General features: G+C 42.6%; 1 protein-coding gene across 1 annotated transcript; it reads left to right on the top strand.

The window, feature by feature from the left end:
- Nucleotides 1-4,014: 4,014 nt before the first annotated feature.
- LOC126456443 (agrin-like) lies at nt 4,015-40,060 on the top strand. The gene is made up of 10 exons (XM_050092193.1): nt 4,015-4,108; nt 10,383-10,517; nt 15,181-15,443; nt 17,993-18,157; nt 25,444-25,682; nt 36,473-36,554; nt 37,335-37,580; nt 38,503-38,692; nt 38,921-39,068; nt 39,459-40,060. The coding sequence occupies exons 2-10, from the start codon at nt 10,512-10,514 to the stop codon at nt 39,614-39,616; spliced, it is 1,497 nt and encodes a 498-aa protein (XP_049948150.1). The 5' UTR covers nt 4,015-4,108; nt 10,383-10,511; the 3' UTR covers nt 39,617-40,060.
- Nucleotides 40,061-72,089: the final 32,029 nt, after the last annotated feature.

Raw genomic sequence — 72,089 nt, forward strand, 5'->3', positions numbered from 1 at the left:
TTACTGTGGTCAAGCCTTCGCCTGCCTCTGAAATTTTTGCCTGTCACACTTCCCTTCAGTACCAAATTGACGATTCTCTCACGTCTCAAGTTAAGTCCTAACAGCTCAGAGCTTCCTTTAGTCACTTTGTATCAAAGGCTTCTTATCTCTCGGATTCAGCTCAGTGCCTTTACTTTAGTTAACTGATATGCCCATGAAAGCTTAAGCATTCCTCGGTAGAACCATATTTTACAATCTTGTATCCAGTATCTACCTGTTCTGTTCATTGTCCACACCGTGTTACTTAATATTCACACATTAACACCCACTGGCATTCGAGGTGTGACGGCGATGAGGTGTGGCTTAGGAAAACCCTACATTTAAATTTATACATATTACCCGGCAATTGTTACAAGAATTCACATTTGTGTTCTGTAAACATGTTTTGTTTCTCGTTGCAGAAAACAAGTTGACACCACACGTCTTGACATCATGCTGCCATCTTCAGGTTCCCAGATGCCACTGTTACATTAATTTATTTTTTGTGTTGCACACTTTTAGTCTAGACGTAATTTTATTGCTGGGTGCGTGACGAAATCTCGCCTGGGTTTACAACAAAATTAACTCCTCGCTACTTGTCAAGACTGTAATTTGTAGCTTCACAACTTGTGTCTGTTCTTAGCTTGAATAAAACAAGAGTTTGAGAAACATCTAAAAGACAAATATTTCATTGTTAATCAATCCTGTCTAATCAGACAGACTTTACGAACGGAGATCTCTTCAGTGAAAAATTATGTTGAATTCTGTTTTCCCGTCCCTTGTCTTTGTTTCCTTCAGGGACTTGAGCCTATAGTAACCCTGTGAGACAAGGTGTTGCTTCTTTGTTTATTGCAATGAATCTTCTAAAAATTTACAGAATGTTTAAATCGTGTACCACCTTCAATTTCAAACTCGACGCCCTTTGTTTGGTATAATTATGTGACGCTGTTATTGCCTGATTACTACAACCACTTTTCGTAGTATCATGTACTTTAATTGAATTATTTCCAGACAGAAAATGAAATTAACGACAAGAAATTTAATTTCAATCCTACGAAACGCTTTACTTACTTTTTAACTGATTGCATTGACCATTGATTGAAATATATGTACCTAGCTATTGCTAGTTAGCATTCCAAATTCCTTTACGTAAATCAGCTACCGGCTTGGACACGAAAAAAAAAGATTTTGTCTATTTTCTGTGTGTGTTGTATATACGTCACCGGTTCAGTACCAGTACACTGTCACTTGGGTGCGCATCTCTTTTTCTCATCAGTTTCAATTCCTTGTCGGTTCCTGCTGAAATGATATCAACTATCTTTCTTTTTTCTTCAAAATTAGTATACGAACAATTTTCGAAAATGCTTTGGAAATCTGAATGTATTTGTCTGCAAGAAAACTTTTTACTAAAATGAAGTGTGGACGATAGTACGTTCAGACATGAAGATAATAGAAGTCTTTGAATTCCAGTGTTACAACATGGTCCTGAACATTAGAAAGGTACATCAGATGACTAATGAGGAAGTAATGAAGTGAAATGGGAGAAAGTACATTTTTTTGAACAATTTTGCTAAAGAAGGGATCGGATGATAGGACACATATTGAAGAATCATCTGTTTGATAATGGGGTTTGTTGGGGTTATATATTGTTGAGGGATACTAAGGCTTGCATACAATAAGCAGCTTCAAAGCCATGTAGATTGCCGCGTCTCTTCTTCATTTTTTTATGCAGCTGCCCATGATATCCTCCCTTGTGTCAATCTCCTCGTTTCAGAGCAGCACTTGCGCCCTACTTCTGTAATTATTTGTTGGATGTCCTCCAACCTCTTGTCTTCGTCTACAGTTTTTTAATCTATATAGCTTCCTCTAGTGCCATGGAAATTATTCCCTGATGTCGTAACACGTACCATGTTATTCAACCCTTCTTCTCGTCAGTGCTTTCCATAAGTTCTTTTCTTCCCCGATTCTGCAGAGAACCGCCTCAGTCCTTACCTTCTCAGTCATCTAATTTTCAGTGTGATGCATATCTCAAACGCTTCGATCTCTTCTTTTCCGATCTTCCCACCGCCCATGAACATTACCATACAGTGCTGTGCTCCAAACATACACTCTCAAAAATTTCTTTCTAAAGTTAAGTCCGATATTGGATGCTAGTAGACCTTTCTGTCCAGGAATGTCCTCTTTTCCTCTGATGGCTTGTTTCTTATATCCTCCTTGCTACATTAGTCATACATAATTTTGCTTGTCAAGTAGCAAAATTCCATAAATTCGTTTGTTGGTTGCTACTAATATCGATGTTGAGTTTATCGCTAATCTCGTTTCTGCTGTTCCTCCTCCTAACTGAATTGTTGTCTGAGTCTGTATCTGATTTTGGAATCTCTCTCTGATCATAATCAAGATGGTTTCTTCGCGTGTCACCAGGCTTTTTCCAAGTAAATCTCTTTGTGCATTTTGAACAGTTTATTCGCTGTTATTAGCTCAAATTTACTACTTATCCCAATTAGTCTTTTTTTCTCCCGTATTCCTACTATCAAGTCCATAGTCTCTCACAATTCTCTCTCCTGTTCCTTCTCCTATTACCGCATTCCAGTCCCCCATGATTATTAAATTAACACCTCTCTCTACATACCGAATTAACCGATTACCATCCCCATATACTTCTTCTACCTCTTCATGCTGTCCGACCCCGGTAGCTGAGTGGTCAGCGTGACAAATCCTAAGGACTCGGGCTCGATTCCCGTCTGGGTCGGAGATTTTCTCCGCTCAGAGACTAGGTGTTTTGTTGTCCTAATCATCATCATTTCATTTCCATCGACGTGCAAGTCACCTATGTGGCGTCACATTGAAAGACTTGCACTCGGCGAACGGTCTACCCGACGGGAGGCCCCAGTCACACGACATTTACATTTTATTTTACCTCTTCATGCTTTTCTCGTGGCTTTAACAGTGCACTAGAACTGTAGTTATAACTGTTGGTTTTCTGTCGACTCCGATGAGAACAACCCTATCACTTCACTGATGACAGTAACTCACTCTGTGCCGTGTACGTATCCTGCTCCTAGTACACCAGTTTCATATTCGTCTGGAAACGAATCCTTCATTCCATTTCAGTGAATCCAAGTGCATATAGCCTGAATCTCCGCATCACCCTTTTCAGGTATACTAGCTTCCCTGCCACGTTCAGACTTCCGACATTTTACGCTCCGACTAGTCGATACCACCCTTTTGTACTAATCAGGATTTTTTTGCATGATTGCCTCCTCCTTGGCATCCTGTCTCGGACATCTGAATAGGTAACTAATATAGTGTATTTTGCCAATGGAGAAGTACTCATGCTTTCACTTAGACGCTGTATGTCCTGTGGACACGCGTACCGTGTCTTTAACACCTTTTAGAGGCATTTTCCACCTCGAGGGTAAGAGGATACCCTGAAACTCTCTCCACTTTTCCGCCATTTAAACAAGACCATTGGCCGAATGAGGGTGAGCCCTTACACCGGATCGAGCGAGGTGGCGCAGTGGCTAGCACACCGGACTCGCAGTCGGGAGGGCGACGGTTCAATCCCGCGTCCGGCCGTCCTCATTTAGGTTTTCGGTGATTTCCCTAAATCGCTCCAGGTAAATGCCGCGATGGTTCCTTTGAAAGGGCACGGCCGACTTCCATACCCGTCCTTCGCTAATCCGATGAGACCGATGACCTCGCTGTCTGGTCTCCTCCCCCAAACAATCCAACCCCCTTACACCGGTAGTATTCGGCAGCTCCAGTACCTAGGCGGAAGAGAAGAGGCTTGCACAGAGTATCTTGAATAAGTGAGCACTACAACAGCAGTAACAAGCGGCGCTAATGAGGGGTACTTGCAGGGTGTTTGAGAACGTGGGCACGGCCCGCGGGCTGGTGGGGTGCGTGCGGCGACTGCGGCTGGGCCAGCAGACGGTGGTGCTGGAGGAGGGCGGCGCGCTCGTGCTGCGCTCTAGCGGCGTGCGCCAGTGCGGCCGCAGCCCGTGCGCCCACCTGCCCTGCCAGAACGCCGCCACCTGCTCGCCCACCGGCGACGACACCTTCCACTGCGACTGCCCGCCGCAGTTCACAGGTAATCGCCTCCCTCACTCTCCAACTGAAACTGAAACGGCCACAATCCGCGCACCATTACGGATGTGCGGCGCGCGAAACAAATTTACAGGTGCATTGCTCCGTACAATTTATTCGGAAACGTTTTTCGGCAGATCCAGATTAATCTTCTGCGTTGCTACACTACAGCGTCTAAAAAAGGTCGTCCACTTTCCATTGACAACGAGGCGGGTTAAAATATTTCCCCTTCAAAAAGCCTCTCTGTTTCAACCACCAGAATGGTAAATGTTCACCACACCAGCCAGGTGCTAGTAACTTCGCTAATAATCTTCTCCATACAGCAAACAAGATAACTGTTGGATGCCAAAGAGGAAAAAAAGACACATAAGAACAACGACGTTTTCATTTTCAGTATTAACATGCGAATATTGTAGCCTGTTCGTTAACCAACACTCCTACCTAGCCAATCGTCACTCACTTTGTGTCCTTTCCTAACAAGCTCGCTAAACAGAGCGAAACGTCTCTGTGAAGTCGTTTCATAAGACGCTTGTCGAATTCGGTACAACCTATTCATTTTACTATCTGATTTTAGCTCATTTCATGAACTCTTCCAGAAAGACTGAGCACTCAAATAGGGCCTATTGATTATTATATGTGTGTTTTAATGTCGGTTTCGGTTTTTTTGTGGGAATCGCTGAATTGGTCATCGTTTTCTGGGAGCAGACGATGTTGCTTCTCGTTCAAAGGAGAGCACAGGATGACCAACTTAGCTTTCCAAGACCTGAACAGAGAGGTTTACCCATCTTAGTCGAAGGCTGTTTTTGTGTGTGAGGTTGGTGACGGAGGGCTACCCCTCTGGTAGCTTCCGCTGCACGGGGAGCTAGGTAATCTCTAAAGAGAAAGGGGCACTCTTCGGTGAACGCTTGGTGAGTACGGATCGTAGCTCTTAACGGGGGTTTAAGATGCTAGGAATCAGGTTGAGTTAGGACTTCGTTATGTTTAACTGGTGAAATACTTAAGAACTTTAGCTTATCTGAAGCGTGTGAAGCGAGTAATTTTTTTTTATGATTGTTAATCTTATATTTTGTGGAAATTGCTTTTGTCTTTGTGTGTCGATTTTGTGCCACGTGTTTGGTAATCAATGACCCTTCTGGTTCACCACGGCACTGCAATAGGCTTTATTTTAAGAGTTTGCTTGTTTAATGAGCTACAATTTCTGCAAGAATATCTGCTCTTTCGTGCGCTTTCTACAAATCAGCACAACAGTTTGAGTCAGAATGCACCACGTGCTCTAGTTCGGCCGTTTGCATGCAGCAGACTCAGTATGTTAAATTATTATCGCACAGCCTTGTGTATTGATTAAACCTCTGTCCAGAATAGAGCATGCGTAGATTCGTAATGCAAATCTCACTTAGATATTTTTATGGTATTAATGCAAAGGAGATGATAGTATAATTGTCTCCTACCTCCGTCTTCTGTGTTTCTTCTTGCTGCAGTTAAATTGTGCTCTGTTTCATTCTCACGTAATTCTTACTTAAATATTTCGAGTCAGACACCAGTTATGTGTAGTTAGGATGTGCAACCAAATATTTAGTTACAATGAATAATTTACGTGAAAGATAACTTCTTTCGTGTCGATCTTACCCCCTTACTCTGATTTCCATTCCTGAATTAAACAAGTTGCTTCATGCACGACATGGAGTGTTATTTATCTGGGTGCTTAAAGAAATTTGCGTACTTGTAATTAAATTATTAAAGTAATTAAAATAATAATTTTCCAGCTCCGTTTTCTTCTAAATGGTTAGGAAGGGCTTGGGCTGGTGGCGACCCTGAATTTCTGAATTTTTATCATTATTTGTGTCAGAGAAGCAGCTGGAAATGCGAGATAACGTATATGGGTCGATGAGAAACGTCGTAAACATAGTAATACGTTACAAGAGTATGCAGAATTCCACACATGCCCACGGGAAAGCACTTGCGAAATCTTTCAATGTTTCTCGTACTGGCAAAGAGCTTTATCATAATTCACTTCCGACTTGATTCTCTTCCGCACCACTTGGATCATGCCAGCGTCTGTCCACTGACTCTCGATTTTGCGAGCTCCCAGATGTTTCGATAAATTCATTTGCAGACAATATTTTTCAGCGATTCTCTTACATTATCAGAATTTACTATTTTCTGCTTCCACTAATCGAATTCCTTGTAAAGGGGGGGGGGCGTTATGTTGAAAAAGATATTTCCAAGAGGTCCTGGAAGTTAATATATGCAAACTACGCCCACTGATATTTGAACACAAGGAAAAATCTGTGAAATTTGCGCTTAATATTGCTGGGAATAGCTTTCTCAGTAAGTCCCAGACTATCTTTATCCAGAGCGTCCTTGCCCACTGGGAATGCTGCATGTGCCTGTAGTGAGGTGCTCTGCCGCCCTGTGCGAGCAGATTGCATTCAGAGAATCACTTCACTGCGAAGCCTGGTGTGAAATACAGGGTGACGCTGTTAAAAGTAGCCCCCCCCCCTCCCCTCTAAATGCGATTACAATATTTCGACTTCTGAAATAAACAGCTACAACAACGGACAGTTTTATACAATAATCGATTGTTAGCATTCTTCTGTCAGCGTTGCAGTTTATTTCATTAGCGAAGTTAGACGTTTCTCTTTGCGGTCTGCGAAATGACTTTCTCGATAGAAGAGATAATTAAAATTGTGGAAGCGTATGTGAAAACAGGTTCGATTAAGGAAACTCGTGAAATTTTCGGGGTCAGGACAGAGGAATACCAGCAAAGATAGCAGTACAGAGTTTGACAAAAATTGGCGCACATAAAGATCTGTGTAAAATGTAATACGACAAATAATGCCCTCGGCTCGCATACCAGAAGTTAATGCAGACATTCGCCGAAGAATTATTCAGAGCACAAAGTAGCCTACAGATAAACTGTCCCAAAAGGTGCATGTACTTAGGTGGAGTTGCCAGCGGATATTGAAAAGTCTTGAATGAAGCTATATCGATTGACGGTTGTGTAGCAATTACGGGAAGATGACGGTCTGAAACGTATAGATTAATGCACGTGGCTTTTGAATAACATGAACGATGGTTTGTTAGATACTTTCCATTATATCATGAGTGATTAAGGGTAATTTCATCTTTCCGGTCACGTGAATTCACGAAGTACAGAGCAACGGAGAACCCTAATATTTTGTGTCAGCAACCATTCCATGACGAAAAAATCGGCGTTTGGTGCGCTGTAAGAGGAACGCACATCATGGAACCGATTTGACACTATCCTCCAAACGGCTACATAAACTGAAATTATTGACAGATTTTGTGCACAACCCTGAATAAGAATGACAGTAATGCTTCTTCAAGCAAGATATGGCAACACGCCACACGTCTAAAATATACCCGGAACGAGTCCATGATGTCGAGGTCAGATGTGGTCAATCATAACCAAGGCGACGAATGACTGCCCTCAAGTTCCCATGTAGTGCAACATCAGATCACTGTCAAATCCGAATGTCCCTCTAACCTGGACATTTCGTGATTCGACCAGGCAGTCAATAGGAAACCCATAGTGACGCACTTTTCAAACTCTGTCACGGGCTGATAACGCTGACACATACGAGTATGTAGCATCTCTGTGTTCCTCACAGTGATCACTCAACACCTGACACTCTTCATTCGGCTTATGCACCTACCAGGCGTGGCAGAAACATTACAGCAACAATACTAAAACTCTGGTGGTAGTTTCATCTGTCTTAGAGTAACGCAGTTCTGATCACTTACATACCAAGTTGCACTGCCTCCCGAGCATGCCTCGTGTGTACTTCACTATTTTGTCAGGCATTGAGGATCGGATTCACAATTGGTTTCAATTAATTCAATTTCACCATGGTCCAAGATAATATCGAATGAAGTATAAATAGCTACACTACTTTCATGACTCTAGAATAAGGAGTCGGAGACTGAGGAAGAATAAATCTGTGTGGTTGTGCTGTGCGCTGTGAGTACGAAGAGTCATTGCAAATGCGTTCTCTGCAAAAAGGACAAGCATTCCTACTGCACGCTGTTTATGCTCCTATTGAAATGGATTATTCGCAGCTTTTGCACATTGCCTATAGGAATGCATATACACTACACTACAGCGTTCAATGGACACGTTATTACCAATGCCAAACCACAAACTGTCTAAACACACGAAAAAACATGCTATATAGCGTGTTCCACAAGTTGACAGACAAAGTTTGATAGACGATACATTACACACAAACGGAATATTATCGGAGAAGGGGGAAACGTTTGGGAGAAGAAAAATAAATAGTTACAAAATGTAGCAATAGAAAGCGCTGAAAGCATCATTATTTAATAGTGGTCGACTACAAATGACAAATGAATTATACAACAATGCCTAAGGTGTACGTTCGTCGTTAAACAAACTGTACTATTCAGAGTGCATGGGTGTACAGGTGTGACACTTATAGTTACAACCATCCACCACGGCAAGGTCATACCACATCGGATGGGAAAATCGGTTTTTAATTGTCCTGAGGACAAAAACAGCATAAAATGCATCACTCACATCGGTGTTTGATTGTCCTGAGGCTAAAAAACCGCCTAAAAAGCAGCATCAATCACATCGGTTTTTAACTGTCCTGAGACCAAAAACCACATAAAAAGCATCAGTCAAAATCAAATCGGATTACTAATTTCAAAGTTGAAATCGAGATACAGCATGTTCCACAACTGATCGAAGTGTTTCCAGGTTCACTTTCAGAATGTGCTGCGCAGTGCATGCCTTCAATGTAGCTAAGTTTGCAATCAGAACACTGGGCACAACATCTTTCAGATTGCCCTACAGCCAGAAGCCACACGGATTAAGATCAGGTGATCGGGATGATGAGGTTGTAAGGAAGTAGTGGCTGATAATTCTACCATTTCTGAAATTGCGCTTCAGCAGCTGCTTAACTGCATTTTCAATGTGCGGAGGTGGGCCATCTTGCATAAACATGATCCCATTCACACATCCACGCTTTTGGAGAGCTGGAATGACATTTTTACACAAATGACACTCATAGCGCTTGCCAGTGACGGTACAGGTAACAGGACCAGAAGCTCCTGTCTCTTAAAAAAAAAATTGGGCCCTTTGATGAATGATGCCGTAAACCTGCATCACACAGTGACTTTTCCAGGATGAAGTGGTACTGGTTGATTTGCGTGTGGATTTTCCGTTGCTCATATTCGACAATCTGTGTATTGACATATCCTGTCTTATGAAAGTGTGCTTCGTCTGTCCCCAAAATCTTCCGAGGCCAATCAATGTCCACTTCCATGCGAGCAAGAAATTCTGTGTCTCTCTTGCTGGCAGGTCAGCAGGAGGCGACTCGTGCACATGGGTGATTTTGAATGGATAGCGAAGAAGGATGTTCCGTGTATTTTACGCACCGCGCTCTCGGGTATGTCCAGTGTTCGGGCAATTCTCCGTGCACTACACGTTTGCACACCACCACTCGTCTCCTCCTGCATTGTTGTGGCCACTACTTCCACTGATGTCAAATCCATGTATTTCCTCCCTCTACCAGGTTACACACCAAAAGAACCCGTCTTTTCGAATTTCTGAATCATTTTCTCCAGACTCACGGCAGTTACCGGACCAACACCTTTTTTCAAATTCTTCATTGTCCGGAACTTCTGCAGAGTGAAGAGTGCACAGTCATAATTCTTATAATACAGCTTTGTAAGCAGAGCGCGATCCTGCATCGAGACAGTCATGGCGAACGACGCAGACGTGAAAGGAGGAAAAGCTGTGTAACCGGCGTGTTTATACCAACTTCATTGGGTCGTGCCCATGACAGATGGTTTCGTTTATGTATTCTGACAGATATAGCGTCATCTATTGATCAATTCACACACTATTTTTTTCTTCTACCACACGTTTTCCCCCTTCTCCGATAATATTCCGTTGTAATTTGACGTCATTCCGACCATTGGTGTTATTTCTACAGCGTTCTGAAAGTTTATCTTTAATTATAATCACTCTTTATATATCACGTTTTATAAAATTCTTATTTGAATTTATAGAATGTTTTCAGACAGTGTGCCCTCATACCACTGCACCACCGACCGTTAAACTCTGCAACGCCAAACGCATAACTAAATTATGCACCAGAAAGTAATAATACACTATACTAAACATTGTGTTACCGTAAAGAAATTTTTAGTTGTTCATTCCGCATCACAGAATATCAAGTACCTCAAAGTTTTGCAATATCGGTCAAACACTGGTTTTCTGTGTTCTGCAGGTCCGTACTGTGAGAGCAAAACCAACTCATGTGCTTGGAGCCCTTGTGTGGCTGGATCATGGTGCGAAGTGTCACCTGAAGGAGGTTTTACATGCAACTGTGGACCGACAAGCATAAAACTTCCCTGCTATGACTGTGAGTATTAAACAAATTAAAGAATCTTTAACATTAGAGAACTTGCTATTACTATTAATTATCCATCTGTCGAGAAAAAGAAACTGTATTTTCAAGCAAATGTAGTGCTGCAGAATGAGATTTTCACTCTGCAGCGGAGTGTGCGCTGATGTGAAACTTCCTGGCATATTAAAACTGTGTGCCGGGCCGAGATTCAAACTCTGGGCATCTGCCTTTCGGAGGCAACTACTCTACCAACTTTTTTTTTTTTTACTCATTTTGTTCGATATAGTTCGTTGCGTTTGGTCGGGGCGGACGTCACAAGACATCCGTTCAAATTGATCGTTGGTTCCTTGACTCGGTTTTTTTTATTGCAGAGAGCACGCAGCCCTCTAACCGAACACGCTGAGCTACCGTGCCGGCTATCCAACTGAGCTACCCAAGCACGACTTATGCCCCGTCCTCGCAGCTTTATTTCTGCCAGTATGTCTCCGCAATATCCTTGCTTTCAGGAGTGCTAGTTGTGCAAGGTTCACATGAGAGCTTCTGTAAAGTTTGGAAGGTAGGAGACGAGGTACTGGCAGAAGTAAAGCTGTGAGGACGGGGCGTGATTCGTGCTTGGGTAGCGCAGTTGGTAGAGCTCTTGCCCGCGAAAGGCAAATGTCCCGAGTTGGAGTCTCGGTCGGGCACACAGTTTTAATCTGCCAGGAAGTTTCAAATGCAGTGCTGCATAGTGTTGTAACTCGTATAATGAATGCATACATTCTGGCCACAGTTCACATAACGAAAAAAGAAGTTTAGGGTTTAGCGATCGGTCATTAACAACGTGTTTAGAGACGGCGAAGGAGGAGACCAAGGTGGAAAAGATGGGAAAACTTCAGAAACGTTGATCTGGATGACTGTATGGGGCTTTACTCTTCCTCAATGTGGGTCCAGTGTCTAAACAACTGTGCCTACTCACTCGGTCGTACATATAAATCTTCCAAAGGGAAACTACACTTGTTGTGGCTGAAGGAACTTTTTCAAACATTTGGACGCTGGCAGGATTGAAGAGACAGAAACTCAGAATATTTTCAGCGAGGAACCTAACATTACGGTAGTAGTGCTCCACGGATCCAACAAATGGGCTTTCAATAAGTATGCAACATATTCTTGTTCTGGAATCGAGTTGGTTTTATTCAGGATAACAATTCGCCGTACTCCCTATTATTCTCCACTCTTTCGGCTACAAAATCATATTTTTCAGTATAATATCCATTGAATGTGATGGCCTGAGGACACCTTACTAGGAAGGCCTGCAAGCCCGCACAATACCACTCTACTGTTCGACGTCGAGCCAACGTCTTGCTGCATCAATGACCTCCCAATAATTCACGAACTGCTGCCCACGGAGTGCATCCTTCATTGGACCAAACTCGTTGACCTGTATGGTCTTCTTTTAGGTGGCAAGAAACCAGCGGGCACACGTATTTGAGTACTCAGACTGGTGGACCATTGTGTCGGCGCTACGGGCAGCGACGTCCAGTTGTGCAGCGACGTGTTTGAATTTGATCTGTTGGTCATCTCGAGTAAGAGTGTCCGCACGTTCCAACATTGCAGGAGTCATATCTGTGTGCGGTTGGGCAGCATGCGGGAGATCTAACAGGTTTGCGTGACCTTGTTGCGTTGATGACAAACGCTTCACCCAACGACTAACGTGCTTTGGTTTATTACTAGGTCTTCGTTCACATTCTGCAAGCACCTATGAATATCTGCCAAGTTCTAGTTTTCCATCAAAAGAAAGTCAGTGGCAGTTCTCTGTTAGGAACGGCCGTCCATTACGGTAGTCATTTTGAAATGTTCAGCTGTGTGAGAAATCTTATGTTCAAATGGTTCAAATGGCTCTGAGCACTATGGACTCAACTGCTGTGGTCATAAGTCCCCTAGAACTTAGAACTACTTAAACCTAACTAACCTAAGGACATCACACACATCCATGCCCGAGGCAGGATTCGAACCTGCGACCGTAGCGGTCGTGCGGTTCTAGACTGTAGCGCCTTTAACCGATCGGCCACTCTGGCCGGCAGAAATCTTATGTGACTTAACTGCTGTGCTAAGGTCATCAGTCCCTAAGCTTACACACTACATAACCTATATTATCCTAAGGACAAACAGACACACATCCATGCCCGAGGGATGACTCGAACCTCCGCCGGGACCAGCCGCACAGTCCTTGACTGCAGCGCCTTAGACCGCGTCATTTTGAAGACCACATTCAGCGATGCTTTCTATCAGAACTCCATGAAGCTATAACAGCTGAAGCGGGAATATTCCACGATGCCAAAATGAAATTGTAGATTTTTTTCAATCGAAACTGGCCGAGAGAAAAGTATAAACTCCAACAAATTACCCATAAGAAATCTAGTATTCATTGATGGTTGTTGAGTACATCTGTGCCATTGCACCTCTTTGTCTTTTGTATTATTTTGAACCTTCAGGAGTTCTTTGAAAAGACTGTTTTCGATGCATATTCATACTTCGTATTATTGTTCGTGGGAGAAGAAATAATGGTAACGACAAAGAAAGTAATTAATGTATGTCGGTCTCTGCTGGAGTTCCTGGAACTGACGTCAAATACAACTATAGTAGCACGCATCGTGAAAGTACTTTTACTTTAACTGATTTTCTCGTAAAAAAAAAAAAAATACTGTTTCATTCCAGTGAGCGAGTTCCCCAGTTACGGTTGTGACCAAAATGTAGTAGGAAAACATTACCTACTGCTTGTATTTCGTTGTGTAAATAGACATTTTAAAACTTCAGGAGTTTTGTGAGAAGTTGCTTCCATGTTGAAAAACGTTCAAAATAGCATCCCCATCAAATCCAAATTCTGATAAACCTATCCCGCAAATTTATTCTGGCTTGCTAAGCAGGCACATGTTATTTGTGACAGTCATCTGCGATCACTTAATAAAGCATTATTTCCGTTTTGATGTTTCTTATTAATATCAGGCACTTCGAGTACAGCATCAGTAAGTCAGGATTGAGAATGAACCAGTTGAACTAATTGCCGAACATATTTCGTGCAACAGTGACCAATTTGCTAACAAACACTTAATGTAATTCTTTTACGATTCGCTACAAAAGAACAGCTGGTACCAGTTGCAAGCCCCTTGCTAGTAAAACTATAATCCACCACCGTTGTCTAAAAGAAGACGCGACTGTCGTTACTGGCATCTCATGCTGAGGTCTGGGTCCGATTCTAGTGACTAACTGACCTTTATTGGGTGGAAATGTCTAGAGCGGCCATATGAGAAGATGCTTGGTATATTAGGTAGCGGAATTGTCACTCGAGTCGCCGAAATGGTGTTAAATTGAAAGGATTGCTCTCCCCCGCAAGTCACACAAAATGTATCTGTTTCAAACAAGGCTGACGCCAAGGCACACACTTTTGGTCGGATTTTTATTCTCTAACAACGGTAATTATCTTCTCAACTTTACGTTTCAACTCTGATTTGACGTGGCTGAAGTACCGAGAGCTTTGTATTAACTGTTGTTCAACTGTATAGCTTGGTAATCGCGTACTGCAGTGTTATCACAGCGGCTGACGCAGTAAAGTGTATGATGAATTAAGCGCCTCGTTATTTGTTATCGCTGAACGCCTACCTTCCAAAGTATGAAGGCATCGTATGTGAAGCCTAAGTGTATTTCACTCCGTAATTTTGGCGGAGATACTGCGATGCGGACTGTGAACGATTACATGGAGTAATGTTAGACCGAAATACTGGAGATGATCAATCCTAGGCTCCGCTCGTAGACAGCATCGGTTCTTGGTTTACTGACAGGAACGTTCACTTGCGAGCGTCTATTGTGAGTAGAACATTCGGTGGATGGTTACTGAGTTAAATACACTACATATGATTTTGAAGTGTCGGAAGCAGAAACAGAGGTTCACATGACGAGACAGATAACGCATCTCTCTCAGTCCGATCAGGCCTTGAAAGGCCCAATGGTACCGACCGACTGGCGTGTCATCCTCGGCCAAGGCGTTACTGTATGCGGACAAGGCGGCATGTTATCAGCACACCACTATGGTGTTAGTTGTCCGTTTCCGTGACCAGAGCAGCCACTTCTCAGTCAGTAGCTCCTCAGTTAGCATCGCTACGGCGAAGTGCACTCTGCTTGTTAACAGCGCTCGTCAGACTTGAACAGTCACCAATCCAAGGGTTAGCCAAGCCTGACGGCGCTTACGTTTCAGTAACTGCTGTGTCCTTTACTGTTTCCGTTATTGTTTCTTGTCCACTGTGTGGTAGTTAGTAATAATCTCTCCTCTGACACGTAATAATTTAGATAGTGTTAAATTGCATATAATTATGGTTTGTATTGTTTAAGTATTTCTGTACTATTTAGATATGTGCCAGTAGTTTTAACGATCGACATTTATCATAAAGAATGTTCTCAGCAGTTGAGGATACGTTTCCGTATTTAACATCAATAGTGTACAACTCTCTTTCGTATTAGTTAATTAGTACTGAGTTCCTAAGAAAGAGTTAGTTTAATTCTCTGCCATTATGGGATGTTTTATTCAGTATCTGTACTATTGAACTTGCTCTCAATTAGCTTACAGTAAAACAATTCTGTTTCTTAGTATTCAAAAACATTTTTGTGTACAGTATGTGATACTCATCTGAATCTAACTTAATTATAGGGCCTGTCTTCCACAGTTGATGCCGAAAATCAGGAAGCATTTGTGCCAGAATTTGATGGGAACTCGTTCATAGAGCTTCCTAGGCTGGAAGGTGTCGGCAAGGCTTTTGCTATGGAACTGTGGTTTCTGACAAGAGCGGTGGATGGTGTGCTCTTGTACAGCGGTCAAAGACTGGATGGAAAGGGCGATTATATAGCCCTAGTTCTTGTCAGTGGCTGCGTGCAGTTCCACTTCGAACTTGGCAGTGGTCCAGGAAAAACAGTGTAGGTAAACAGTTGACCATTTTTCTTTTTAAACTTACAGCAAATGTTTTATTCATAATATGAGAAAAATTAATTCTATTTAAAAGTAGTAAAATTTAATTAAGAGAAAACAGAAGAATATGAATCAGTTTGCATACAATTGTTAATTGTGCCTCTTCATCAAGTTTATGTGTCAGTCGAACTTACCGCATCTGCTTTAGATCTTTTAACAGATAATCCCAACTGAAGGCAGGTACTACTATTCCCGAGTCTTGTTACTGATGTATGAATGACTTGAACTAGCAAAATATAACCTTCGTTTCATTTCTTGTTGTCATGATTTAACTTAATCGCAATCGTATTATCGATATAATAAGTAACTAATACTCACAGATCTACATCAGACTACAGCATGTGTGGATTAGTAGTTGCCGGCCGCTGTGGCCGAGCGGTTCTAGGCGCTTCAGTCTGGAACCGCGCGACCGCTACGGTTGCAGGTTCGAATCCTGCCTCGGGCATAGATGTGTGTGATGTCCTTAGGTGAGTTAAGTTTACGTAGTTCTAAGTTCTAGGGACTGATGACCTCAGATGTTAAGTCCCATAGTGCTCAGAGCCATTTGAACCATTTGATTAGTAGTTGATCTGGAAAGAGTTCTCCATTTTAAGGTAGACTGTTTTAGTTGGAGGTATAACAGAAATATGATAAACTGTGTAGATGATCTTGTAACTATACCAGGCGAATATTATATTAACAATGAACTAGAGTAATGTACTGAGAAGTGTTTTGTGGCAATTATTTATAGATATCATAGTCAGTTATCACTCATATTTTAATGCATTTATGATTAGAATTTGTATTGTCTACAAAAATTTACTGTCGTTATCAGCCGACGCAGTTTACACTATAAAGTTTTACAACATTTCTTTGTAAAAGGCATTATTGAAGCATTTATGAATGTCTCCCTTTTTAGACTGTATAATCGTAACATCATGGACGAAACACTGAACGAAACACTGAATATTTTCGTTTTAATTTGGATTACACAATAAACTTTGCGTTTTCACCTTCATCTCCATACCTGGCTCGGAAACGACGTTATAAGGTGGAGGAAGGCCCATACCACTCACAGCAGTACCGCACGTAACGAAGCACTGTCGTATTAAAATCAATCCTAATATTAAGTGCAACCTTTGTAGTTAATCCGTAATTGCTATTCTCCGTAATTAAGAGCCATATCAGTAAAATGTAAAGCAATGTGAAAAAAATCCAAAATTTTATGGCTAAGACCCACAAAGAAAATGACTTTGTTTCGAGTTACATAGCTACTGAAAAAGTCCTTAAAATGAAAAAAATGAAAACATTGTCCACATAGCTGTTCATCAAAACAAAACAACAACAAAAAAAAAGAAAAGAAAATCCTCATGGTCTGATCGACACCATTTACTTGTGATTGTTGGTTCATTTGTTTCGGCTGTAACTAGGCTGAGTAGGCTGTTGTTTAGGTTTTTATGCTCGTTTGCATTGTTAGAATATTCGCTATTGTAGCGTTGGGCAGCTGTATGTGAACAGCGCGTAGCGTTGTGCAGTTGGAGGTGAGCCGCCAGCAGTGGTGGATGTGAGGAGAGAGATGGCAGAATTTTGAGAGCCGACGATCTGGACGTGTGTCCATCAGAAAGAGTAAATTTCTAATACTATATATCAGAATCTTTTATTCAGCTAGAAGTATTGGCGCACGCTGTATTGCAGTAGTTTGAGTAACGAAGATTTTCTTGAGGTACGTGATTCATGAAAGGTATAGGTTATTGTTAGTCAGGGCCATTCTTTTGTAGGGATTATTGAAAGTCAGATTGCGTTGCGTTAAAAAAATATTGTGTGTCAGTTTAGTGATGATCAGAATAAGTAAAGAGAGAAATGTCTGAGTACATTCAGTTTTCCTCAGCTGTTTGAAAATCAAATAACGTAGAGGTTTATCAGCTCAGTAACTGGTTAATTTTTGTAAGGGGACGTTTCACGGAAATATTGTAAATTATAATTCTTTCTTTCAGACTGATATTAATTATTTTTGTCTACCTTTGTTATTGAAAATAATTCTGCTGAATAACGATATGGATTGGATTGGATTGTTTGGGGGAGGAGACCAGACAGCGAGGTCATCGGTCTCTTCGGATTAGGGAAGGACGGGGAAGGAACTCGGCCGTGCCCTTTCAAAGGAACCATCCCGGCATTGGCTGGAGCGATTTAGGGAAATGACGGAAAACCTAAATCAGTATGGTCGTACGCGGGATTGAACCGTCGTCCTCCGGAATGCGAGTCCAGTGTGCTAGCCACTGCTTTAATGACTTAAAGGTTATATCAGCGAGTTCTTACGTTGTATTATTTAAGAAACACGGCTAGTTCAGAATGTAACGTAATCAGAAATCGGTGTGCCATGTACTGTAGTGCCGGGTATTGTATGTTATATAAGACAGCAAAATTAACAGACTGAAATAAGGAAACATTTTGCTCTAAAACTACCTGTATCCTGTGCTTGCTACAGTGTCGCTTCCTGATATTGTGCCTTTGTTTGCAGTACTACAAACGGAATAACTCTGAATCAGTGGCACTCGGTGAAGGTCAGCTACATGGACCGAGAGGGCACACTGCAGCTTGATGACGGCCCCACCGCAACGGGTATGTCTGGAGCGCCATTAAACGAGCTCAATCTGGATCTACCGCTGTACATAGGAGGCCTGCCGTAAGTCGTTCTTCTGTTCGTTTGTTGTTGATACTTTTGTATGTGATGCCTACATCCGCTGTAGAAAAGGCATTAGTATCACGTCACCATGTGCACTACAATCATAGAAATAAAGGGATATTCGATGTCGCACTGCCGTCTCGCATTACTGGATACATTGAACTGCAAAAGATGAGGTGTAACTTCACTATTCAGTAACATAACTTGTAATTGGTGTGGTAGAATGTGTAGTGGTTGATCTTACGTTCTAACTAAGAAGTTTATTCCTTTATCAGTTTATTTCCGTGTATCCTGTACTCAAACATCATCACTCTCTCTACAACACATCTTCAGCAACAGACGTAACTACAGTGATCATGGTGGCTTTTGGGACACCAGTGTCTTTCTTAAGCGTTTGACCAACTCATGTTTTCAAATTAGCCTGAAAAATTAAATCCAGCATCGTAAGGTTTTTGAAGACCAGGAAAAGTGTATCACATTTCTCAGTCCAGCGTCCAATGCTGTTCAGAACACGTCTCCGTTCAAGGTTCCAGTTTGGAGAAAGCCGTGAAGACAATACCAATGAACTGTCGTCTTCTTGAAGTACCATTTACAGCTTTAGCATGTGAAAGAAAGCTGATGTTATTCCCTACCTCGGGTACAAAATAAAAGTAGCTGTCCAGAAATACGATCAGTCATACGATATGTGAGTAGAGGTTTGCGTATGAATCAAATTTTCTAGTGCAGCGTGTGTAAATGTTGATCCCAAGATGCGAACTATGTGTCTGATGATTATTTCAACCTCATTAAAAGCTGAGTCATAGGAAGCAGCCAACTTATTTGGGAAGCGTTCAACTGCTTGCAGATGCGAAAGAATCTTGTCAGAAATTGCATGTACTTTGCTGAAACTGCATTTACTTCGCTCCATCATTTACTTTCATCGCTTCTAATTGTTCCAATCGATCTCATTGCAACTGAAGACATTTTCAGAGTATGCATTTCACTGTAGTACGAGTAAATCGAAGTTATTTAAACAGTTGTATAGTTTGGAATTGCCACATACGAGTAACGTCGTTTCAGTTTTGCTACGCCGTCTAATATGGAACTTCATATAGAAAGTATCTCTCTCGCCATAATTGTTGAATCACATTAGTATTGACGGACGTGAGTCATTCTTTAGTATACAATGTTACACAAAGTGTATCACAAATCCGATCACAGGTCTCTGGGGGTTGTATAGGAGACTTACAAGAGGGCCATCAGAGCTGTTAATCACAGACTTTGATAAGTCTTACATATGTTGTAGAGGGACCTGTCCTGAGAACCTGGCAAACGGCTTTTCGTGCCATGACCTCCAGTTTCCGATAAAATCGATGCTTAAATGTTATGCGTAGCTTCTACACCCATAACATTAACCACTATTCGGCCGCGCGATTGTAGGGCCTAAGGTACACGACTACCACGCTGCGGTTTGGGTTCAAACCTTTTCCAGTATTTTCTCCCTCAGTTTCATCATACAGAATGCCATTAAATAGTGACACCATGCAAAATTATTAAAAAACCGTTATTTTCGTCATAGTAACTGCATTTAAAAAGAATAATCATTACAGCGCAGTTCCTTCAAATGTGTATCCCATTTATTTGGACAGTATTAACAGCTGCGGAAGTATTGCAGGTATAGTCGACAGTGTTAATCCCTAATTTTGAACTCGATTACATAATGAATATCGATAAAACAGAATTCCAGTAACAGTCAACGTACAATAAATTCCTTATAATTTCTAAGACATTCCCGGCGATTAGTTGTCATCTCGTAGAATTGGGTGTACTGCCGGTGATCCGCGTCTTCCCAACACGATATTTTGACGTCGTAATTCGGTGTTTTCATTAGGTGTTTCCTGAGAACTCGATGACGAGCTGACCTTGTCCCATAATTACGCCTGTGCGGTGTATCGCTCCCTATGCCGTCCGCGCCCATTGTGGCTATTTCTGGCGGTAGTATCAGTCTCTAGGCGCTCCATCTTCGGTCCGCGCCCGTTGCGGCTCTCTTCTGAGGTAGCGGACATCCCAAGGCGTTCCGTATTGGGTCCGTGCCCGATACGTGCGATCTTAGCACTGTCGTGGTTTTGTTGAAGTTCCTTATGCTGTCCGCGACCGCGGCGAGTTTCTATCGTGGCCGAGCTATTCACCTGGCTTCTAAACCCGGTATGCGCCTGTGAGGTGCGCTTCCTGCGGCATCCGGCTGCTGTTGGAGCTGCGTATTATGGTGGCCATCCTCCAAGGAGCTTGCTGCCGCCTGGTATCGCGTACGCCGTTCTGTTCCGTTACTTACGCCCTTGGACGTCTGTAGTTCATTCCTGGAGGAGGGAACTTTCTTCCGTTGTTACTGTAGTAGTTCCAAAGCAGGATTCCAAGCATTACTAAGATGATAACCTGCTTCCCGGTTCATCAAGTTCTCTGCCATCTTGGCGGCGAACTAGATCAACCGGGAAGCAGGATATCAGTACTACGTGGAATCCTGCTTTGAAACTACTACAGAAAAAACGGAAGAAAGTACGGAAGAAATTACGGCCGTAGTTTCCCCTTGCTTTCAGCCGTTCGCAGTACCAGCACAGCAAGGCCGTTTTAGTTATTGTTACAAGGCCAGATCAGTCAATCATCCAGACTGTTGCCCCGCAACTACTGAAAAGGGTGCTGCCCTCTTCACGAGCCACACGTTTGTCTTGCCTCTCAACAGATACCCGTTGTGGTTGCACCTACGGTACGGCTATCTGTATCGCTGAGGCACGCAAGCCTCCAATGGCAAGGTCCATGGTTCACGGGGGGAAGGCCTCTTCCCTGTAGATTTATATTCAAAATATGAATCCTGTCACAGATGTCAGCAAAATAGGCCAATATAGATAACCACTGATCATTAGCGAAAAAATTCTTAATGCTTTTGTTTTTATCGACTACAGACTGAATTCCGTAAATGAGTCCACGATCATGTTATGTCACTTTATTTGAAACGGTCCTCTTGATCACGTAAACTGTACAGTTGACAATTACCCGTTTCACCTGTTGGCATCTTTAGTTCTTTTACAAGTAGAGAAACAGTGGTGTAACCAACCAAGTTCAATTAGCTGGAGCAAAATCTACAGGCCTACCGATACATGTGAAAAATTTAAAAAAAAATTTTTATGTGATTAACAGTCATGTATACCAGCCATACATTCCTAAAACATTCCGATGCAGGTATCAACGTTAAAATCTATACAGGGTGTTACAAAAAGGTACGGCCAAACTTTCAGGAAACATTTCTCACACACAAAGAAAGAAAATATGTTATGTGGACATGTGTCCGGAAACGCTTACTTTCCATGTTAGAGCTCATTTTATTACTTCTCTTCAAATCACATTAATCATGGAATGGAAACACACAGCAACAGAACGTACCAGCGTGACTTCAAACACTTTGTTACAGGAAATGTTCAAAATGTCCTCCGTTAGCGAGGATACATGCATCCACCCTCCGTCGCATGGAATCCCTGATGCGCTGATGCAGCCCTGGAGAATGGCGTTTTGTATCACAGCCGTCCACAACACGAGTACGAAGAGACTCTACATTTGGTACCGGGGTTGCGTAGACAAGAGCTTTCAAATGCCCCCATAAATGAAAGTGAAGAGGGTTGAGCTCAGGATAGCGTGGAGGCCATGGAATTGGTCCGCCTCTACCAATCCGTCGGCCACCGAATCTGTTGTTGAGAAGCGTACGTGCATTGTGCAGGAGCTGCATCGTGCATGAACCACATGCTGTGTCGTACTTGTAAAGGAACATGTTCTAGCAGCACAGGTAGAGTATCCCGTATGAAATCATAAAAACGTGCTCCATTGAGCGTAGGTGGAAGAACATGGGGCCCAATCAAGACATCACCAACAATGCCTGCCCAAACGTTCACAGAAAATCTGTGTTGATGACGTGAGTGCTCAACTGCGTGCGGATTCTTGTCAGCTCAGACATGTTGATTGTGAAAATTTACAATTTGATCACGTTGGAATGAAGCCTCATCCGTAAAAAGAACATTTGCACTGAAATGAGGATTGACACATTGTTGGATGAACCATTCGCAAAATTGTACCCGTGGAGGCCAATTAGCTGCTGATAGTGCCTGCACACGCTGTACATGGTACGGAAACAACAGGTTCTCCCGTAGCACTCTCCATACAGTGACGTGGTCAACGTTACCTTGTACAGCAGCAACTTCTCTGACGCTGACAGGGTTATCGTCAACTGCACGAAGAATTGCCTCGTCCGTTGCAGGTGTCCTCGTCGTTCTAGGTCTTCCCCAATCATGAGTCATAGGCTGGAATGTTCCGTGCTCCCTAAGACGCCGATCAATTGCTTCGAATGTCTTCCTGTCGGGATACCTTCGTTCTGAAAATCTGTCTCTATACAAACGTACCGCGCCACGGGTATTGCCCCGTGCTAATCCATACATCAAACGGGCATCTGCCAACGCCGCATTTGTAAACATTGCACTGACTGCCAAACCACGTTCGTGTTGAACACTAACCTGTTGACGCTACGTACTGATGTGCTTGATGCTAGTACTGTAGAGCAATGAGTCGCATGTCAACACAAGCATCGAAGTCAACATTACCTTCCTTCAATTGGGCCAGCTGGCGATGAATCGAGGAAGTACAGTACATACTGACGAAACTAAAATGAGCTCTAACATGGAAATTAAGCGTTTCCGGATACATGTCCACATAACATCTTTTCTTTATTTGTGTGTGAGGAATGTTTCCTGAAAGTTTGGCCGTAACTTTTTGTAACACCCTGTATACTGATACATTGCAGATATCGTAGAATTCGTGACGTTGCCGTATTATGAACCGGAATCACGGCAATATGATGGCCCCACTCATATAAGCTTAATGACAGAGCTGTTTATTGATAATAAAAGCTGCTGAATACACTATTATGGTAAAGGAGGCATATGTATAAACCACTGATTACGAAGCAAACCAATTTTTTTCCACCAGCTACGATCAAACGATTATAACGTTCTTAGTGAGACGTCAATAAAATAAATTAAAACCCATTCAGCGTCACTGGAACTGCGGACAACGCGAAGATATAACGCCCATCTAAAAGTTTCGAGACTCATTTTATTCCTGCCGTACAAGCGACGTTATTCCAGTAGCTACAGTACCTTGGCAACTTGAACAAACGGCTGTGAAGAACAGCTGTGCATTCGACCAGTCAGTTGTGAGCAATGCTAAAAAATGGACATGCGACTGTAGCGTATCACCGTTGTTGTGACAGCAAACCGTAATAGGGCTAACTCACATGGTCAAGTAATTCTCCAGAATGTTTCGAAGAAGAGAAAAGTGTCTGCAAAGTGTGTCCCGTGCTCGTTGACTCTCGAACAGAAACAACCACGGGTGTAAGTCTGCCGTGAATTGATTGAAATGGAAAACGCAGACAATTATTTTCTGGATATAGCAACCAGTTGTGATAAGACATGGAGTTACTAGTAGGAACCTACTACTAAGCGACAAAGCGCAGAATGTCTTTCTTGATACAGTAAATTACCAGCAGCCGTATATATTGTAGAAATTATTTCATGAACTTCTTATATGCATCCAGTTTCGGCATTACATTGATGCCATCTCCAGGCCCCATACGTCATAGTAGTAACATCGCTATACACGGAAGCAGCCATTTAACTGGATTCGTGGATCAAATCGCTATGCAACAGCTCTTGGTGACCAGGCGACATATAAGAAGTTCATGAAATAAATTTCTACGGTATATACAGCTATTGGTAAATTATTGCATCAAGAAATACATGTCAGCCGTTGTCCCATAGTCCATAATGGATCAACAAAGATTAAATGTGCAGATTGGGTCTGTGAAGGATCGCCAAGATAAATGAAGTTGACACGCGAGTTGAACGACAAAGAAGGACTTTCCCGACAGAGTCACATGATTGTGAGAAGGTTCTGTGCACTGTAGTCAAGTTGGGAAAGATTATGTAAAAAACCTGAGGCATTAAAATCAGCATGGTAACTTTTCTATACTTTTTATTAATCCAGTCCCGAAACATTTTGTACTCAAGGGGTGCACTAAAACTATTAAGTAATGATAGGATAGTGTCTATCGTCAGATTACATGTTCCAGTAAGTATGCCGAGTACTCTATACAGGAACATGGAAACTGAATGTAGACGCGATTTTAGCACTATTTAACATCACTGACGGATTTTACTGTTGACGTCGGTTGCAGTCACCCAGGATGGTCCTCAGTTTATTTCATAGACGCAACAGTAAGAACAATGTCATAAAGGCTGATGAAAATTATTTTGTGTTACCTGAGTATGATCATTTGATCCAAACGTGTAGTGAGCAGCTCTTGGTGCTTTAGAAATGTGACTTTCTTCAATTAATTTCAAGTTGTTTGGAGCCTCACTTAGACAAAGTACCGGGTGATCAAAAAGTCAGTATAAATTTGAAAACTTAGTAAACCACGGAATAATGTAGATAGAGAGGTAAAAAGTGACACACTTGCTTGGAATGACATGGGGTCTTATTAGAAACAGCCCATATTGCTAGACGCGTGAATGATCTCTTGCGCTCGTCATTTGGTGACGATCGTGTGCTCAGCCGCCACTTTCGTCATGCTTCGCCTCCCGGGTCCCCAGACCTCAGTCCGTGCGATTATTGGCTCTGGGGTTACCTGAAGTCACGAGTGTATCGTGATCGACCGACATCTCTAGGGATGCTGAAAGACATTATCCGACGCCAATGCCTCACCATAACTCCGGACATGCCTTATAGCGCTGTTCACAACACTATTCCTCGACTACAGCTATTGTTGAGGAATGATGGTGGACATGTTGAGCTTTTCCTGTAAATAACATCACCGTTGCTTTTTATTACTTTGTTATGCTAATTATTGCTATTCTGATCAGATGAAGCGCCATCTGTCGGAAATTTTTTTGAACTTTTGTATTTGTTTTTTGTTCTAATAAAACCCCATATCATTCCAAGCAAGTGTGTCAATTTGTACCTCTCTATCTACATTATTCCGTGCTTTATTCAGTTTTCAAATTTATACTGACTTTTTGATCACCCTGTATATATAACGGCTTATTTTGGACATGATACGTAACTATTGCCAATTGTACACTTTCTTCGAAACACGTGAAACAGTGTTGAACTTGAGAGTCCATGGAGTTTGACAATAAATTAAACTAGCATTTACGCCAACACTTAAGCGATACTTGTAATTGGTACACGAAGTCTACCTCTGTTGCCGGCAGGGCCACAATGTACACCGGCGTGATCCCGCTGCCCAACTTGGTGGGCGCGGTGCAGCGGCTGGTGGTGAACGGGCAGATCCTGGAGAACCTGGGCGAGGGCGTGGCCTCCGTGTCCAGGTGGGCGGGGCCGCCCTGCACGGCGCACACGTGTCTGCACGGCGGCGCCTGCCAGCCCAGGCTCAACTCCTTCCTCTGCCGCTGCCCGGCGCGCTTCCGGGGACCGCGCTGCCAGTACGTCGGTAAGCACACCAGGGAGCCGACTCGTACACTACAGCCCTAACAGGCCACTATTAGCAGAGAAGCACTAGTGGCCCACTCGTGACGTCAGAGGTTTTATGAACCAGGCAACTGACGGCGTCACTTTTTAATAAGAGCTCACTTCTGCACGGAAAGTAGTTAGCTGAGAGACTGAATTCGTATGCAGGTGTACTTCTCTTCTCTCTTCTACCAGGTGTACCGATATGAAATTAGCGTTAAGATACAAACGTGTCGATAGGGAACATTTCTTGTGAACGAGCCTTAATTTTTTTTGTTTGGTTGGTATCTGTCAAAGATATTTAGTATACATCAAGTCATGGAACAAACAACATTATGTGTTTTCATCGTGTTAACAATGTTGAATTTTGCACCAGAAAGTGATGATTTGCGGAAAGCATAAATTTTTTGTTTGCATTTGAAAAAAAGTGCTGCAGAGTCGCATCGAATGCTTATAGAGGCATATGGTGATCATGCTCTATCAGACGCAACATGCAAAAGATGGTTTCAACGGTTCAGAAATAATGAGTATGATGTAAGAAATGAAGAACGTGGAAGACCATCAAAAAAGTTCGAAGACGCAGAATTGCAAGCAATATTGGATGAAGATTATACTTTGAGTCAGAAGCAAATGGCAGCAATGCTAAATGTTGCACAACAAACAATCTCTGACCGTTTGAAAGCAATGGGAAAGATCCAAAAGTGTGGAAAATGGGTGCCGCATGAATTGAATGAAAGACAGATGGAAAACCAAAAAACCATTTGTCAAATTTGGTTCAAAGACATGAAAGAAAATCAATTTTGCATTGAATTGTTACTGGCGATGAAAAATTGATTTATTTGAAGAATCCTAAACGGGAAAAAATCATGGGTTAATCCGGGACAACCATCCAGATCGACTGCAAAACCAGATCGATTCGGCAAGAAGACAATGCTATGTGTTTGGTGGGATCAGAAAGGTGTGGTGTATCATGAGCTTCTAAAAACCGGTGAAACTGTGAATACTAATCGCTACAGACAACAAATAATCAATGTGAACTATGCATTGATCGAAAAAAAGACCAGAATGGGCCAGAAGACATGGCAAAGTAATTTTTTTACACGACAGTGCACCTGCACACAAAGCAAAACTGGTTCAGGATACAATCAGAACACTTGGCTGGGAGCTGCTACCCCACCCGCCGTATTCACCAGACTTGGCCCCTTCCGACTACCATTTGTTTTCATCAATGGGACACGCATTGGCTGAGGAACACTTCGATTCCTACGAAGAAGTCGAAAATTGGGCGTCTGATCGGTTTGCTTCAAAAGACGAACATTTCTATAGCCGTGGTGTCCACAAATTGCCAGAAAGGTGGTCAAAATGTATAGAAATCAGTGGTCAGTACTTTGAATAAAATGTTTTTATTTTTCAATTCAAAATTAGTGTTTCATTTTCACAAAAAGACGCTCATTTCATACGGGTACACCTGGTATTAAAACAGAAAAGCCGAAAGGTGGGAAAATGAGACATCCAATGTATATTACTCGACTGACCCGAGGTCTGTGTTACACGCTCTCTTACCATCTGTGTACGCACGACAGTAAATTTGTCAATTGTCTTCGAATGTTACAAACCGTCATTTTATGAGTATCTTGCTTTTATGAAACGGAGAGACGGATGGTGTTTCACCTAGCTTAGTGCTCGTAATTGCGAAAAATATTAAAAAGAAACTGTCCGCAGCTCGTGGTCGTGTGGTAGCGTTCTCGCTTCCCACGCCCGGGTTCCCGGGTTCGATTCCCGGCGGGGTCAGGGATTTTCTCTGCCTTGTGATGACTGGGTGTTGTGTGCTGTCCTTAGGTTAGTTAGGTTTAAGTAGTTATAAGTTCTAGGGGACTGATGACCATAGATGTTAAGTCTCATAGTGCTCAGAGCCATTTGAACCATTTTTTGAAAAAGAAACTCGCGCTGAAAGAACACTGTAGTTCAAACGGGAAATCCGTACGGAATCGACTGCTTAGTCCATGTTTGCGCTTAGACATTCATAAATTATAATACTGGTGAGTAGTCTGGATTGCTTATTGTTTCCTGCGTCGTATATTTGTACTGATCGCACACTTTTTTTTCGGCGTTCTGTGATCCGCGGAAGTCGTTAGACGTCGGGCCGCACCACAATGTAAACGGACGGTGCCAGCATTAGCTACGCTACAGTATTGTGCACCGTAACAGGAATTGCCTGTTATTAATATAGTGTCGACCCGTGGGCGTGATAGGCGTAGTGATTGGTAATTTCATATATCAAAATGAGCGAAGAGGCTGTAACTGGTACTTGATCGTTCTAAAGACTCGCCATAAACTTTCTTGCCACTTCTGCAACGAATTAACCTATTAAACGTTCGTTTCTTTTATAAACTGGAATCTGACTGCCTTGTGACAAAGAGGTGGAGCTCGTCTTAGAGGCCAATGTGCTACGAGCCGATCGCAAACTTCCGCTTCCAGCATTCCCCGGCCCAGGGACCAAATGTAAGTGTGCTATTGGTACTCAAGATTCGACTGATAGCAATAAAAATAATTTCTAACCAGGTCACGATATGTCAGCTATTTCAATATTGAGGAGGTCAAATTAGCATTAAACTATCTGAAACACTGTTCTTGATCACACGTCTCTCCCCGAATTTTGGGACAAGGCTTTTTAGAATATTGTACCAAGGGTTCGGTTTCGACGCGCGGAGTGGCCGCGCGGTTAGAGGCATCATGTCACTGATTGCGCAGCCTCTTCTTTTGGAGGTTCGAGTCCTCCTTCGGGCTTGAGTGTGTGCGTTGTTTGCAGCATAAGTTAGTTTAAGTAGTTTGTAAGTCTAGGAACCGATGACCTCGGCAGTTTGGTCTCATAGGAATTCACACTCATTTTAAACTTTGGTTGAGTCTCTCTGTTTTGCCTTAGTACCCTTCAGTCGTGGCATCCCAAAGTTTCCTTCCACTGTCAGATACTAGGTCTCCTGTATCTGTTCTACTCTCGAACGGTGTACTCATTTCTCTCACGTCTCGACCTGCCTTATTTGGTGTTGCCGTATTTATTTAAGAAAAATCGCAATCTTGTAACACACTGCACGAAACACAACATTCGCCTTATTACAGCAAATGGTTACTCAAGGACTGTGGAGGTAAGAACACGTATTCTAGTGAGATATCGTATGTGAGCGGAGGTTTATCAGGCAAAAATTAACGCCACTAGTCACCATTGCTAATAGTCTCCATATACTGCAATGCCTCGTGACGGTCTTCGGCAAACAAGTGGACGGTGTTGTTGCGGGGCCCGGAAACTAGTGAATCAGTGGCGCGCTAGTTGCTGTCGGCTAATAACCCCCCACCACTGCCCACAAGACTCAGTGTCCCTAACTCTGGCAGCTAGCCGCGGCACACACCAGGGGCGCCACTACTGTCTCTCTGCTAATATCGGCATTACTTGTAATACCAGGAACCATAATAAAAACTTACTCATAGCGGATATACAACATAATATGAAGAGTATGTTATCAAATTTCTAGGATATTTGCAAGTAAATAACGTGCGGAAATTACTACACAGCCAGCATCAATAACTCTAAGAAGTCTGGGCTCCCAGTCGAAATGAGCTTGAATGACAGACATGGTCGTATTTCACGATGATTCAACTCAATGTCAGATTTTATCAATATTAGTTGCTGCCAAGTGTTGGAAGATCAGTCTCTCGGCCAGTCAGCAACGTATTGGCTGCTGTCAAAATTGCCAGCTATGCGAAGCAGAGGTGGCAGATATTAAAAAATTGCTGGTTATGGCGACAGTCGAGCATTCTATGTATCGAGGTAGGTCAGGACAGCACCGGTACATCTGGTGTTAGGTCATTCCGTTGAAAGATAACATGTAACGTTACTGGTATCGACAGCGTATTCCTTGCACGTCATTGGTTCTCCGGAACTTTCGAACCTGGGCGCGGCTTCCTTCCAGCAGGACCTGACTGAGTATGAACGACGTCGTGTAATAGGGCTACGAGAAGGTGTACGTTCCTTCTGCGATATTTTAGAAAGACTTGGTAGGAATGTGGCCACTGTACACGACTGATGGCAGCGATGGTCCCGGGAATGTGCAAGAACACCGGGCTCCGGACAGCTAGGTCAGAGTACCGAGAGGAGGACCCTCGTGTTCAGCGTATGGTTCTGGCGCATCGTTACTGCTTCTGCTACAGCAATTTGAGTAGCAGTTGGCACCACAGTGACACAACGAACTGATTACTTCAAAGACAGCTCCGAGCAGAACCCCTATAGCGTGCATTCGTCTGACCGCAAACCGCTGCGGCTTCAGTGGCGTCAAGCGAGAGATCAGTGGAGGGCAGGTGTTTTCTGATGAAAGCTGCTACAGCCTCGGTGCAGCGATGGCCATGTGTTGGTTAGAAGGAGGCCAGATGACGGCCTGCAAGCAACGTGTCTGCGTGCTAGACACACTGAACCTAAACCTGGAGTTAACATCCGGCGTACGATTTCGTATGACAGCAGGAGCACTGTTCGTACTTATCACACATACCCTGATTGCAAATTCGTATATCAACCTTGTGATCCGATCTTTTTCAGTGCCATTCGTGAACAGCATTCCATGCGGGGATAACGCTTGCCCACATAACGCTACTGTAACTCACCAAGCTCTACAGGGTTGCCTTGCCCTGCTCGATCACACGATGTGCCTCCAATCGAGCACATATGTGGCATCATCGAACAACATCTCTAGCTTCATCCACAAACAGCACAACGGTCCCTGTATTCATCAAGCAAGTACAACAGGCCTGGAACTCTATGCTACAAACTGACATCCGTCAACTGTACAACAGCGCATGCATACTTACATGCTTGGATTCAACATGCTGGCGGCTACACAGATGTACCAGCATTTCATATTAGCAATGGCTTTTCTCCCTCTTACATTAACCCCCTGTGATCTTGCAGTCTTAATCTCTTAAACATGTTACCTAGACAAATCTATTACCGAAATTTCATTGCTCTACATTAATTTCTTCTCTGTGTTGCGATATTTTTTCTATCAGTATATACATCTAGTTCGTGATCTTCTGACATAAGTTGCTGTAGTTATTAGGAAGTACTATGTGAGTCAAGATAGAGGCAAGTATATAGTAATGTGTCCTTGTAATGATATGTTTCCGTAAATCACCAATATCCAGCTCTCTCTCCAGTGGTGTGGGTTTTGTGAACAGAAAACGGTAGAGAAACAAAGTTGTGTTGGTACAGTTGGTGGTTCGCTATGCATTGTTTTTCTATGCCTGGCTCTTTAATGACTATGTTCCCAGGTAGGCTTACTGGCAGACATCGAGTCTCTACTAACAAGAGAATTATTGTCTACTCGTCATCACCGATATCTCTGAAATTTATGGTACACAAAGGATTGGATAGAAATGAAAGTGACAGGACTTGGAGCTCCGGATGGCCAGTCACATAGAAAAAATATCAGATTATCCGTCAATGGATCGCGGCATGTACTATTTATGTCAACATAGTTCCCAGGCAGCGGTCTGTGCAGCGGAAGGTGCGCTGAATGGTAAACCGAGGGTCATGGGTTCGAGTCAATAAGCGGCAACTTTCTTCTTATCAGTTTTTTGATTACTTATACTACAAATAAACTGAAGTAATGCTCAGTATATCATTTCTAACCGATTCCCGAATATACCATGAATTCGGACAGAAACGGTAATCACGAGTAGGGGCGGTCCGGTTGTAAGAATGATGTGAAGATGGTTGCCTAGGAAATGAAACTACTAGTTAACAAACTGTAAATTAATGCATTTTTGAGATCCAAATAAAGATAAAATTTAAGAAATATGTTTTATTTGAATCGAGATCAGTCCTAGTGTTAACAAAGAAAATGAAACTTACAGAAGTTTATTGCCTTCAGGCTTAACACAAGTACATAAGAACCACACATGATACCCGTCAGCTCCGAAGAATTTACCAAAGCATGCATTAATGCACGAAATTCACGGAAGTAGCTGGCTTCTGTCACTAAGTCTTGAAGTGCATTTCGCCTGGTGAGATGGTGTAATTCCAAACATTATACCGGCCGTAATTTGAAAACCTCAAACTCCAAAAAGAAATGTATGAGAACAGATTATCGAAAAAGTTTTCAGGATTCTGTATAAAAAGTTATAAATCCATAGAGCTGGTAATATTGTTTCTATACAAAATCACTTTCTTCAACCAAATGACAATAAACAAACTCTATGTTGTAATAACTTCTGTACGAAATTCCCACAAAACAGTCGTCATGAAACACATAAAAACTGATTTTATTTAACTGAAGTCTGCCTGAGGAGCCACATACAACTGGAAATAGAACTAGACCTAGACAGCTCTGCAAGTACACTAAAAAAGCAAAAGCTGCTGGGAAGTTTAAATAAAGTTAACTGTGGTCAGTCTTGCAATAACCATTCACACCAACACTTCATTCACTCCACAACGACAGACAGGAGCACTCAGAGCATTCTGTTTCAAAATGTTTCTCACTGTATTAAATTTTCTTCAGTGCCACCACTTAAAATTCACTGAATGAAGAAGACAAATGCTAGCGTTGCACACACAACTGTCATCAGTCTGCGCACACGCCGGATCCTTCAGACTGCAACATGTTCAAGCTGAGGTCTCTACAGATGTAGTGTACCGATTATCTCCTTTAACAGTGCCTCATGTTTACACAAGGCAGACAAGATATCAAGCTTCATATGCAATAGAAGGAAAACACTACATTGTCTCCATCGCAGACCTTGCACCAAGGGGCGAGTTAGACTCACTGCCAGTAATACACACACTGAGAGCGAGACTGTTCATGCAGTGTTATTCAGATCCCCGTCGACAAGCAATCTTGTTTGTCAAATGAGCCCTTGTCCAGCCGCAGATTTGTCAGACAAGCCCATACGAAGTTTGTCAGTTTAATCTCACTTTGATGCAGACGCTGTTCGTGCTCGTGAGTATTGTGACAGTAGTGAGAATGGCCATAAATACAGACAGACTGACTTTGGTACTGTGTTTAATTAAGAATAAGAAGAGGAAGAAGAAGAAGAAGGAGACAAGACTCTAGCCCAGTAAACTGCTTGAAATGAGTGAGTGATTTGTGCATGAAAATCTGCTAAAGAACCTGATGATTATATCAACTTTCTTCGACTGTATAATAAAACTTTCAAAAACTTGTTAAGGCCTTTGTTAAATAGGATGCTTGTCCGTCAAATTCGCTCTTACCTAACAACGGATGTGCCATACAAACCCATATTCCCACCAAGAAAGCTTCTCATTAAAACCTTACTTTTGAAGCAAACTCTTTGAGCGTATGCCGTATTTTGGCATGGTTGTAACGGTTACAAATGCAGGTACAGCATTTCTGACATTGACTCCGGCACTGTGTTTAAAGAAGAAGAAAACAAGACGCTGTTTCAGGCAATAGTTCTAAATGAAAGAGAAATATTTATACGAAAACTTGTTAATTGAAATGTTTCACTCAGAACCTGATGATTACTCCAACTTTGTGCGGATGAGCAATGAAACATGTAATAACTTGCTTAGAGTTACTTCGTCCTCACATTGGAAAGAAGGCACAAGTACGTGAAAATTTAATCTCTTCTACTTGCTTCTTTAATGACAGTTCATTAAGATACCACAACGTAGGAAAATGTAGCCCGCATCTTCTGTGGAAGAACTGCAGTACTTTGATTTCTTTTACTTCGTTGCACTTCCGCTTGTACATTGTGTGTAATATACCGATTTTGTTCATAACCTCTTCTTGCGAAGTACATGGCTGGGAGAGACGTGACACCTCCGCCTTTTTTGGTAACTGTCAGTGCTATCTTTTTACCCTTGATCATAGTTTCTGTAGCTGTGGAAACTCAAAATACAGTGCGATAAATTATAATAGAACAATTTTTCACTAAACATATACGGCGAATCATCAAAATTGCCGGCCGGTGTGGACGTGCGGTTAAAGGGGCTTCAGTCTGGAACCGCGTGACCGCTACGGTCGCAGGTTCGAATCCTGCTTCGAGCATGGATGTGTGTGATGTCCTTAGGTTAGTTAGGTTTAAGTAGTTCTAAGTTCTAGGGGACTGATGACCACAGAAGTTAAGTCCCATAGTGCTCAGAGCCATTTGAATCATCAAAACGAACAACGTCCGCAATTTTGTCAAACTCCCCGTCAATCAAAATTTCTCGCAAACACGTCGAACACCGACAATGCCAAACAGCGACGTATATGGTAAAATGTCTGGCAAACATTGCACAGTTTGACAAATTGTTTGATCCAGTACGAGGACCTTTAGATCGGGCAGGTGTGGCATGGCGCGCAGTCTAGCGAAACACTAAAGTCCTCGCTGCTAGATTACAGCGTCAATGATACAACAGAGGAAAAACCTATCGAGAGTAGTTTCCGAGCTGATCTGTCTGAACGATGCATAACGTCTGCCTTCTAGCATCTGCCGCTACCGATGTATGAGTACCTTCGTGACGCTATTGTTATCTGCTAAGCGAACCTGTAGCAAAAAGCGTTCGTCTTTCTTAAACCAACCTGGTAAGAGTGTAATATACAGGGTGGTCATAATTAAAATTCCTCTACTTGAAGCAACAGATGGAAAGCTATTAACCGTACGGGTACCCCTCTTTGTAGGAATGACGTTCAGACTTTGTGCTGCAGGATTTGCCCTGTTAGTAATTTTAGTGTAGGCTACCGGAAGTGTTACGACACGGAGGATTGAAACACAGACATCAGTGTTCATCACAGCTGCAGACAGTCAACACAGATCTGGACAAGCTGAGCAGGACCTTACTCATAAAGCTGTTTTATCAAAACAATAGCATTAGTGCTGCTGTTCTCCGTGAGTATCGACGCATTAAAGGAACACGGAGAAGTGGTTTTTTCCGCACGGTGTTGAAGAACATGATTCAGAAGTTCGAAAGAACTGATGATTTGGGAGCTGCTCTTAGGAGATGCCGTCGGCCAATTGTGCCTCACACTGTTGAAGAAGTTACTTTTGCCGTGGCTGAGAATGCTGATCGCGATGTGCAATCTCCAGAAAGTGCTCGTGCTGTGTTACGGCAGCTGAACATTCCAAGGTCCACCGTTGTTTCAGTAGCGGTAGAGCAACCTTTAGCGCTGTTTTAGGCTGTCGTCGATGCAGATGGTAGTCACAATGAACATCATTTGTAATCTGCAACGTAAACATGGTACACAATTAGCAAATATTACGTCTCACGTGGAAATTAAAAACTGTTTATTTCAATGTTTATTCGTTATATTCCTCTGGGTGTTTTTACAGATGTTTCCTTAAATTATCATTGTTCCACGATCGCTCGTTTGTAATGCGGGGTCTCTCAAGCAGAAAAGTTTAACTGTAGCCTCCGTGTACTGTAGCGATATCGAGGACTTGGTGTAACACCCGTTTTCTAGGCTACCTCCACTGTGGGCAACAAACTAACTTGCCAGTCGTAGTACGGCATCAGTCTTTGTCACAATACGTTTCATGTGATCATTCCATTTGAAATCCCTCCAAAAGGATACCCAATTGTCTGTATAATAATGGTCGTATCACGTAAGGTTGGTATACCCAAGAAGTCACTCTGTAAGAAAGATGCAATTAATTTCTATTTCCCATGCCTGCATAGACCTTTCAGATATCTGCAGGCGTTGAAATCAAAACATTCGACTTGCTACCTGTTTTGTTTTGAGTTAGTACAAAAGGAAGGACAATTCTGATCTAATAGCCTTTCAATGAAGAGATCATTAGCGACGCAGCGCAAGAAAATCCACGTAGTCCGTTTCAAATAAACTATCCCAGCATGAAGTCTAGGGATTTAGGGACACCATAGAGAATCTGAATAAGGATGGCTAGCCTTATAGTCGAATACTGCTCATCGCTATTTCGACTGCAGTGCTAGAGTGACAGAATTACCCCGTCCGCTCTTTACATACAACGCCGCTTCTCAAGAAACAACAACTTGGTGGCACATTAGCTTCCTCATTAAAGACATATTTTATGGGTCGAAACGAAGAAACTGGCTGAACTTTCTGATTTACACTTCTGCGGAACTTTTAATGCTTCATGAAACATGTAGTAAGGTGAGCTACCATTGGGGGTAACCTTGCTGAACTGATCTGCCGTGATTTCAGTGACGCGACAATCTAGGAACTCTGCACTTATCCTCGGCTGTAGCTCTGCAAACATTTCTCTGTTTGAGCAACAAGCCATTCACCTCCTGTCGTCTGTGCTCTGTGTGAGAGCTTGGGGTATAGATTCAGAGACACGGACTAAGGATGCTTTCCACAGCATTTTTCCGGATTTGGATGAAGGCGAGGCGGTAGGTGGACCATATTTTGAATTTTACCTCTTGCGAACCTGTTCTTGTTTTACCATACTCTCTGTATGGGACAGTACAGCTGAACATCACGTACTCCATCCAAATGATAGGATTCGTCACTGTATTTACCTGTTACTACTGCTAGTTAAATTTTAAGGGAGCACCTTTGGATCTGTTTCCTGAGCTCAATCTAGTGATTAAGTAAAGAACGATTCCTCAATAGACGAATTATCACGAAAATCAAGAGATATTTAATCGACTGACATGACTGCTGTTTACCCTCAATGACTGAGCCCGCAATAAGGCAGTATTAACATCGATTGACTGTGAAATATGTTTGCTGTACTGTTGGTTTCTGTTCGAAATTCGAAATTTGAAAAAAGAGAATATTTCTTACGCATATTACATTTTGATTACAGATACTGAAGGAGCTACTGACTCGACACCAGTGAAGTTCACTGGCAACACTTACGTGAAATTGTCAGTCGCTGCAGATACAAGGTAAGTTATCGATACATATTTCTTTTAGCGAAAGCGCTGTCATTTCCAGTTGCTTTACATATGTAAAAAGATTGCTAACACTGAATGTGCGACAAGCGAAATAGACTTTCATACAGATTTTTGTAAGAAAACCGGTTTTCACATGTAACGGAAATGAACATCTACATCCATATCATTTCAGATTTACTGAACGGGATACGTAAAGGATACTTTGCACCAACGTATTCGTAACTTTCTTGGCCCATCATTGAATCCAAATTTTGTTTATTGTTTTCATAAAACTAATTTATCTTGTTTCATACTTGAAGCGTAACCCATTCTTGCAAGTTTTACTTACTTAATCCATTTACCATTGCTGTTCACCTGCAGACGTCATTCATCATGAATGCCACGACATTGGTACACCGGGGCAAGTTTTGATGTATTAGATTTACTTCTAATCGACTTTCTGCTGACTGTGTAAACTGTTATACTTGATGCAGAGTCTATGGGTGTAAGCCAAAGCAAGTCGCTAATAAAGTAAATACAATGAAAATGTGCTTCGGTTTTCAGTTATATTTACGTGGCGATATCTAAATGTTTTTCAGGTTTTAAAAAACTATCTACTTTAAGCATAACTGCAAAACTGCGTTGCTAAAGGATTTTATAACTATGATACCGTACCCTTCTCTTAATATCGATACACAGGATCAAGACTTTACTATAATAAAACTAAAATTACTGAACTGTACTTACTTTAGTTTTACTGATACTACCTTTTCATGTTTCCATTATTTTCAGTATTAATGGCTCTATGAAGCACTTAGTAAACGAGACATTCGTGTATAGTGATAATCAAGGAGGAAATGAAAGAAACCTTGAAATAACTGGAAATGACATTTACGAACATAGCGATTACTATGAAGAAGACAAGGATGACGATGAGAGTGATATAGGTGGCAATCACTTCATAGAAGGAGACACCTCATTTTCTCCTGAGAAACAGGCGGACTTCGAAAATCTGGCATATCGTACTTTGCCAGTTGGGTATGCAATCAATGATGTATTTATTTCATATTAACTTTTAATTACTGAAGAGTAAGTATTTGGATTGTTATTTGATGTAGCTTATATTAAATAATTACGAAACAGTGTTATCGCATTTGCTACCTATCCTTCACATCTATCTCTCTCTAAACAGTTTACGTACAAGTCAGTCTGAAAATAATTTCTCATCTACATGGGTTCAAAATTTCTGTGGATTTTTGTTATTTATATTTCGGTAATTAATAAAAGACGTTGATAATATTATGGATGAATGACATATGTCCTTTGCTAACTGTAAAGAAATGGTCAGTAAGTTACATAATTTAGTTATACTGGCAGGGGCATAAACTGTCACCTAGTTAATAACGACGTCTTTTAGCTATTTTTGGACATAGACATTTGCATCACACATAACGCTATTAATGAAGATAATATATCATCTCGCAAATGCAGGAGATTTAGTCATCTAAATGACAAATGCATACCTGAAACTATCCTCATTTAAATGCCGTTTGAAGAAACAGTGACAGGAGATACTTTAGGACAAAGTGGGTTTCTTGATAAATTAGCTATTATGAAACACAAATAAATAATGTGAGTCGAAGGAGAATTTCAGAAGAATATTAACAAATAATGAAAAAACTTATTCTTGAGGAAATAAAAATCTTGTAATCAACTTTGAGAAGATATATAATATTTTGTAGGACTATCTGTGACAAGAGAGGGGAATTAAAGTGCTGAGTATGTTTGACCTGCTTATTTCATTTTTATGTAAAATTAATTAGTCAGTTTTTCTTTGTTATGCTACCTCATAAAGAGTAACAATTGACTAATGATGCAGTCATATTTTTTCCTAAATTAGAACCAAAATATTCCAAAAACCTTTAATGTGTTTAACATCGCAACCTGTCGTATATTTCAGAGAAATAAACGGGAGATTTTTTCACTATGAGGTCACATTTCACACACTGGAAGCTAGCGGCCTGCTCTTATGGAATGACAGAAAGACTAGGCACAGAAGTAATTATGTGGCTCTTGCAATTTCTGATGGGTATTTGGAACTTAGGTACAGACTTGGTAAAACCAAATATTCAGCTTCACTTCAGTCGAAGGTAACAATGAAACAACGTTGACAGTATCATCTTTTTAGTATAAGTTTATCAGCATCATGTCCTTTTACAATCCTTAATGATGTAAACAAGAAGATAAGCTCTAATACTGTCATTTTGAATATTTGTTTAAATTCCTGTAGTTGAATATGATTCTGAAAGACGTCATAGTAAAGACAGTTTTAAGTATAAGAATGCTGTATGTATGCTGTAACAAGAGCGGTTTTCCAGGTTTATGTAAGTGATGGGGAAATACATACGGTAGTGGCAGAGATTCACTGGAAATACAGTTTTCTCCAAGTGGATGATGAACATCCGAAACAAAAATTCACTAAAGGCAATAATATTAGACGATCCTTGGCACAGGATATATGGATAGGTTAGTATACAGTTAAACTGCTTAACCAATCCTCTTTTTTACTGTACTTTGCTAATGTATGAATATATGTACATTCCTTATGCAGTCATTACGTAATTATATATCACGTTGTTCATTATTATCGGCAGTAGTCTATACAAAGACAAAGAATGTAACATACAGTACTGCCAATACCATTCGACATGGCTGTCACCATGTAGCAATAACTATGTCATTAACAACAATGGTGATACAATTGAGAAAAATTGAGTTAAAAAACAGTGAATTACACAATAAATAACTCAAATCATGATAATTTCAGTGGAAAAATTTTATGATTTATATGTTGTTGTTTTGACCTTCAGCTTGTAATCTTACCATAACGTAATGACACACATGTTTTGTTTACAGGTGGAATGGGAAGCTTACCATCAGGACTACCAACGGCATACTACTCAGGATTCTTAGGCTGCATGCACAGGCTCGTTGCACAAAAAGAATTGATAGATCTACAAAGTGGAGAGGCAAGCAATATTACACTTTCACAATGTAATGAGAATGAAGTGTAACCGGTGCTTTATGTCGTGCTTGTTTGGAAACGAGGATCATGTTGATGAGAAATCATGCCAGCTATCCACACACACAACCTCTATTCCTCTGTATATATGTATGACAAACATATCTGACCAATGTGTCATGGGATCACTGTACCGAATAGTGATAACTCAGTAACTATTTGTAATTTCAATGGTGCTATATAAAAATACATTGCGACTGCTCTGTTGGGTACATAACAGTAAAATACCGCGCGAAATAAAAAATACGTATTTCTGTTATATAATTTGTACAAGTTATACTGTGGCTAAATCGGACATTAAATTCTGTCTACATTGGTGTACACATTGTATAGTGCAAATGAAGAATCACGAAATTAATATCATGGCCTGCAGACTAAATGTAAAATGTGGCACAGCAGCACAGGACATTCAGATTTATAAAAGGAGATTACTAAACGCGCTCTCGGACGGTTTGACAACCTTGCATGCAAATTCTGTAAGAATTAAAACAATTATTTTTGATGTGTGTTATCGATACACAGAACAAAAATGTGCATCGCTACACCCCTGTAGGTATTTGTATCACAAATTATTATGTACTGAATTATTATCACATGAAAGAATTATCAAAAGAACCAGTAGTTATTATCAATATTCACACAATGGTTACGCATATTCAGTATAAAATTGTTTTGAAGTTGTAGGGACACAGTGTACTACAGAAAGTCGTGAACAGGACAACATTGTTCATCATATGAGCATCTATTTTGTTTGAGATATTAAGCTATTTAATGCAATCATCAAAAGTCTCCCATAAAGAAATACAGAGAAATACAAAAACGTAACAATCCCCATAACTACAGTTTGTTTTGTGTTGCTGTTGACGATGTTCGAAGACTAATTTTCTTCAGTCAATAATCAATTTGCTAAACTTATGCACGAACACTGCACACTGTAATTTATTGTGTAGGTTGTACACATCTCATGTCTATGAAACCAAAGTGCTTCATACCATGTGCTCAAAGTGTCTCTATCCTGATTGCTTTACTATACTTTTATTTATACTAACAACTGATTTTATTGCGTGTTTCTATAAAGAAATGAAAACCCTAATATTGCAGGTGCCACATACTGCCAAGTTTTCTACTAAGCGACCTACTTTCTCCAGAAATAATCAGTATTACACGAAATTTTGTACAAAATCTTCAGATTTTTGTATGTGATTCTAAACAACGGCTCATAAAAATTGTATATAAGTATTTGTAAGAAACATGAAAACTATTGGCGCTTTCCATTAAATATATTTTTTGCAGAAGATGCTAAGCGCCAGTAAATATGTATGTTGTGATTGTTGTGAAATAAAATGTATACAAATTTGTTACAAAATATAGTATGTTTGCCGAAATTTTATTGTACTCCTTTCTATTTTTAGTATACATACAGGACGATCCTGCCATATGGTTTCTACTGTAATTATCAATGTTTAAGCCCATAAAAGATAGATCATAAGTTTAAAAAATTTGGTAAGGTTATTTGTGAATTTAAGAAATATATTCACCTACCCTACAACGTAATAAAACAAGACAACAGTAAAACTAGTTTCTGATGAAGAAGTACATCACACAAAATTCAGTTTTGTAGCGATATAATGAGCAGCTCTCACTGTCGGTGAGATTTAATCATATGTCCACCTCTGTCTAATATAAAAATATCTTTATTTCTGTGAAATACAATTACATTACTTGCCTCAAATCGCAGGAAAATCAATCGCGGAAGAGGTAGCACGGTACGGCAACAGGTTAAAATCGTACGGGAGGCAAGGATTCGATCCTTAGTATTAGTTGTTGCTGGGCTGCCTGAAATGAACAAGATTCATAGCTCCTAGTTGGCACTGATCTCCTCCAACCTCCCTAAAATTTCATAAAGTCCTGTACATTCATTTCCCTCACAGTTAAAAGTGGTTGCTTTCTGAAGAAGTAATAAGATTACACAGGTGTCTCTAGACGACATCGGTTTTCTTTTTCCCTGTATTAAAACCAAGTTATTTTATGCGTGTTCCACGTCATGTTACTTCACTTGGAATGGTGATTTCTACAGACAGATAGGAGGAGCGGCGTTGGTAAGTCAGCTAAACCAAATAATTTCTGTTTGTTCGCCGTACAGTGCAAAAAGCAGGAACTCGATTTGCCATCCTGGAACCGTAGCGTGTAGATCAGGTGCGTGGCTGACTACTTCGTCACGTGTATGCATGTTGAGGATAGGTTTGGTGACTTCGGGGCTGAATTGTCTCTAGGTCAACGTTCTGTTTCGGCCGGTATTACACTATCATATTTCTTTGACTGAGAAATATGATCAAATATTCAAAATTTCTTTGACAAAGGTCTATGACGTGGCGTTAAAGAGGGGCATTACACTGTCATCATTTTTTTCGTCAAAGTCCGAGATGGCGGACAGCAACAAGGTGTTATTATGTGCTGTAGTTGCTTGTACTACAGTTGCACTATATGTGCATTTGCAAGAGAAGCGGGGGAAAAAAGGAAACATATTTGGGTTTTGAGTCGAGATAATAAAAGCATACAGCAAAATTTGTTACGAGAGCTGCAAGTGGAAGGCGTCAAGTCTTATATAAATTATCTTGCATAAATTACTTAGGAAAGGAAAAGAGTATATTTCAATACTTTGTCAGTAAAGTGGCTTCTCATATTACAAAACAGAATACTCACTTGGGAAACGCTACATGTGCAGAAGACAGTCTCACCATAACACTGCGATTTGATAACTACCCTCGTTTACAATACAGCACTCGAATACCTCAGTGCACTTTAATCAAAATAATTCCAGAAACGTATGAAGCGAATTATAAAGCACTGAAGTAGGAATATCTGAAGCTAAACAAATGTTAAACAGCACTCGAATACCTCAGTGCACTTTAATCAAAATAATTCCAGAAACGTATGAAGCGAATTATACAGCACTGAAGTAGGAATATCTGAAGCTAAACAAATGTTTAGTACACTATAAGGGTAATAAGAACTATTATTATTTTAGAATACTTTAAAATTAGTGTTCCAGCAACTACAAAATTAATAAAAGGTACGAAACAGGTGAAACATTTTTTAACTTGTAGCATCCAGAGTTACAAAATAGACAAAGTAGAATCGAAAGCTAAGAAGAAATTTTTTTATTTTAGAGTGTGACCACTTCCTCTATTCCAGCTTGCTGAAAAGCTGCCTAGATGTTTCCAGACGTGGAGTGTGTGGCTGTTGTTATGATTACGGGATTGGAGTCACCTGCAGCATATTTCACAAGTCCATCAGCACGCTACAGTTAGCATGCATTGTGCCCCTTGCTCACACCCTACCCTAGTCGAAGCAAGGTTATTAAAAAGAGTCGAGGAACCGCACCAACTAAGCTTTCAAGCCATGTTTACAAACACAATACAGAGACGTCAAATAGCTGTGGCGATGCCAGCACTCCAAGTGGTAATATTTCACACTGAAGTGAACGGAACACGAACTGCTGTTATGATCACATCTACGGCGTGGCTCTAGATTTGATCACATTTCTTTGACGAAAGGCGACATTTGACAAAGTTCTCTATTACAATGTCAAATTTCTTTGACATAAGTATTTGACATATCACCTTTGACAACGAAATATGATAGTGTAATATCAGCCTTACAAAGGAAACGAAAATCTAAGCAGCTATACGTTCTCGACGTGGAATAGTGAGAACTGTGGCCATACAGTTTTTGGCACAGTATATACACAACCTCATATTATACTGAAGAATAACAGGAACTTGATCAATGCCCCACAGCATCTCGGACACGAGGTGAAACTTGTAATGCATTATGAGACGAATGACTGTTCCAAGAAGGACACCGCACGTCTGACAGAGCCAATCACCTGGTAAAATGACTGCTATAAAGAAGAAATGCCATGAAAGGTCTTCGTTCCGCAAGTCACTCTAGAGATCGTCAAGACCGACTGTATATTCAAAAAACACGGTACGAAACCAAAGAGAAACGGGATCATTCATAAGGTCTGGAGTCGAGTACCATGCGGTTGCAGCCAGATGCATGTTGGAATCTTAGGACGATCCGTTAGCACTAAGATCACGGGATACATACGAAATTGTAGGCTAGCACAGATGGAGAGATTGGCGGTGGCTGAGCACTTGTCGAATTATGAGGAATATTGTATCACGTTTCCCCGAAAATTAAATTCTGGCTGTGAAATGGAAATTCGTTACTGGCTTGTTCCAATGAACCATCGAGATCTGCTCTTATCAAAGTGCACACGCAGGTGGAGATTTCGTTCGGAAGGGCAGCTAACATGGCGGTTGCTACCTGGAGGAGTGTTGAGGTGACGACGGTCACAGAGGGACGATAGAGAAAATGCCATGTGGTCACGGTCGGCAGAATGTGTGAAGGATTGACTAAGTTCATCGTATGTAATAATCATATTAAGAGTGAAAAGAAAGAGTGAATACTACCCAAAGTACTGAATTATTTTACATATTCTTCTAAGTGTCTACCTATGAATGACATAGATGGTGTAATCGGTACAAACTCGTACATTAACAACTGGAACCGAGGACCTAAGTCATTGATAATAACTAGTTACTCTAAAACCGAATAAAACTGCGAGTTTCCTATTCCACCAAATACCACGTGAAAGGCTTTTAGTGACCTCACCATGACGGGAGCGATACAGTTAAACATGTTTCGCCGCCGTGATACAAGTAAGTGAGAGCACATTACTGGTATGATCTGTAAAGCATCAGTTGCGGCGTAGAGGACAAATCAAGGCACCCTCTGAAAATGGAGACAGTGGGATTTAGTGCTCAAGAACAGTGTTACACATTGCAGACTCTTTTAGTAATATTACGCAATCACGTTATAGAAGATAAAGCCATCACGCAATAAAATACTCAAATGACAATTACTTTGCTACAAACAGTAAACAATTACAGTTTTATACTACATAATTAACGTACAACAGTATCGCAGTTAACATATACTTGTATAACAATTTATTACGTCTGGCTCGCTTAAATATTTAAAATATCACATTAATGGTTTCAACAAGTAGTTTCTATCTTCATATGTGCCTAATACACTAAAATGCTGCATACAGATATGTAACAAATACAATTAGCCGTTTGAACATTATGATGTCGTGAAAAATATTTCAGTATTTTAAATGCTGTTATAATGGAGTACAGTGACCAACTTGTTAATGCAGTAAAAAAGTCATATTACATTCTTCGTTCACCAGACCAGGTGTGTTTAGTTGAGAATTGTCGTCCTCTGTGTTGCTATCATCGCCTGCTTAAACACGTATGCAGCGTGGCCGAAAATCTTGTAACCTGAATAGTTTGAAATAAGAATTTAATGGTTCGAAATAAATATTTATTTTTTTGCTGACTCGAACATTCTACGTCTCACACCATCAGCTAAAGATTATTACAGATTTTCAGAGTTACGATCTCCAGTCTACGTGTATGGGCTACAGCGGCAGGTAAAGTGCTCCTCGACAGTTTTTCTACAGTTGTAACTGATGTTTCATAAGGAAACGGAAAAATGCACAGTTGTGACATCCGGCGATCACGATGGATATGTGATGGAACTTATCTTTACTGTGTGACAATGATGATATGTATTGCTCATGTGCTCATGAGAATTAATAACGAAGGCGAATAGCGTACCGTCCTCTTGAAGCCACATCTTGTTGTAGATATGAAGTGCGGCCTCCAACAACTGTGGCAGCACTTCTCGAATGAATACCTGGTACCACACGCCATTAAAACGGGACAGCCAGTAGTGCGAAAATACAGTAGTGGCATAAATTCTGGACACTATGTAGAGATTCGTTGAATATTTTATACAGATTATTTTGGTTAAAATGCCTATTATAATATATTAAAAATTTCCATACCGAATGTATACTGTTTGAGAATTTCATTTAGAGTTCACTGCCGGTAAAAAACAGTACTTCCTTTTAGAGGTTTCCAAATCACTCAAGATTTATTGTTGCAACAGTGAATAAGGAATGCCTGAAATGATTACACTTACAGATCAATAGCACAACCGATTCAGAAGTACCAGGTATGGAAGCATGATGAAATATGGGAGGGAATGCGGGTGATGCCTTTGGTATCCAGTAGTTCTATAAGCGGTGTTGGGTGACGAGCCGTACGAGACACGTCTCGTTCCATCGTATACCATACGTGCTCGACTGGAAACTAGTCTATAGATTTTGCTGGCTTGGTACGTTGCTGCATTATGTGGGAGAGCTTATCCTCTTGGAAAATGACATCACCTTCCTGTTACTAGAACGGCCAAAGAAAGGGTGTAACAATATTCTGCACTTACCGAGCGCTGGTAACTGTCCCCTCCATAATCACCAAAGTTGAAAGAGAGTTGCAGCTTATCGCACCCCACACCGTAAGGCCTGGGATAGCGACAGTGTGTCTTCGACCACAGCACTGTAAGAGACAGCGCTCCAAATGTCTACGTTGTACGCACAGATGAACATAACATGCGTGCAGCCAGAAACTGCTTTAATCGCTGAAGACCACGGCGCGCCTTTCCATCTTCTAAGTGATCCTCTGACGGTACCAGTCGAGCCGTTGAACTAGACTCTGCCTAATTTTTACTACGGGGAATTGATTAAGTATCCCCCTAAAAATTATTGGGGAAGCAAGAATAAAAGCCTTTTATTATGACGAACTTGTCGTCCTACATTTAATAATGTAAACTGTACTTCAATTATATATACTTCATGTAAAGTGAAAATATCGTGATGTTACGAATTATTATTGTTAGATTATAGATATATTTTACTTCTACGAAAAATTATCTCTGGTATGATCCCTAAAGCCCACCCGCTTAGCCGTGCGGTCTAACGCACTGCTTTCCGAGTTGGAAAGCGTGCCGGTCCCTGGCACGAATCCCGCCGGCGGATTAGTGTCGAGTTCCGGTGTGCCGGCCAGTCTGTGGATGGTTTTTAAGGCGGTTTTTTATTTGCCTCGGCGAATGCGGGCTGGTTCCTCTTATTCCGCCTCAGTTACGCTACGTCGGCGATTGCTGCGCAAACACTGTCTCCACGTGACAATACACCATAATTACTCTACAACGCAAACTTTGGGGCTACACTCTTCTGGTGAGAGACGTTGCCGGGGGGTCCACTGGGGGCCGAACCGCACACTAACCCTGGGTTCGGTGTCGGGCGGTAGTGGGGTGAGTGGATTGCTGTAGCCTGTTGTGGGGTTGTGTACCACTGAGGGCGGCAGAGGGGACAAAGCCTCTCCGTCGTTTCTAGTTCCCCAGTTTCATACAATTATCACTAAAGATTTTTCTTTCTGACTCAAAATAAATTGAAAAGTCTTTTAATTCCAAAATATTACGTCGTCCGGCTCAAGTCCCAGTTAATGCAAGCTTCTGCTAGTGTGATTTTACAAAAACATATATTTTCAGCAATCAAAGATAACCGTGCTGTGTTAACTGAAAATCGAACTTCGTGAATACCTTTAAAATGCAGGTTATTCGTGGTGTAAAGCACGAGAAATGAAAGGAAACTAATTTTAAGCTACTTTTGGGAATCAGATTAAAATACCACACGAGTTTCCACCCGTACAAAGCACTGGCTTCATTTATGCAATTCGTAAAAAGGGGAGCAGATTTCCATTTCACAACAAGAACAAATTTTTGAAATTCTACACTGATAATCATTATTCAACGGTGATTCAGCTTACATGAAAAGGCAGCAAGCCTATATACATCCAATGGCATACAGGTGCACGAGTGCAATACAAGAAGTAAGCAACAAGATCAAGAAAAGACAAGCGATAAGACCCAGATAACACGGCGGCTTTCCTTTATAGAGTAGTTCGTGGAAACATTATATATCTACAAGAAATCTAAAGTTTCAGTACACTACTAGTGAGAAATATTCATTGTTAAGCGTATATCACTGTAACTACTTTTACCACTAATTAGAGGCGTCAAGCCATGAACATCGATTCTGCGGCGTGAGCGGAAGACGAACAGGAGGTGTGCATGCCCGTAGTCCCACTGATAATGAGCGGTTCGCAGCAGTTCGTGTTGACACGGTGGGATCATAAGATCTCTTACATTTGGTGTGGTAGCTGTATGATGTGCCACTGTTCCCCTCAGAGTACAACGATCCTGGTGGGCGTCTTTGCTGCCTGTATGTCCAGAATCACGTCTAAAGGTGTGAGAATGTTCATGTGATCAGTGGTACCAGCATTGTTGCACAAGTGATGCAGCACATCCCACTTGTATGGCTGTTATCCGAAAGGACCGTCCAGCCAATCGGAAGGCCACAACTTGACCCCTCTCAGGCTTGCTCGATTGGCTATAGGAAGAATGAGAGCATCTCTGTGGCATGGTTGCCTGCTTGCTTCAAACTTCCACAGTTCACTGAGCCTTCTGGCTGTGAGCATTGCCTATCTAAGAGTAGACACTGATTGCGCTCTAGTAGCTATGCCACTATGATATTTGTTAGCGAACATCATTGAAACCATTGTATGTAAATCTACTATCCCCCCAGGTGTCACATGTCATCATCGGGTCAAATCGATGTCATCTTTCCAGGTGTACTAATATTTCTTCCAGCAGCATGAGAAGATTTAATTAAATGTAATTAAAATAAAAAATACTTGCAACCCAAAAATTTCATAAATTTACAATTTATTTGAAACAAAAGCTATTGCAAAGTTTCTCTACATTTCTTGGGCTACCCTAGTGATTTAATTACTGCCTCGATTCTGGGTGGCGTTTCTCCAACAAAAGTCTGAGCTCATTCTGAACCACGAACTGACCATGGTCTCCAGCAACTGAGATTCCATCACGAAATCTCAATTTTAAGCTTCGGCCATATGTTCCTAATCGAATTGAAGTCGGAACTGTTTTCAGGCCAAGTCATCACAGCAAAAAATCGTCGCTTTGATCAGTAAAGAATTCATTATTGATCGTAGCATTGTGGCATGGTACACTGTCTTGTATAAAGATTTGGATCTTTCGTTGATCTGCACCTGATCATTGTTACCTCGAAACAAACCGCGAATAGTGCACCATATCACGTTCGTTGTCAGGTTTTGAGATGAGAGAAGACGGTGTGAATTGCCTTCACTGTGACTCCAGGTTTAGACACTCCACTGTAGCCAGCCTTCATCTATCTTTGGCCTGTATGTAGCACAATCCCTCTGTCCAAGGTATGCTGAAAAATCAGTGTCATGAACACATGGCAACGGTATCTGGGAGCCACGATGTTTCATCTGGAATATTTGCTACTCCAAGCCAATAGGCTTTTGAAAAAAATAAAGATTTTAAAAGTTTATATACTGACACATGACAGTTTATTTCACTGACCCATGCGATGGATGAATAGTTACACAACCAGATATAGAAAGTCGTTCAACTCCGTTATTAGGAATTATTCTGACTCAATAAGCTAATGTTGCAATGCGTGCAAAACTGTGGATACGTTTGTGCTGCATCCTCACTGTTGAAACCTCGCTGGAAGCAGCTGCCACATCGCACTTTGCTGCTCGACGTAAGTCTTGTTAGTTTTATGCTGCTCGCTGCCCGCCGGGAATAATTAACCTGCAGCTGAGTGCTAGGAGAGTCAAACGTTGCGCTTTTAGAGTGACTTTGAAGCAGCCAGTCACGACTCAGGTTTCCGGACATACAGCGATGACCGCAGCGCCTGGCGAGGATCGTTGCGAGTAATGGTGCGAGAAGCGATGGTGCAGCTGAAATGGACCGGTAAGACGTTAGTGGAATTGATTCATCATCGCCGGGCCATGTCGACGAGCAGTGAGGAGGCGACATAATCACATACATACGAAACATCCATTACTGTCTGAACCGTTAACACTACGCCTGTTGTTCCGAGTGCTGTAGGAAGGCGAATCTCCTTCGTAAGTCTGTTCGTCACGAACTTCTTTATAGCTATCCTCTCCACCAACTTACCGGTTTACACCTCGTCTCTACTCTTGTTTAATGGTGGTATAAGGAGGGAGCCTATTTCATAGCTTTATTTGAGCTTCTTGAATGGTCCATCATGAGCGCAAGAATAAACTATACTGATTTCTGTTAAATTCAACAAAAAAATAAATACCCAACATGATGGGCGTACATGCTGTTATGCCCCATGCTGGAGAAACCAATTTATTGATGAAAACAAACGCTTCTCTTGGCCTTCTTTAGTGCTTAACTACACAAACATAAGAAAGAATTTTCAGTCCATTCTCTTTTTGGAGGTGGGCAAGATCCAAAATTCTGCCACACAAGACTGAATCACAGTTATTTATGTTATGTTGATGTCTAAAATGGTGCACTAATTGTAACTGATTGCGCGAACACTACGATGTGCCGTAATATCAAAGTCCTGAAGGTCCATTATGGTAGAGGCCAAGACTCAGTGCAGCACGACAACGAGGGCTGGCAATTCCACGTAGCTTCAAAGATCTGAGATTTGGTAGACTGGTTGTCGTCGGAGAGTACGCCGCTGGAGGATCCAGGAGAGGCTCTAAAACATGTATCGTGACCGAAAATAACAGAGAGAACTCCTCCTTGGAAAGCTCGATGTGAATTGCAAATCCGTAGCTATGTGTCGGCATAAATACGTTCATGCTGCATGGATAAGATGTTACCTGCTTGCACACACGTGACACACCGATGTGAAATAGTGTTCGCAATAGGAGCATCATAGTGGTCATTGTGTTTGTTATGGTTTGAGCCTTGCAGCTCTCATGGCAATTAAAAAAGATTCTGTACACAACAAAGCAGCCTGTTGGGTTGCTGCACTGAATATTTACACACACGTGAGTCAAGCACTGGTCCGTGGTAGGCCTGCCTCGCTGGCTGCAGAGGATGACGCCTGCACGACACAGGTGTGTAAACGTTTGCTGTTTTGTTGGCCCGTAGCGGTAGAAACAGAATTTTTTTCCCCAACGGAAAAGCTTGCGAAGTCATCTTGAAGAGTGAAGACTCAGCCTTCTTCCCTCACCCGGAAAAATGATGATAATGCCACTGGGAGACTTAGAACCAGGAGGTCCATGCTATCTACAAGGAGGGAGTGGCCCATCATGCCAGACGTGTCGGCGTGGAATCTCACTGAGTAGAGTAGAATTGTCTTCCTCAGGAGTCCCGCTTCGAAGTCAGCTCCGATGACCGGCGAAGACGTGTCTGGAGACGCCCCAGCCAGCGCTGGGATGCCAACCTGATTGTCGCCTGGTACACGGATCGACAACCAGAAGTTATGGTTAGGGCCATAATTTCCTTTCATACCTAGACCCCTTTGGTGGCCATCCGCGGGCCACTTACAGCACAGCGGTACATCGACGATATTTTATGCCCTGTATGTTGCCCTCCGTGGCAAACCATTCTGGGCTTACATTTCAGCAAGGTAATGCCCTCCCGTACAGGACGAGAGTTTCTACTGCTTGTCTTCATTCTCGTCAGCCCTCACCTTGGCCAGCGAGGTCACCGGATTCTTCCTAATTGAGAACGTTTTGAGCTTTATATGCAGGGCCCTGTAACCAGCTCGGGGTTTTGAAAGTCTAACGCGGCAATGGGACGGCATTTGGCATGATACCCCCAAGACGCCATTAAACAACTCTATGAAGCAGTACGAAGCCGAATAATTGCTTACATATGGGCCAGAAGTGGATCAAAGCGTAATTGACTTATTGAATTTGTGAACAAATCATACAATTTTCTGAAATTTTAGTAATTTACTTTTCTGTACATGTACATCGCACCTTCCGATTTCCGGTCCTTTCGAATAACTTGTTCGTGGTGCGTCGGTTTCTTTTGTCTTACAGTGCGTATACCATCTTTGGCGGAAAAACGATATGATTGGGACTCTGTGATTTGGTGATATAAATCCTGGTTAGTGGTAGTGGTAGTAGTGGAGTGTTGGATGTGAGTTGTGATGGAAGAAGTCGAAATATAACCCGTCTCTGACATACTATAGTGGAATATAGTGTCAGTGTTTCATGAAGTGTGAAAATATTGCCTCTTGGTAATTTAAAAGTGAAGTATACATATGAAAATGGCTTAAACTGGTGTTACATTTTAAAAGAGTTATATTTATACTTGAAATATGTCATTTCCAGAGCACGATTAGTTTATATTATTGAAGACTTATCTGAATGAGGAAAATATGCCACAGAACTGAGACCGAAAGGAAGATTACATTTTGTTCTCAAATAATTTCAAGGACCGAGAACCGTCTAGGTGAAATCACATCCCGTTTATTTTCAGGACAACGGGTAACAAGAACAAAAGCATCTACAACGAAGGGCAGAAAGATTAATATTGTTTTCATCCATTGACATTTTATAAAAAATTAGTTCTTGGACCTTTGCCTTTGATCTTAATCAATTCTGTGTCTGGTAATCACCGACAGAATAGTAACTGCATTTTTGTTACATCAGTTATTTAACAATATTTCAATTATACTCGGGACAGGGTGCCATAAGAGGGAACAGTTCGTAAAAAGGTGTATTATGCCCTTCAGGCACATATGCGCGCCGGAGCACGTGGGATAGCGAATTTCACATGGAGGGAGGACTAGCAGGGAGCCCTATTATGTCGGCAGCGACGCTTTAATGACTAGTGTGGGACAGAGCATGGGAAAGTGCAGGAAGAGGAGTCGTGGGAGGATTAAGTGTTGTGACTGCTAGGGTCACTCAACAACGTCGATAGAATCACTCTCTACCTCACGGACAACGGAGGGGGTTCGTGGAAGGTAGCTGTATCCCTTTGAGGCTGCAGTGATGCCAGATATCGTCTCCAACCATAATGCTTGCTGTATCTGGCACTGCCTCTGCTGCACGTCGTGAAAAAGAGATCAAACGTGAGGGGTCTTGTCACAGTCAGTGATGAACATAATGCAAAAATATTTGCACGTCAAGTTGTAGAATTAGTAGTTTATAAGCCCCATATACCTGGGGAGCAGCACACAAGTCCAGAGCAAGTTCAAAAGAACCCCGTCGCTGATGGAAGGGGGCGAGACACTTGAAAACCGTCGCCAAAGACAGGAACGAAACAATGCAAACAATTACTTTTATAGATCTTTAGGCATATGTTTACGGTTTTAACGACCGGTTTCCCACATCTGTAACCAAAGAAGCTAATATTTTCCGATTATTAAAATGTAGAAATACGTTTCTACATTTTTTGCTTTGCGGCTCCACAAACTTGCGAAATAGTCAACATTTAAAATCGTTATCAGTTAAGTGTATTTATTTATTAACAATAAAAATATAAGATTTCCCATTTTCTAAATATGATAAATATCTGGTATGGATGTCATAAAGGAAAAACAGAAGTATAATTCATTGATTTAATACAGCACGACTTGCATACAAATTTTTTGAAAAAAACGTGAATGAACGTTTCAATAAAGTGTCCAGAATTAATGCCATTATTCTAATTAGTTGAACTGGAACAACACCAGCCTGTGAGTTGATAGAGAATAGTTTCTGAAGATCTAAATCTACCACTCCAGATATGGTTACTGCGGCATTCGAGAACATGACAGGTATATACGAATGTAGGCTTCCGCAGCCGTCCTCCATATCAGTAAAACTCCTATTGTTGTGCAGCTACATTTTCAGGCAGACTTTATCGCGGTGGCCTTGTGGAAAGTTGCAGAGAAAAGGTTGGAAATTTTATCACGCATGACACTTTCACAATGTCAAGAAAATGGTTTGATGAGATTTACTCTGCGTATATTGGGACGTGAATTCCGATTATTTAAACTCAAAAGAAACCGTTTTACCTCCAAAGTCAGTGGAAATAGCCATTTCAGAGTTTGGTAACGACCTCCAAAAGAACGCAAAAACAAAAAAATCCCTGAAGTAATTTCTGAAACATTAATGGAACAATTATAAATTGAAAGCCAAAGAAATTCCCACTTGGCCATGAGTGAACGGTAATATGACGTTTTAGTGTATGGAAACACTGTTTACGTAGTTGGACAGCTGTCAGACTCGATGATCCTGCAGATAACATGCCTTGCACCAATAGCAAACAAGCAGCCTTGCTATAATTGGTCTGCGCTCGGGATGTAATGGCGGACGCCACGACTTCACGAATTACTACAGATTAGAACAAAACACGCAAACGCACCTGAGAAAAACATTGCCACATATCTAAAAGTACACCCCTCCATAATGCACTTAAAAATTGTGCAACAGCAACTACATGAAAGCAAAAGAAAAAAGAGAGGTAGCAAACAGTATTGACTACCGTTAATGGTGGGAGTAACAATGTCAACATCGAAACACTCTTTGCACACACTACATTTATTTTCAGGAAAACAGATACTAAGAAAAGTTTATGACAAAAAACGAAAGGAAATTACATTTTTATCTGTTTAAAATGTTTTTAGTCTATATAATCGATAGAAAGAGTGAGTGGCTTTAGTTGTAGCTTAACTACTCGACGTTTCTGTCTTGTGACGTCGACTGCGGCTCATTGGTGCTGGTGCCGTAATTGTTGTAGCCCCTCAGTCATGGAATTACAGCTGATATGTGCTCTTGCTTGGAATATAATCATACAGGCGGTAATATTTTCCTCCATTATCATTCCTTTGGACACAAGCTCGTTAGACGTAGTTGCTGTGATAGCGAAACTACAGTCCATCTGCTTTTATTATGAGTATCACGATAGGAAATTTACAGTTCCGGTAAAAACAGTCCGTACGTAATGAACAATTTAACTTTCTCCACAGCGGTAATTAATTTTCTAACTCACGCAGTAGTTTATTACGTTGCAAACGTGAAGAATTTTAAAGGACGTTAGTTCGTGCGACTCAACTGAATGGAAGTACAGTACTTTAGTTCTGATAACGACAATCACTATCCGCTCTCGTACACATAGTCACGACTATATATATGAGTAAGTATCGGAAAGTAACGCTGAATAATTTTTCTCCTCGGGTATTGCAGCTGGAATGTTGAAATTTCACGGCGTTTAGCTGGGAGGTTGCTGTACAGAGGGTATTTTGTTTTCATGTGCAGCTGCAGCCAAACTGGCACGATTGTTACTGCGCCAACTTATGAAGAGCAGCGAAGTGTAGTTCGATATTTGTGGGTCAAAAGGCATAAAACGAGTGAGATTCATAGGAACATGCATGGCGTGTATAGGAACGACTGTTTGGACCGTAGCAATGTCTCCAGGAGGTGTGCTTTCTTCCAATAGTGCCGTGTGAACCTTAGTGATTCGTCACGATCCGGGCGGCCGGTAACAGCCGGAACCGCGCAGAATCTCAGAGCCATAACGCAGCAGCTTTGAACGACTGGTGTATACAACTGCAAACCTTATCGAAGCAGTTCAACATTTCCTATGGTGGGGTGTGCGATACTGTTCATGACACGCCGAAATTTTGTAAACTTAGTGCTCGTTAAGAACCTGTCACACAACCAAAAGCGCCACCGAATGATAACAAGTTTGGATACCTTATCGCGTTACTCCACAGAAGGGCACGACTTTCTGAAAGGAATCTTCACTGGTGATGAAGCTACACGTCCGAACGCAATCAGACCTCTATGGAGTGGAAACATCCTATTTCCCATACGAAGAACATTCCAAGTGACTCAGTTTGCAAGGTAAGTGCTTCTCACAGTGTTCTTGGATATGCAAGGTGTGTTACTGGTGGATATTTGCAGAACACGGGACCACTGTGAATACCACAGCCTACATTAAAACTCTGGCTAAGTTTCGTCTTGCCCTCTTCGTGACAAACGCCACAACATTAACGTGACGGTGTCAGACTTCTTCATGAGAATGCTCGCCCCTATGTTGCTCCTCCTGCTCGTGAGAAAATCGCCAGATTTTTGTGGGAGGTGCTCCAGCGTCCACCATGTAGTCCGGACTTTGCACCGTCCGACTTTCGTCTGTTTGGTCCCACGAAGAAATTCCTGGCCGGCCAAAACTTTGCGACACATACAGAAGCGAAATCTGCAGTACGCAATTGGAAAATGTGTAAGTTCATTTGTGATTTTTTTGTTGTTTTGTTACCTATTGAACTATTTGGTAGTAAAATTACTGTGCGTTACTTCCCGGCCTTGTCTCGTTCTACCCCACGACCGTCGAAGTATTCAAACAGTCTAAGGGTTTCTCTTAAAACGTCAGCATCGAAATTTATTAAGGGGAGCCGGAGGTGGTCAAATCCAAAAAATTACGATTTTTTTTTGCTACCGAAAATTAACTGGAACATTCCTCTTTAAGGCAAACTTTGAATTATTGTTCTACTCGGCCTAGAAGTGGAGTTATTACCATTTTCCCCCACGCCTGCAGAGGAAATGGGCGGCCGCTGAATGCCTCTAACACCCTCTCGTGACTTCCTGGCGAACTGCTTGGGATTTTCTCGGCCTGTTACGCATACAGCGCCTTGTGTTACGCATACAGCGAGTGTGCAAGGGTTGGCTACATTGTTTTCTGTGACAAATGAAGCGCTAAGAGCGCGGAACATCGTCTCTTTGTTGTTTACCGTTTCGAATTATCTCAGTGTTGCGCCTGTTGTTGGTGGTATTATAGTTCTTGTGTAAAGCGTTGTTCTGGTTACCATGCCACGTTTTAGTAACCGTGTATATAAGAAGAGGAAGAACGTAGGGAAAAGAAAAGTAACACAAATACCAAGTTGCGATACTACAATTACTGAAACAGTGCGTTCTTCTGCTAAGCAACACATGGCCGGCCATAGCCTTGTTCGACTTGTGTATGGTCTTCGATCCATTGGAAAAGGGTCTGCTGCTGGTAAACTGTTTTGTGGTATTATGAACTTGCCATCGCCTCCAGCAAATTTCGGTACTACTGTGAAGTGATAGGATCCTCTGTTGAAGATGTGGCTTTGAAAACCATGAAGAAAGCAGTGGAGGAATCTGTAGAAATGAACGGTGGTTCTAGGGATTTGGTAGTGGCATTAGATGGTTGACGCAGAATCCTAATGAGAGCGTAAACAATTTGATTTGGAAAGTGATTCCTAAAAGGGTGTTTGTAAGCATAGAAACACTGCACTTTGGCATTTATGATGCAATGTATAGATGCAATAGTAACCTACAACCAAGGGAACAGTGTGAAGTGTGAAGTTCTGAAGGCACTAGGATTTACAGCTGGGGTGAACACTGTACGAGCACTAAGAAATATTGACAGAGAAAGGATAAGAGGAGCAGAAAGAAGAGAAAGGCATATGAAGTATGATGGAACAACAGGCCATAAAAGAAGACAGAAGAGGAAGCTTTTGGAGGATGAAGAAGAAGACCCCGATAATCCATCATATAGTGCAGGAATGTATTGAGAAACTTTAATAGCCATTTCCCGTAAATTAGAATTTTTCGAATATAAGGAACATTTCCTCAAAATCCACTCAAGCTAGAGAGATGAAATTTTTATACAGCACTCCTAGTGGTCAAACTTACATTGTAACACAGCCATCTGGCAATATGTTCAGTAGTTTAATTTTAGTTTAACTATAAATCAATTATTTGTAAAGAAATTTGGGTCATTAATAAAAAAAATAATTCGAAGGAAACTAGAAAAGATACTCCAAAATCCCTCTGTCATAACTGCAATACTAAACCACTCTATATGTAAAAAAAAATTCAAATTTTTCTATTTCGTAGTTTATTCATAAGTGTTCCTCAAACTTAGTGATTTTAACATGGGCGAAGGTAATGAGAAGTAGTAGAAATGAGAACAGCGAGAAACTTAACATCAGGGTTGATGGTCACGAAGTGAATGAAGTTAAGGAATTCTGCTACCTAGGCAATAAAATAACCAATGACGGACGGAGCAAGGAGGACATCAAAAGCAGACTCGCTATGGCAAAAAAGGCATTTCTGGCCAAGAGAAGTCTACTAATATCAAATACCGGCCTTAATTTGAGGAAGAAATTTCTGAGGATGTACGTCTAGAGTACAGCATTGTATGGTAGTGAAACATGGACTGTGGGAAAACCGGAACAGAAGAGAATCGAAGCATTTGAGATGTGGTGCTATAGACGAATGTTGAAAATTAGGTGGACTGATAAGGAATGAGGAGGTTCTACGCAGAATCGGAGAGGAAAGGAATATGTGAAAAACACTGATAAGGAGAAGGGACAGGACGATAGGACATCTGCTAAGACATGAGGGAATGTCTTCCATGGTACTAGAGGGAGCTGTAGAGGCCAAAAACTGTAGAGGAAGACAGAGACTGGAATACGTCAAGCAAATAATTGAGGACGTAGGTTGCAAGTGCTACTCTGAGATGAAGAGATTAGCACAGGAAAGGAATTCGTGGTGGGCCGCATCAAACCAGTCAGTAGACTGATGACCAAAAGAAAAAAAAAATAGAGCAATAAAAGCGTAATTGAAACATACACTCATGTTCAGAAAAAAAACAGAACATCTTGAACGACTAGAGATAAGAAATTCATATTCACGGGACATGTAAATTAGTATATCCTGCAGAAATGATTAGCATTTAAACCATGTCAACCCACGAGTTCAAGGTCAACATCGATTCCGCAGCGCATCACCACCTACCGGTAGATTGTGCCTACGCCTCTCGCTGTCGCTATAAACCGAAGGTAACGGATAAGTGAGACTTGAGCAGATGTGTAGCACGCCTCGTAGACGTATGCGGGAACCGTACTGTCAACTCAGTGAGTTTGAAAGAGGGTACGTTGTTGGCGAGAGAGAATGTGATGCATCCATTTGGGAAGTTGGTGCTCGTTTGGGATAAAATGTTTCGGCAGTGCTACTGGTATGTGCAGATGATTCACGGAAGGCTGTAGAACACGACTAGATGTCTCAGGTCGCACCACCCAGACGAGTGCTCGGTAACTAGTGCAGATCCAGACCGCGGAAGATTAAAACTGCCCCGCCAAAATTATTTTGAAAGTATAAATGACGTACTCAAATTATTTAAAAAAGTATTTCTTGTAGATAACAATTCGTTTGCTTTGAGCAACCTTATAACTTTTTCTAATAGTGTACAATTAATTGCTGAGTAATTAGATAATTAGAACTATTAATTGTTGATTAGAGATAGATGAAATACATGGTTACTGTGCTGAGCAGCGCACGGGAGTGCGCTGAAGAGCCGTCAAGGGGAGGGGGGGCGGAAGGGGGAAAGGAGCAAGCAGGCCGGCCGGTTCAGCATGCTATGTTGATCCACAGGAAAGCTCTGCACACAGGAATGCAACACAAAGACTTTAGTTCATGAACAAGGCAGTTTTATTAATCGATTTTAGACTCTGGCAACGAATGAAACCTTTATTAAATCGGATAAAGCATATTCACTGAAACATATTTTTTTGTGTTCGTTACTCGAACGATAGTTTAAAGCTACTTTATGAAACTTCGGGCTAGTTCACTTGGCGGCGGTGATCTTTGACAAGGAAACGCCTCTTTTGCAGTGCGGCTACTTTGGTAAGCGGCAGCATGTACAATACTTTGACACGGAAACAGCTCCTTTGCTGTGGGTCGGCACGTACTGCGTGCCGTGCGCTGGTATTTTTATAAAGAACGAACCTAAATGAAGTACACAAATTTTATCGCAACATCGTCAGTAGTTATCACGATCTCGTACGGACTGTTTGTTCATTATCGAGGCCTATAACAGTTCTTTTCATGGATATGGGTCCTAAAATGGGTGACGTTGGCAGTGAACATAGTAAGTCTTTGAGCGGACTGAACAATATTGTTTTATGCTGCCTGATACGCCTGGAGGTGTTCCAGTTTGCCTCTTATGCAGCAGAACTGTCGCTCCTGTTAAAAGTGCCAAGTCAGGGTGACACTAAAAAACAGCTGATCAGCAGTTGCATAAAAATTTTCCTCTGTGTAGGTGAGCTCGTCAAGTGAAACTCCAAGCATATCGTATCTACCTTCTTACAAGAAAATCACGGCCTTCCTAGTTCGCGAGCAATAAAAATATGCAGTAGCAGCGAACCATTCAACAAAACAATATCGATATGGGTTTTCGGAGCCGAAGTCTCACTCGTGTGCCCTTGATGACTACACGACACAAAGCTTTACGCCTCACCAGGGCCCGTCAACATCGACATTGGACTGCTGATGTCTGGAATCATGTTGCCTTGTCGGACGAGTCTCGTTGCAAATTGTATCGAACGGATGGACGTGTACGGGTATGGAGACAACCTCATAAATCCACGAACCCTGGCTGCAATCAGAGGTCTGTCCATGCTGGTGGAGGCTCTGTAATGGGTGTGGCGTGCGCAGTTGGAGTGATATGGGACCCCTGATACATCTAAATACGACTCTGACAGGTGACACGTACGTAAGCATCCTGTCTCAGTACCTGCATCAGGTCATGTCCATTGTGCATTACGATGAACTTGGGCAATTCCAGCAGGATAATACTGTGCCCCACACGTTCAGAATTGCTACAGAGTGATTCCAGGAACACACTTCCGAGATTGAACATTTCAGCTGTCCACCAAACTCCCCAAACATAAACATTATTGATTATCTGGGAAGCTTTGCAACGTGCTCTTCGGTAGAGATCTCCAGCCTCTCGCCTACTCTTACGGATTTATGGAGAGCCGTGCAGGATTGATGTTTTCAACTGCTTCCAGCGCTACTTCAGACATTAGTCGAGGCGAAGCCACGTTGTATTGCTGCACTTCTACGTGCTCACGGGTGCAATATACGATATTAGGCAGTTGCACCAATTTCTTTGGCTCTTGAGTGTATAAAACTAACTTATAAATGATATCCGTCACCCAAAGGACGATGAAATTGAACTAAAGCGGCCATGAAAGGTAGACGTTTAGCCCCATTGCGCAAAGTTTACAACTTGGAGCTTGATGCCGCTGACACTCACTTGCCAGTCTTAGCAAGAGAAGTTAAGATTAACAACACCAGATAAATTAACAGTACAGCCTGAATTATCAGCAGCACCTCTCTTAAGCACACTTCAGCTCAGTCTAATCAAAATACGTCGTGCATGCACCTGGACTACTAAAGACGTAAAGTAATTGAGCGGCACGTAGTCCGACCTAAAACAACAACGATGCTCTTACACGAACAAACGCCTCTTTAATCACCAGTATTCTCACGTGTTCTCAATGTCGCACGGAGTGCAGAGTCCCCAACGGTTGTTGCTACGTTTACGGCCTCACACATGAACGCCAACTTGCCACTGGCCCAGCCGCAGAGACAGCCAAACAGCAGCGCCGCTTTCCTCGCCACACCCGGCCTGCTCCCTCTGAACATCGGCCTGCCGCACACTCGGTTCCAGACTCAGCAAAACACGCCTCTAAATACACTTCTCACCATCAGTCACTGGTCTCGCCCAGCGAAATCGAAGGATACGTGCGCGATGTATCGATATCGAACTAGCCCCTACTGGCACTTACGCGTGCACGGCACGATGTTATACGCCAGTATCTACTCGTAATCGGCTAACATAATACTAATGTAGCATTCGTTCAAGCGATAGAGCACAACAGTCAGTCGTCCTTTTCTTACAGGTTTTATTAATCAAACCTAGATTTCGACTAGCGGATAGCTATTATCAATGCACCATTGCCGAAATCTAGATTTACCGAAAAAAACCTGCAAAAAAAAAGGACAACTGGTTGCTTTGGTCTATCATTTGAAAGTCATATCACAGTCGTTGAGTGCACCCACGTTCCTAATGGAAGGTAACCTGACTAATGTAACAGCTACTAACAGTATGGATCGCAATACATCTAGGAGCGACGTCAAGTACAACGACAACATTTAACTAGTTGTAGAAGGAACAGTTGTCTGACTGGGATTCATTGCAAGAAGACCAAGAAAACGTACTTCAGTTACGAAGTACGCAGCTTACAAAGCACATTTTCGACCAATTCTTCAGTCCTGCTTGTCGATCTGAAACCCTTTCCAGGATCTCTAATACACAGTCAGAGAAACTCCTAATGTGAGATGTGACTTTCGTCGTGGATTCAGTTGATGAATACGAGAGCGTCAAGGAGGTATTGACACACTCCAGTCGCAGAAACTTCAAGAGAAGCATTGTGCATCACGGACAGGTTTATTGTAAAAATTTCGGAGAGCGTACGTTTCACGCAAGATCTGACAACATATTGGTCCATTCACTTATATCTCTCGGTTCGACCCTGAAGAGTAAAATCGGAGAAATTGGAGCTCATACAATGAATAACCTACTGCCGATCTTTCCATGCACCATGCGTAGTGGGAAAAGGAATCGGGGAGATAGTAATAGTAGCTAATTAAGTTACCCCATACACTGGGAGTTACCTCGTGGATGTCCGCCCCCGGTAGCTGAGTGGTCAGTGCGACAGAATGTCAATCCTAAGGGCCCGTGTTCGGTTCCCGGCTGGGCCGGAGATTTTCTCCGCTCAGGGACTGGGTGTTGTGTTGTTCTAATCATCATCATTTCATCCCCATCGACGCGCAAGTCGCCGAAGTGGTGTCAAATCGAAAGACTTGCACCAAGCATCATTGCATCATTACTGCGGAAACAATATACGCAATTTACGAGTCAATTAAATTTGTTCCTACTGATTTATTTATTGTTTCAAGTTCTTTTGCCTGATTTGTGGAAACTCTTCTATTTCTGAACATTCCAACTAAACTGTCAGACTTGTATGACATTCTGTAATCTATGGACCATGAGTTTCGTAAGACAATAATGCTTAACTACTAGTCAGTAAAGCAATTAATTCACGTAGTAGTAAATAGTAGCATCTTACTGCATGCAACTGAACTGTGACGTGTTATCTCATACTTACAAGGATATTTGTGCTGGTGATGTTGCCAAAGAGCCAGAGAGTGTTTACATCAGAAGAACGCTAAATTTCACGAAGGCAGATTGGGAGAGCTTTAGCCACATCCCATATCTTGAGAGAATCCGCTACCCCAGCCAACATCTCACCTCCCCCCAGCCCCCCCTCACACACACACACACAAAAACATCCGGATGAAATGAAATGAAATGTCGTGTAGCGAGGACCTCCCGTCGGGTAGACCGTTCGCCTGGTGCAAGTCTTTCGATTTGACGCCACTTCGGGGACTTGCGCGTCGATGGAGATGAAAAATGATGATGATTAGGACAACACAACACCCAGCCCCCTTTTTTTTTTTTTTTTTTTTTTTTTTTTTTTTTTTTTTTTTTTTTTTTTGTTTAAGGTCATACATCTATACAAATACATAAATAAGATTTACATACAACGTAAATGGAAAAAAAAAAAAAAAAAAATTTAAAAAAATAAAAAAAATCCGTATTCCAAGCGGATGGTTTTATCTTTTTTTTTTTGGGAGCAGGAAGGCAGGGTAAACAAACAATCTTTATTCGTACAATTGTACTATCGTAGGGATTAGAAAAGGATCGAGACAGCAAAAACAAAGCAAAAACAATTTGGAAACCAGAAAATCAACGTAAAGGCCGCCCTTTTTTGTTTGTGTAACATGAAGAAAGTAAATGACAATCCTAGTCACGGGCGGGAGTGAAAATGAAGTTATCATCTGCATCACAATCCCTGCAGCACGCGGTGTCGCATCATAAATCTGGCAGACAGCCATATAATCTTGACCATTTCTGCCTTTGTGGGCGGCATATATTCATGTATTTCTCCTGCGTCGACCATGTAGGGGCCCGTTGTCTTCTCAGTGTGCCGTATGCCAATATAACTGAGCCGCGCAGTATTGTTTCTAGTCGTTCTGCTGCAGGAGTCTTCTCAGTTCTGGGACACCCCAGCTGTCGGGCGGATTGTGAAAAACACTTCCTAAAAAATTGGAAAAGTAAGTCCTGTATTTCGTATGACTCCGTATGAGCTCGTGTTGTTCTTGTAAATACATCCAATAATCCATCACGGACTTAATATCGTACGAATACAAATATTTCGTCGCATGTCCAGCGATCCAATTGACCGCATACGTCTTTTGTTTGGGAAAAAAGGTCTTGTCCGGTAGAAAAAGTACATCCGATGTGATTTTTGTGTAGTTAGTGCGCCGAAGGAAGGCCAATATTCGACGCGTCAGCATCCAGACGTCCCTCGCTGCGCCACACACTAAACCATGTTCTTCCGTTGCTAACAGGCCACAGTTTGTGCAAAGAGGAGAATCGACCATATGAATTGTATGTAATCGACTCCTGGTCACAAGTTTACGGTTTATAAGAGTGTACCACATCGATCTCGCTGCTGTTGACAGTAATGGAGTATGCACTGCACACCAAATGTGGTTCCACGTTCTCGACGGGTATTTGAATTCCATGACGTTGCGGGCATGGTGATCCATCAAGCACCTATAGATCTCCCGAGTCGTGGGTAGTCTCGTCGAAGGTACTTTCAGACGAACATAACTGTAGTCAACCAGAAATGAGGCAATGTGTGCAAGAGCAGGCGAAATATTGCCCACCGCAATAGGAGGTTCGTACGAAGGCGGAACAAGTACTTCTATCAGAGCTGACGTAATGGTGTGCTTTCGTTGTTGCCAATTTCGTATCATCGCTCGCATGTAAAGCGCCAGAGCTTTGTTTCGCACGTTTGTGAGGTTGAGGCCACCGTTCCGGAAGTGCAGCGTTAACGTGTCATATGTGATCTTAAACAACATCCCAGTACTAACATAGTAACCAAAGGCAGCCATGAGGCGATCTGCAATACCCTTCGGTATTGGTAGGATCTGCGCTAAATGGGGCAGACGTGACGCTATGTGAACGTTAGTGTATGCCACACGCTGGATCATGTCAAAGGCTCTCAGTGAGTTGTTCCGTATCGCCAGACGAACATTTTGCAGAAGCCGCCGAGAACTCGCCGCCGCTGACCGCCGTAGTGAGCGGGTAAATGTGATCCCCAGACATCTCAGCGATTCCACCGTCTGAAACGGTCCCGGTATGTCTTCCAGACCCCGCCCAATGTGCATAATTTTGGATTTCGTCATGTTAATGACACTGCCTGCTGCTGTCCCGTAAGAGTCTAGATATTCAACAGCCTGATGCACTTCATGACCTGATCTGACAAGAAGGATCAGGTCGTCCGCATATGCACGACAAACGAAAGAGTTCTCATTAAGCGCTATCCCAGTAAGTGAGCGCCTCATGACACACATCAGCGGCTCAAGCGCTATCGCAAACAGCATCATGGAGAGTGGGCACCCTTGTCGGACGGAGCTGTTAATAGGAACCGAGCCCGCTTCCCGACCGTTTACAATCACCTTCGATGTAGCCCCTCGTATTAGCCTCATAATGATGGAGATGAAAACAGGTGGAATCTCCATTCGGCTCATGACTGACGCCAAGAAGTCATGGTTTATCCTGTCGAACGCACGGTCGAAGTCTACAGATATCATCGCTGCTCGCATTTTACAAGTTTCCGCAAGGGCGATAACGTCACGGTATTCACTTAACGCCGAGGAGATGTTGCTTCGCACCCCTAGGCAAGCCTGATCAGGGGATATTGTCCTGGATATCGCCAGCTTGAGACGAGACGCTAGTAGCCGTGCAAAAATTTTATAATCGGTGTTTAGCATAGTGAGAGGCCGATATTGAGTAACACTACGACTCCTCTCCATCTTCGGGATGGGAAGAAGAAAGCCCGTCACAAAATCCGACGGTAGGCGCATGTTCGGACTCATCGCCTCATTGTACATCGACACCAACTGTGGCATCATCATGTCCACGAATTCTCGATAAAACTCTAGCGTAATCCCATCTGGCCCCGGTGATTTATGGGCCGCTCCTTTTGTGAGTGCCACCTTTATATCGTCTTCTGTGAGTGGCTCCATAAGCGCTGCCTTATCCGTCTCTGTCAGTGTCGTTTGCAGATGTTGCAGTATCTCTTCCCCTACCTGACGGTCCGTCGGTGTACCGGCATAGAGATGGCGGAAATGCTCTAAAAATTCATTTGCAATGTCCTGTTGTGTTGTCAGTTGACGGCCATCTAAACCGTGGAGCACTGTTACCAATGCCCGGCGGTAACGCTTATGTTCCCGCGACACATGGTGCATCGAGGTACGTTCCCCAGTGATGGTGTCAAGACATCTTGCCCGTATTGGGATGCCACCCAGTCGTCGTCGCGTGATCGATAGGATTTGTGCCTTGACACGATGAACTTCCGCATGATGTTCTGCAGACGGCACCTGGAAGGACAGCTCACGAAGCATGGTGTAATAATAATCAAGAGTGTCTCTCTGCCATCTCGCCTTATCCCGACCATACTGTATTAGAGCTCTTCTTATTGCCGGCTTAGTGCACTCGAGCCACCATTGAAGCACGTAGGTATACGTTGGTAGACGGCGTTGACATGTGGTCCATACCTCCTCGACTCTCTGACGACATTCGGGGTCCACCAAAAGGGACGAATTGAGCTTCCATGTCCCGCGGCTTCTCCACACACTTTGCCTAGGGAGTGACATGGTACAAATGTAATCCAGATGATCAGTAAATGCCGCAGGCCATCGTTCCGCGTCGACCACCTTATCCTGTAGGCCAACCGAAACATATATTCGATCGAGTCTGCTCGCCGAGTGACTGGTAAAAAAAGTATATCCCTCACGGTTACTATGAATCATGTCCCAGGTGTCGCTTAACTCCAGATCCCGGCATAGCACATGCAATTCACGACAAGTATTGTAATGTGGTGTCTGGTCTTTTTGGGCTAAAACACAATTGAAGTCACCACCTATAATGAAATGATCGAATCTGCCGGTAAATAAGGGTACAATCTCTTCTGAATAATATCTCGCACGCGCCCGTCTGTTGTCTGTGCCGGAAGGGGCATAAACATTGAGAATGCGAATTCCATTAACAGTTATCGCCAGTCCTCGTGCCGAAGGTAGATAAGCCAGGTCTCGGACCGGAATCCCGTCCCGGACCAATATCGCCGTTCCACTGTCGTTGTTCGAGTGCGGCGAGGTGTAGGAGATGTATCCATGTACGTCCTGGAACTCAGGAATGTAAATTTCCTGCACCATCAGTATATCCACATCCGACGCGTATATCATGTCCCTAAACAACTGCTGTTTCACGGGCGATCTAATGGTATTGACATTCACTGTCCCTATTCTGTATGCCTGGGGTCGAGTAGCTGTCATCTCCACATGATGTTAAAATGACAAAGTTTCACCGTGTCGATAGTCCCGTTGCACATCCGCCGAGGGTTGCCCGAGGAACGTGTCCCTGCGGCATTAGGTTTCTTGAGATGCGGACGGATGCAAGGCCCCACCAATAGAATGGTCCGCATCGGTGATGTCGTCGTCCTGCTCATACCAGCTGATACTATTGGTGTGCTCCAAATTTTCCTGTGCGGCATTGTTGTGTGACATCTGTTGTTCTTTCGCAGCTGTAGACTCCACCGCCGAAGGGGTAGCAGGCCCCTGAGCGGATGCGTCGTCTGAACGATATGACATCATTTCACTGTCCGAATTCATATGATCTGCGACATCCGAAGCTTGTGGTTCCATGTCAGACAGGTCCATAGTGTTAGACTCGTCTGGGCTCCCTAGAAGAGAAGGGAGCGTCTCCGCAGAGTTTAGTCGGCGCTTCTTGCGGCGCTTTGGCGAGCGTTGTTTGCGGGCCCTAACCTCGGCCTCTGGTGTTGGCGCATCTTGCATCTCCTGCGTTCCCGCCGCCGCCACAATCCCCTGGGGCCGTTCCACTTCAGCTTCCATGCCTATTGTGATGCTCTCATCCTCTTTCTGCGCCACCTGTAGTGTCTCAGATTGGAGGTTGGTCTGAGCCATTCCTTCTTCAGTGGCGTCCGAAGGCGCCTCAATCAACTGTGGCGTCGGTTCGATGGTGCGCTCCGACCTCGGCGTCACCTCCCCGCGAAGTGCCGTCACGTAAGTCATCGGCAGTGACGTTGGTGTGGTCGGATTCTGGAAGTCTCCGCTGGGGAGTTGCACGAGTCTCCTCTGCATACACGCTGATCGAAGATGTCCTTCACCACCACACCCGGAGCATGTCCTGGGCTGTCCATCATAGATGACAATAGCTCTACAGCCGCCGATGTTTATGTACGATGGCACATGTTTTGTAAGGGCAATTCGCACCTGTCGGACACCATTGAGCACTGGATACGTGCTAAAACTTGCCCAGCGTTCGGCCGTATGACTAATAACTCTGCCATACGGCTGGAGTGATTCAGTGACCAATGATTCGGGTACCTCGAAAGGCAGCTCGAAGATTCGAATCGTACGCACGCCCAGGCCCGAATGAGCGACGAAAACTTCGCCAATATGACCATCGGAGTGTCGGAACTGGAATCCTCGTTTGGCGGCTTCAATGATCCTATCACATGCTGCGTCGTCAATCATCTTCACGTAAAGAGTGCTGCTCACGATTGATAAATGAATTCCAATAATCTCCGTGTAATTAAGATGCACTTCGTCCCTCAAGAAACGTTCGATTTCGAAAGCCTTCGGTCTTGCATACTCGTTACAGAACGTGAACTGTATCGTGGTTTTTCGGAAATTGTGTGCCATTGCGTTCGATTTAAACAGTAACACACGCGAGTGACGACGGTGTAAACACCGCTTCTTCCGCGACCGTTCGCAGCCGAGACGTAAACAAGTCCGAGCTGCTCCGCGGCGAAAGGCGGACTGCCCCTGAGCGGAGAAAATCTCCGACCCAGCCGGGAATCGAACCCGGGCCCTTAGGATTGACAGTCTGTCGCGCTGACCACTCAGCTACCGGGGGCGGACAACATCCGGATACGCGCTGCATCTACCATGGGTCGTGAGGAGAATTTTCTCTAGTGTTTTTGCAGATATTTGCCATTTCGTGCTTGGCATGTGTAGCTGGAGTCTGTCGAAACTATTATCCCTCACCAAATCTTTCATACGATGCCCAGTGCCAACAGAAAGCCTTGGTTTGTTTCTTGTTGCGAGCAAACTGATTTTTAAAGCGGGATTTGTCATGTCCATTTCACTGCGCGATCCTAAATCAGTGTAGTGTGGTATTTGTTTTATCGGTATGTATTAACAGCGACAGTGAAACACAAAGAATGACCAGTGCTCCAACATCAACAGCACAAGCAAAAGCCCGCGCTGACTGCTGTCGCCATGGAGCAAAACTGCTCAGTAGCTGCTGCTGGGGTACTGCTTCCTCTTGATTTACTGTCACTGTTAATACATACCTGCTGTGGCCGAGCCTTTCTAGGCGCTTCACTCTGGAACCGCGCGGCTGCAGGTTCAAATCCTGCCTCGGGCATGGATGTGTGTGATGTCCTTAGGTTAGTTAGGTTTAAGTAGTTCTAAGTTCTAGGGGACTGAAGTCCCATAGTGCTCAGAGCCATTTGAACCAGTTGAATACATATCTATAACACAAATATCGCACTAGAGTAATGTGGGATCACACAGTCGAACGTGCAATCAAAATTCCGCTTTGAAAATCGTTTTGCTCGTAACGGGAAACAAACCGACAATTCCTGTCGGTGCTGGACGTCGCATGAAATAGTTGATGAGCGGTATTGATTGGGTCTGATTCCAGCTACAAATTGCAGATATCTGCCAAAACCCCAGAAGAAGCGTCTGACGCCTCATAGGAGAGACACCAGGGATATAGGGATGATCATAAAGCTTCCGCTCGAAGGCCACGCTAACAGCTCGCATAGATGTTGGTTCTTACGTACCCGCGTCGGAGTTGCACGGGGTTGCATATAAGCTGCAAACAAAACCCTCAAATGGAAACTTTTTGATCGCGCTCATATATTATGTTTTCGCAGAGCTCGTCAAACGACAGCGCTGGAGAATAAGACCTAAAGTCTACAGGACTGCATTATGTAATATATTACTCGTCCTGAAGGACGCTAAATCATTACTTCAACAGAACAGAAATCTGACTGGAAAGGATCCTTTGCCAGAGAAAACGACTGAAGTTCAAAAAGACGTTACGATGGTCACCACTGAGGAAGAGTTGGTATAACGTTATGGAGATCCTCAAAGACAAACAGCAGATTAACCTTTAAACTTTAGAGAAATCTAAACGGTTATTACAAAAGGATTAACTATAATTTCTTAGAAGTCATAGCTGGTCATGTAGGAGCTACATGGAAAAACTTCAGGAAAAATTTTCTTGGCGCAGTGGAGTCCTTAACAGGAGGCGAGCTTTCACGAAATACGAGTTGAACAGATTAAAAATATTGTCTGAATGCCCGTGGGTAGTCACTAGAATTAATAAATAGTTCTATAGCAACGAAGCATTAAACCGACATACGCAGGGAAAGCACGCGTTGTAGGACTATTTAAAATTTGGAAATAACGAAACAACTCCACATACTGCGGCCTCCACAGCGACTGCCTTACGCGTTCAAGATACTGGAGTGACTCATTCTCAACTGACGCGGAGACGCTCTCGAGGAAAAATGTATTCCCCTGTAAACTGGTTGCCAGAAAGGTACGTCATACTGTGGTCTATCAGTATGGCAAGTGATTTTGTGACCAAGAAGATAATAAATGTGGCTTTCATAAATCTAGCCTCTATTTTATCCTGCTACAAAACTTATAATACAACAACATGCTTTGAAGAGTTCCTGCACCCTTATTTACATTCTTAAAACTTTCGTAAAAAAAGAAAAAAACATGATGCATGATGTCTTCTGTAGAGTAAAATATAAGGGAATAAACCCCGGAATACACTGGCAAACTATCACAATTTGGTAAACGTTTGCACACAACGAGCAGGTAATAAGATATCCTATGTGGACCAAAGGTGCCCCAACACTGATAACCCAAACTAAATAACTTAATTCATTTTCCAGTGATACAACATACATATAAAAAATGAAAGGACCGGTATTGGTTAGCCACTTCAAGATGATCATTCATTGAAATATCTACAGTGCAAATTAATTACACCATTAGCCGTTGTTAACAACGTAAATTAACAGGAATACATTTAATTGTTACTAGAGTGAGGTATGTGTTGGTTGCATGGCATAAGGTGGCCCTCTTGGGCATCTGGTAACCACTTATACTCTATTACACTAAATACGTACTAGTAGTCTGTATACACTGATAATTTGTACAGTGCAGGTATAGTAATCGGATTGGGGCAGTCATGGTCTGGCGGATTTGAGAAGAGATGACATTCACACACTCTGACTACACAGTACGACCTGTAATGAACTACAGAAAGAGTACTACATCTTCCAAAAAACAGAATGAAGGTCATTATCGTAACGGCACAGAGGAATCAGCCCACAAGGGAAGGAATTATATCAAACATGGTGTAAAATACACTCCTGGAAATTGAAATAAGAACACCGTGAATTCATTGTCACAGGAAGGGGAAACTTTATTGACACATTCCTGGGGTCAGATACATCACATGATCACACTGACAGAACCACAGGCACATAGACACAGGCAACAGAGCATGCACAATGTCGGCACTAGTACAGTGTATATCCACCTTTCGCAGCAATGCAGGCTGCTATTCTCCCATGGAGACGATCGTAGAGATGCTGGATGTAGTCCTGTGGAACGGCTTGCCATGCCATTTCCACCTGGCGCCTCAGCTGGACCAGCGTTCGTGCTGGACGTGCAGACCGCGTGAGACGACGCTTCATCCAGTCCCAAACATGCTCAATGGGGGACAGATCCGGAGATCTTGCTGGCCAGGGTAGTTGACTTACACCTTCTAGAGCACGTTGGGTGGCACGGGATACATGCGGACGTGCATTGTCCTGTTGGAACAGCAAGTTCCCTTGCCGGTCTAGGAATGGTAGAACGATGGGTTCGATGACGGTTTGGATGTACCGTGCACTATTCAGTGTCCCCTCGACGATCACCAGTGGTGTACGGCCAGTGTAGGAGATCGCTCCCCACACCATGATGCCGGGTGTTGGCCCTGTGTGCCTCGGTCGTATGCAGTCCTGATTGTGGCGCTCACCTGCACGGCGCCAAACACGCATACGACCATCATTGGCACCAAGGCAGAAGCGACTCTCATCGCTGAAGACGACACGTCTCCATTCGTCCCTCCATTCACGCCTGTCGCGACACCACTGGAGGCGGGCTGCACGATGTTGGGGCGTGAGCGGAAGACGGCCTAATGGTGTGCGGGACCGTAGCCCAGCTTCATGGAGACGGTTGCGAATGGTCCTCGCCGATACCCCAGGAGCAACAGTGTCCCTAATTTGCTGGGAAGTGGCGGTGCGGTCCCCTACGGTACTGCGTAGGATCCTACGGTCTTGGCGTGCATCCGTGCGTCGCTGGGGTCCGGTCCCAGGTCGACGGGCACGTGCACCTTCCGCCGACCACTGGCGACAACATCGATGTACTGTGGAGACCTCACGCCCCACGTGTTGAGCAATTCGGCGGTACGTCCACCCGGCCTCCCGCATGCCCACTATACGCCCTCGCTCAAAGTCCGTCAACTGCACATACGGTTCACGTCCACGCTATCGCGGCATGCTACCAGTGTTAAAGACTGCGATGGAGCTCCGTATGCCACGGCAAACTGGCTGACACTGACGGCGGCGG

The sequence above is a fragment of the Schistocerca serialis genome, chromosome 2 (genome assembly GCF_023864345.2).
Source record: "Schistocerca serialis cubense isolate TAMUIC-IGC-003099 chromosome 2, iqSchSeri2.2, whole genome shotgun sequence".
NCBI classification, from domain to species: domain Eukaryota; kingdom Metazoa; phylum Arthropoda; class Insecta; order Orthoptera; family Acrididae; genus Schistocerca; species Schistocerca serialis.

Bases quoted from the DNA above. Each gene is read 5' to 3' on its own strand.
- LOC126456443 (XM_050092193.1), top strand. The intron at 18,158-25,443 runs GTAAGTCGTTCT...TGTTGCCGGCAG, and splicing joins CTGTACATAGGAGGCCTGCC to GGCCACAATGTACACCGGCG. The intron at 39,069-39,458 runs GTTAGTATACAG...TTTTGTTTACAG, and splicing joins GGCACAGGATATATGGATAG to GTGGAATGGGAAGCTTACCA.